This window comes from Hesperophylax consimilis, chromosome 9 (assembly GCF_061612785.1).
Source record: "Hesperophylax consimilis isolate HC1 chromosome 9, BYU_Hcon_1.0, whole genome shotgun sequence".
Lineage (NCBI taxonomy): Eukaryota > Metazoa > Arthropoda > Insecta > Trichoptera > Limnephilidae > Hesperophylax > Hesperophylax consimilis.
This window is the reverse complement of record NC_142844.1, coordinates 29,559,871-29,631,959: the sequence shown is the minus strand read 5'-3', so window position 1 is coordinate 29,631,959 and position 72,089 is coordinate 29,559,871. Positions and strand designations below refer to the sequence as shown.

General features: G+C 33.5%; 2 protein-coding genes across 2 annotated transcripts in view; one reads left to right on the top strand and one right to left on the bottom strand.

The window, feature by feature from the left end:
* Tbp (TATA binding protein) overlaps positions 1-1,368 on the bottom strand; it is a 7,783-nt gene extending 6,415 nt beyond the window's left edge. The window contains exons 1-2 of the mRNA XM_089635420.1: positions 979-1,368; positions 427-575 (exon numbers count right to left, since the gene is read on the bottom strand). Coding sequence (XP_089491546.1) covers positions 427-575; positions 979-1,233 — 404 coding nt within the window. The 5' untranslated portion in view covers positions 1,234-1,368. The remainder of the gene's footprint in view (positions 1-426; positions 576-978) is intronic.
* A 33,676-nt stretch (positions 1,369-35,044) lies between these two features.
* Positions 35,045-71,352, top strand: LOC149421220 (uncharacterized). The gene is made up of 2 exons (XM_089635418.1): positions 35,045-35,197; positions 69,355-71,352. The coding sequence occupies exons 1-2, from the start codon at positions 35,177-35,179 to the stop codon at positions 70,849-70,851; spliced, it is 1,518 nt and encodes a 505-aa protein (XP_089491544.1). The 5' UTR covers positions 35,045-35,176; the 3' UTR covers positions 70,852-71,352.
* The last annotated feature ends 737 nt before the right edge of the window (positions 71,353-72,089 follow it).

The window sequence follows — 72,089 nt, the reverse complement described above, 5'->3', positions numbered from 1 at the left end:
ATATATTTTCAGTATTATTTAAGATGCTTTGTCATAAATTTGTGCAATAGACTAATGCTGGCTTTAGACTCATAAGTAAAAATAACGATAAGTTACCCATAGGAGCGTTAACATATGCATTTGACTTATGGTGATTAATGCTCAGGGAAGTTATTCGGAAGTTCAACTTATGTAAGTGCTCACAGCGACCGCTACACCTGTAATTTTATTTGCGGTATGATGGCTTCCCATAAACAACGATTTGCTGCTGTTAAATTTATGCGATTTTGCCAATAAAGACGAAAAGACCCAAATAAAGTGTTGGAATAGAAGTTGGCTTGAGAGAAACAATTATCCAAGCGCTTTTGTTACGTTAACCTTATGGCAATCTGCCTACGGTTTCTGACAAGATAGTAAGATTAATTCTAAGAAGTGTGGAGAACTTACTGCAACTGCGGAAGAATGCCGGGGTCTGCAGAGTGAGGAGTCATGGGGGTCATGGGAGTGGCGGGGCCGCTCATCTGGTTGAGGGCACTGGAGGTCCCCATGCCCATACTGCCCGGGCCCCCCACCATCGGGGACATCATGTTTTGTTGCTATCATTATAAATGATAAAATAGTAATTGTAATAAAACCTAGGCTAAAAACAACAAATCTACACTTAAGTTTCAAAACAATTCAGTGAAAATATTATGGAATCGGAGAAAAACAAGTTGGGTTGTTGATTATTGATGATTTATGTAATCATGAGTTTTCAGTTATAACCAGTATGAAAATGTTGCGGTTTATGATATTTAGGATAAGCAGAACATCGATAAACATGATTCTGACATTGCTTCAATTTTTAGTAGTGACTGATATTATCTCTAGAAATTGAGACAAATCGTTAATCTTCCCGCCTAAGTTCCACGATAATGATTTTGGAGGTAAACATGATTAGAGGTTATAATTTCCAACTTTTGTAAGGAAAATTGAAGGCAAGTATAAATCTGGACAAACCGGAGTTTGTGGCTGCATCATGCTTTGCGGGGTGGCAAAACCTGGAGCATAAGTGTGGATTGGTCTTGAAGGAGTCATGATTGAAGGCATTGCGGATCCGAAGACCCCCATGCTCGGCGAGGCACCCATCGGCGCCAGGGGCGGCATCTGCTGCTGGAGAGCACTTGTCATAATCTGTTGATCTTCCTCCGGTTGATGCAGCGGGGTTCCGATACTGGGGATCGAGAACCCCGGACTTGGCAGCATTTGGTCCATCTTTGCTAATTGATTTGATACAAAACAAAAAGATAGGATTGTATTTTTATTGATCAACTACCAAAAAAGTGCCGATTTATTCACTATTTTTGTAAAAAAAACAAACGGTAAACAACGGACGACAACATCCGTACAATCAACACGATATTCTATTTCCATAGATTTTGTGTCTATGGTTAAAATGTCAGTTCAAAATATTGCTGTGTTGCCATACTACTGACAAACATTAAAATGATTTTTCCTTTTAAGTACCTGCCAGCTAAATAATTATTTTTGTAAGGGAGAGTCGATTTAAATTTTTAATTCATCGGGATGGATTGGTTGGACACCGCAGTAGGTACTATACGCTTGACCGCCATAGCAAAAAAAACAGTCGAACAGGTTCTATACACTACACGAATATTCCTTAGACTTACCTTACGACTTTGCAAAAGAGTGGAGTTTTTACAGTAATCTAAATGCGCTGCATTTTGCGAAATGCCTTTTTAAAATTGAATACCGATCGCGACTGTTAAACCTGTGGGCGAAAACAAAAAATGCCACCTCATAAAATGAAATCAAGGGGTATGAAACCATTTGTGTCTCCTTAGTAATATAATCGGGCGTATCTATTTGTTGAACAATTAACGTATTTACTAGTTAGCAATGGCTCACGCGCTCATCGCAGATCATTTGGACGAAGATATGGGACACTTTAACCCTTTGCAGCCCACGAACTTTTAGAAAATGGGTAAATAGGCTCTTCTGCTAAAAAATTAAATATTTGTAATTAATCATATCATCAACATTTTTTCTCTTGGTCGATGGTCGAACATCTGAAATAGTTTTTTTTTATAATTAATTGATTTTTCAGATATACAATCTGTCAAATTAGTACCAACTTAAAAAAATTATTCACACTTATTTAAATTTACACGTTTACACGGCCCTGTCTTGTTTTATTGAATGCGTTATTTAAAAAAGTAGTTTCACGAAGACACAGTGTTTCCGTTGTTTAACTGAATCAGATTAGGCGTTGATAACAAATTAGTCATGCACATTAAAGACGAAGTGATTAAGAACGGCTGTGGTATAAAATAACAATGCAGCCATAGAAAACGAAAGTAATATTCGAAACGATGAGAAAATGGTTGACGGAAAATATTGCAGTTCACACCAAGCTGAAGGTCAAATCGAACAAAAGGTTGCTATTAAGTTCCTCTGCAGGCATTTTTTTTAATGTAAATTAATATATTATTTTATGAACCATACAAAATGCATTATTCTGCTGCTGTAGAAACCGAACACTGCCATATTGTTTTGTTGATCGTATCATTATAATTTAGGATGGCTAAACTCTTTTCGTTAAAAATTCGATATTTTTTAATTTAATTTATTATTTTAAGGTTATTATCGCTCAAGACTACAAGTACTAACTGCTCTCGACCTGTCCCAACACTGTTAAATATTTCGTTTTAGAATGATGGTCTCCACTAGGGCGATACTGAGGGTATTTACCGCTCTGGATTTATCAATTGGTTAAAATCAGAGCGGTAGATACCGATTTATAAATAAACCTTCCAAAAATTAGGTTAACTCCACACAGGAGGCCCTGAGGAAAACAATTTCCCTAAGGGCCTTTAGTATTTCATCTTTGGGATGCTGTGTTGGGGGTCTTTTTAAGGAAATTAGGGAGAGGAAGTTCTGGGAAGCAAATAGGTATGAGGGGTGGGTAAGAATCTGGGGGTCAGTGTACCTAGAAGTGACGGACATATGAACACATCCCTCCCAGTGAAGGGTAAGGTGATGGGTCGAGATATTCCGGCTGGACGGGTCAACCGCCTCTCCCGATCCTGCCCGCCCCGCAGCTGGTGTGCAGACGCGTCCACCGACAAGACCTGGACAAACCACACTTCAAAAACCCGGGAATCTCTATTAGTCACCAAACATAGCAATGCACTTTGGTAGAGGTTTTGGTTGCTATTCTTTGTAAAAATTACATTCATAAAAATCCTTGTCTAAAAATTGTTATCGTGATGTGTAGATTGTGGAAAATAGGCGCTTTAGTTTCTAAAGTAATGTTCAACATTTTGTTGTTCTCTTTTTCAACAAAATTAATATGTATCAAGTTATTAGTTTAGTATAAGTATATTTTTTTCACTAGCTATTTAATGAAACACACGCTTTATTGGTGTTTCCGTGATCGTGTGGTGTAGGTACCTTTTTTCTTATTACCAGACGTCAACACATTACCGTTGGCCAATAATTAAATTAATATTTATTTTATTAGAAAATAAGTTGATACCTATGATCTACGACCAAAAATGTTCCACCGCCAAGTCAATTATGCAACTGCATTGTTCAATAATTTCTACAACCTTATATTCCATTGCACTATAATGTTGTGCGCTTAATAATAATTGACAATCTGCTGCACTCTAATCTTGTCCGATGGCGTATTTCCCTGTAAATATAATTATGTTGATAGGAAGGCATGTCATTAATTCCATATTTAGGCGTATTTCCAGTCGTGATACTATAATCGACTTGAATTTAAAATAATGTATACTGCTCACCTGATATAAAATAACAATATTGTTGTCTTTATACCAGAGTCATAAATTGTCTAGTATTTTAAAAGAAAAACATAAACCCTATTTCGTTCAACTCTATAACAAAATCCCGAAGGAAATTGCTGTGATAGAAAATATTAATAAGTTCAAAAATGAATTAAGAAAATATGTCTATCTCAATTATTAATGTTTCTTTTTTTGTGACTTTAGTGAAATATTTAAAGAAAGATTATGTTTGCCAAACAATGTACATGTTTATATGTTTATAAAACTATTAGCACACACGAAGATGTGAGCTAACTTAAGATTAATAAATAAATAAATAAATAAATATTCTTGCCACTAATATTCTAATAAATGTAATATCATTAGTAATGGAGGGAAAACTACCAAATATAAAATCAATGTCTGGTGTTTTTATTATAGTGTCCTTTGCGTGCAAAGTCGTAAACTATTTATTTTATAAAAGTGTGTTTATCTGAAGTGACCAGCCAGTTAAGTGTGTTTTTCTGTATCTGTTTGTAAATAATATGTATGTTTTCCTGAATCTGTTTGTAAATAATAAAATTAGATAGGAATTCGTAATAAATTGTACAGCCTCCTTGAGGTGATTTTCACAAAAACGGGGCCATGCAAGTTATTCAATTATTATTATTAAAAATATTATTGTGTGGATTAAAAGGTTTACTACGTTTTCCATTTTTTTGTCAATTTTCGTTTAATTTATAAAAAAATGTGGTTTAATCTAAATAAACACGCATTTAGAAAATAATTTATCCTAGTTATCACCGCCAGAGTGAGATGAACACAGTAGGTACTCATGCAGATGCATTACTTGCATACAACATGTTTAACATTAGGTATTTGACTTCAGAAAAGAAAATTCCAATGGAACTAAAAAAAATAAATTAGTTTCTAATATTATTAAAAAAAGAGTGTAGAGACTTCTCTATCATCTTACATAAAGCGTGTTATATTTATATTGCTTATTCTTCACATTTCTCTAGGAATTAAATTTATTTTTTACTCCACACGATAGGTCTTGAGGTTTCCATGAGTTATCCTGGTTTGATCTTGGATTTTCTTCAGGGCTTAGGTCATAATTGAGGATGCTGTACGAGGGCTTTTTAAATAGAAAAAAGAGTGAGGAAACACAAAACCTGGAAACTCTTTCCACAATCGAGTTGTTGCGCACAACAATTTTTCATGCGGTCAATGACAAGCGTGTACAAATAATGCTAAGCATTCTGAGCACGCGTTTAACGTGACTCTTAATATTGTGCATCGGTGCCAAATAATGATCCGTGGTGCTAATTCTTTGGAGCATTTTGAAATATCAGTATTACAAACATAGAATTCCCAATTCCGACCTGACGTTTGGATTATATGTTAAAGTATTAGTTTACAAAACTCATCCGTCCGTTACGATAGGGGAATTGATCGATAGGTGAGTAGAAGGATTTTCCAGGTTCCTGGGATGCTCCAGACAAGGAACTTGTCAGTTGGCGGAATAAATTCGGTTTAGGGGAGTCACTCGAATAACCGAAATTGAACTTGATTTAGACTAATTTAGGGCTGGGGAATCCGAATCTGAAAGAATTAGGTGGGGGTCGGCACTATTAACTGAGTTATAGGGTCTTGAAATTTCGTAAGCGATACATAGAAACCATGTTTTATTTTGTTATCTTGTGTTTTTACTACAGATTCGGATTCCCCAGCCCTAAATTAGTCTAAATCAAGTTCAATTTCGGTTATTCGAGTGACTCCCCTAAACCGAATTTTACCCCAGTTGGCTACTAAATTGGTAGTATGACTACCTCCTGCATGGCACATCTCCGCCCATATATATATTTTGTACCTAATTTTTGTTATTTTTTTTTTCATGTTATACCTACACCTATACTTGTTAAGGACATATAAGTTAATGTCTTTAAACATGACATGATGGTGGATTTATAGTATAGTTCCAGAGATTAACTTTAAAAAATGTTAAACTAAAAAAAAAAATGGCGGGCTTCTAAAGTGTTGAAATCGAGCATTATTGTTAAGAACGAGGATGGATAATGGATTTATTCCCTCATATGCAGGTAATGCATAAACCTCTTTTGTACTTTTTCTATTTCTAGGATATGGTTTTGATCAGAAGGGGTCCAAATTATGGAGATGTATTCCAGGATGCTGCGAACAAGTGCTTCATTCATTACATCTGTCAAAAGTTTAAACAAAATAATTACACTTTTCAAAATAAATTATAAAATACATTTTTTAAATATTTTTCATAAGTAGGTACCTACTTTATCGCTTGTCTTATAAGATTTGTAATTTATTATTGGTTCCAATTTTAAAAATGATAAGTTCATTGAACTTGAATATTTTTTTGCACTACGCAGGAATACAATTTTAAATAAAGCATATACCCACGCACCGACAACCGAAATTATTATATTTAATTATCTTTAACGATTCCTTTTACACTAACATAATATTTAACTCATTAATTTTAGATGTTATTTTTAATGTGGACATTATAAAAGTTTAGTACACGTTGTGTTACTTATAATGAAGCGGATTCATAATTATTACATCCCAATTAAAATGTCTGCATAAAAAGAAACTGTCCAGAAAAAGAACAATTTGTGAAATTTCTTAAAAGACTTGCCCACTTTCTTACTGACTGCGATTCATTAACTAATTAAAATAAATTTCTTAACCCATGCGTACACGATACTAATCGTAAGCCGTATTAATGAAAATATTGTAATTCCACATTCACGAAATATTTATAACAATGACGTTTGTCTCGAAGTAAAAAAATGATTTTTTTGGCATTATATTGGAAAACCGAGATACAGTACCTAAATATAAATATATTGTATAGTAGTATGTAGACCCATACCTAATTTACTAACTGGTACCTAACTGGTACCTAACTGGTAAACAACCTTTTCCCATATATAAATGTTTGTTTATCAGTTGTGTAAAATTTAAAAAATGTTTATTAGTTGTTTGTTTATCTATTTATTTATGTAAAATATAAAAACTGTTTATTATTAAGACCCTATATATATATATATATATATATATATATATATATATATATATATATGTAGGGTCTTAATAATATATATATATTATTATTATTTTTTTTTTTATAGTAGGTAGTACCTACCTATAAATAATTTACTTTATATACAATATCCTTGACTAATATACGTGTTTTCGATTTTACACAGCTGGCAAACAACCATTTCTCATATTTTAATGTTTGTTTATCAGTTGTATAAAATTTAAAAGTTTTTTTAATAGTAAGATCCTATGTATAGTTTTATATTCGATAACGTTGCATTTAAAAATATGTTGGTATATTTAATTCTAAGCTAAGAGAAGATAAACGATTAAAAGATGAAGTCTTTACACAAATATCAAATGGATACCTTACATTTGATTGCGGTCTAGCGCCTTTTGACATGATTTAAATACGAAATACCTACAAGTAATTCGTTTTCGAAATTGAAATTTTGTATTAAAATTTAAATTATTCGACTGCTACGGAATTACTATCCGATATAGATCCGGCTTCAATAGTTTCCTAAATGCTGAAAAAATTAAAACAGTAAATATAAAAAGGGATATTTATACCATTTTCCTGTATGTACCACTAGTTACAGGACACTGTGTACATATTTGTTTATTTAAATATTAGACTTTCGGAAATTAGCCTTCTTTTTATTTCAGTCAGCTCCGTGCATGCCCAATAACAAATATAAATTGGCAGCGCTATTTATAAAATCACTATAATTTTAGTAATAAATGGCAAATACCTCAACAAATAAAAATGGCATTAAATGTATAGCTACCGTTTATTATGACACTGATCACTACATCGAGATAATTGAACAAACACAGGACGTGATGTTTTTTTTCACTCAAGGCTGTTAAGTTTATAAGGTGAGTACCCACTTAGCTCACGTAAATAATACGGATGGGAAATTAACGATTAAATCTATTACTTGGTTAGTTGGGAATTTAATTCACTCGATACTCGTAGCTAGCACGTAACTGTGGCTGTTTGATGACATTAATTAAAAGGTGAATGCTGGACAACTTGATTGCAAAAAGACTTAATTTTAATAGCCAATTGAACGCTTTACTCAACACGCTTGTTTAAATATCACGGATACTTAAAAAAAACGCTTTAAAAAAATAAATTTCATCAATTAATTTCATTATAGGTAATTGATTATGACTTAATCGAGTTTAATAGGTACGTCACGACGCAGGTAATATACTAAATACATGTTTTTTTAATGTGTTGATCAAACAGGAGATGGTCTGGAACCAATGAAACAATTGAAGTTCTGAGGACATGGGAATTGAGTGACAGGTAGGAAAAAGCATATGGATGGGGTAGCCCAGTGATACTCAACCTTTTTCTTCTGCGGGCCACATTCATATCTTTGTAAAGCTACGCGGGCCGCAACACTATACTGGTCGGTGTTGCCAACGGTGTGAGCTTGATTCCCCCTTTTATTATTCGAAATCCATGGGTGAGCTTGATTCCCCCTTTTATTATTCGAAATCCATGGGGGGGGGGGGGGGTTGTTAGAGAATTTCTGTAAAACATAATAATTCCCCACAAAAAAAATACAAAATGAGTGCTCCCCGCAAAATATATTTAAAATCCATGGGGGGGGGGGTTGTTATAGAAATTCGCTGAAAAAAATTCCGCACAGCCAAAAACATCTTATGTAATTCCCCACAACAATTTTTCGAAATCCATGGGGGGGGGGGGGTAGCTAGAGAATTCCATTTTAGATAGATATATAATCATCGCCTTCGTTGGTAGTAACCCTGTTAACCATTTAAATTTGGAACTGTCAAAATGTGTTGCCACGAGCAAAATTATTTGCGCGTATATTTGTCTGTCAAATCTTTGTTTTTTAGAGATAGATCTAGCGTGTGCAGTTATGGTGTGCAGTAGCAACACTCTTATACCATATTATATTATATAGATAGTATATTATACTTATACTATCCTCTTTGGGTTTCAATGTCTGTACGTCAAAGTCGCAATTAATCTCAAATTCGTGAAACGTGATATAGAATGCCAGATTTTGTAAATCATGTTCCTGATATTAAATGTATTGAGGGCCGCACAAAATAGCTCGGCGGGCCGCATGCGGCCCGCGGGCCGCAGGTTGAGTATGACTGGCCGGTAGCCGGATTAACAAATAGTGAGAAAACAGAACATGATAAAATAACAGGGTAAATATGCAGAGGCGTACCTCATTTCCAAAACGCACAAATTATTTAAAAAAATACACTTATCGTATCGGATACGGAGAAGCAAAATAGTGCATTATCATAAATTTTGACAAATTCTTCTTGTTCACTTTACTTGTTTGATAAAAAAAACTATCCAAACAATGTATTTTAGTGTTTTTTTTCTATAAAATAATAATTTGCTTGTATTGGACGTGGTGCGCCTCTGCATATTTACCAATAATAGTTTAGGTTAGATTTGGGTTATTGTTTGTTTGTTCCATTTCTTCGCCTTTCTTCAGTGTACTGATTTGTCACTGTTCTATTTTGTCGTGGAATCTAAGGTTATATTGGAGAATTAGAATCTGACTTTTCTCATTTGGTCACTGAACAGTCCAGTTTCGAGCAGTGTATAACATGAGCGTTTACGTTTGTTATCGCGGGCATGCGTCCTATACAGAGGCGGATTTGCCCTTAGGCCTATGTAGGCCCGGGCCTAGGGCGGCCATATATTAGGGGCGGACAATCGTGACAAAAAAGTCACAGATGATAACAAGAGATGACTTCCTAAATATTGTACGTACGGCGAGCGATATGCAAGAGCGTGTTCACACACAGCACACAGCGCGCCCCGCAGCCGCCCTCGCCTCACCTATCATGCTCCGTCGCTCGCGTATTTCTAACCAATCCCTACCGTCATTCAGTTGCGCTAGTGTGCTAGTGAACCGCTTTAGGTATTGTTATGCATTATAGCGTGAAACACTTATATATTATTGTATGAGAATAAACCTGAAACTAGTTAAATAAATTAAACCTAAAACTTTTTTCACACATCTTCGGATCTACCGGATCTGCCCTGATGATGGACACTGCAACGCTATCCGAAACGTCAGCTAAAGAAGGAGTTAGCGCAACACGGCATAACACCCCAAAAACAAACAACAAAAATGCTTTTGGCCGTGAAAATCTAAAAAACTTACCTAAACCTAAAACTGTTTTAAATGTTTTATTCAAATCCTTGAAACCTTAGAAAGTATTACAAACTAGCAGCTATTATAGTTAACTAAATTTCTGAATCGATTTCGATAAAAGTTGTCAATAAAGTAAATTCATTATGTAGTCTATAGTCTATATCAGGGGTCTCCAAACAACGGCCCGCCAATGTCATCAATCCGGCCTGCGACAATCGTCAATTATACAGTAATTGAACTAGCGAATTTAGCAATCGTATTTTTTTACATTAATTCCACACAGGAGGCTTTGAGGAAAATATTTTCCCTCACGACCTATGTCATCTTAGGTGATGCTGTGTGGAGGGTATTTTTAAGGAAGGGAAGGATAGGAAGTTCTGAAAAGGAAAATGTATGAGGGGTGGGTAGGAATCTGGGGATTAGTGTGTCCAGGAGTGACATACGTATGAATACATCCCTCCAACTGCGGTGCAAGGCGATGGGTCAAGATAGTCCGGCTGGAAAGGTCAAAAGGCCTCCCTCACCCAGTCTCTCTCGATCCGGCCCGCCACGCAGCAAGCAGGTGGGCAGACGTATCCGCCGCCAAGACCTGGACAAATCTCACCCCATGAACCATGAATGATAATGGCAGGAAAATTAAAACGGTTTTGACCCTAGGAACTTACTGAAAAGTTTGAATACTCCTGGTCAATATGATGGGTACTGAGAAAGGGGCGGCTACATGGTCTGGGGCCTAGGGCGGCCAAGACTGCAAATCCGCCTCTGGTCCTATATTTTACGTTGTTATGGACTACACCTTTCAGAGGTGCAATTCAATTTGGAGCAGTCCGTTCCGGGACTCCGCTTTTAGCATACATATTATTATGAGGAGCGTTCACAGCAGGCCGGAACTGAACTTTAATTGTCCTGTACCGTCTACAACCCTTTTTGGGTGTGAAATAGACCTCGTCCCTGCCTAATCAGACGCTTTTCACATTGTACAATTATTGTTCACACAGAGTCGACTGCGCCTCCCCCACCGTCATGTGCGGGTTTGAGGAATGGCCGAGCGAACACGGCAACCTTCCGCCCACCCTCCGAATGGATCTTCGGGCATCCCCCCAACTTTCCCACACACTTTTTCTTTAGAGCATAATCAGGTAATCCAGCGGAGTGGCGCGGTAGTCGATCTTTGGGTACGGACAGACCGTGCACCATGCACATTCTCGATGGGACTGCCAGTGGACGGGTGAAATACTCTCCGGTAAAATTTGTATACGTTAGAATTTCAAATGTAGATTCCTACAATGCAAACATGATTGCATGTAATGTGCTTTCTTTTTATTTTAATTTTTATTTTTTGTTATCTCTTTATTTTACCCATATCTGTACATATTTTAATACTGTTAATTATGTGTTTGTGTATATTGTATGCATCCTGCAGGATAACCACTACGCAGGGACATTGGGGGTCCAGATTATTTTTATAATAAATCAGTCGTTTAACCAAAAAAAAATTAGAGTCCTCGTGAGAGCCCAGAAGAAGTAACTATCTAGCGCCAAGCGCCGTTTGGCTGCGGGCTGACCCTGCTCATCACTCTTATGCACAGTGGTTGATATTATACAGTATAAGAAAATTCATGACAAATGCCAAAACGTGTTGTAGTGTAGATATATATTGTACTTAACCGTTCCCCAAGAGATAATTCGGATAATTAGACTTATTTGAGTTGTAAATATCCTATAATCCTCCTATTATATCTGCAAATTAACAGAAGTTATTATGTTAGCCCTTCTATTGGTGGCAAAATCAGGACTATGCTGTATTCAACGTGGGTGTGCTCTAAAATTTACAAAAGTACTTATCGCCAATTATCGCTACCACCATAATTGGTATTATGAAGAAATTCGTACAAAATATTTTAATATTATTTTAGAGTTGTTGTCTATATTCTTAAAATGTTTAGTAATTATGCTATAATAGATTAAGAGCTTCATGCTGGTAGATTATAAAGCGAACAAAAAACTGCACAAAAAAAAAAACAGACAGAACCAAAAAAAGAGCAGGCATAATATATAGCATGCATGGAAAAAAAACTTACTATAGAAAATAATGTTAATTTATTAAAAATCTGGTCAACTTATTGGTATTCCGGTTAAAAACGGGACTGCATTCCATTTACGAATGAATTGACAGGTTTCCTAACAAACTATCAATACAAGTCGAATTTGTTATCGGGATGTCGGAACACGTGTTATATTAATTAGGATAAACGCAGCTGCATGAACACGTGTTATTTTGAAAGAACTAAAAGTTTGTTAGGAAATGGCCTGCCATCACGTTTTTAACAGAATAAAATTATACCAATATTTATGTTTCTCCGTGTATTGTCCGCTTTAATTTTCTAGTATTTCAAAGTTTTTAAAAATTAAATTTCACGGTTGAGAAAACAATAATTTTAAAAGAATGATTTATGTCTATAATCATTATTGATATGCCTAAAGGGTAAAGAGGTACCTACTTAACGAAAACGTTTCTTAATCCTTTTTAACGTGTTATTAAGCACACTCTTGTGTTCTAAGTATAGTTTCGGCTGTTTAACATTTAAAAAGGCGGTTAAACTTTGAAATGGGCGTACATTTAGAGAATGCCGTGTGAATGTTGGTTAAAACATTTGAAATTTTAAGTGATCTAATCATTGATTAAAAAAAAGTTAGATGAACTAATAGACTTCGACTGTTTCCAAATATTAATGGACATATCTAAGACATAATTTGCGGAAATTCTTTACAGTGTAGTAATAAAACTAATCAAAAATCAAATCGTGATTTTCAATCAGAGAAATGCGTCTATGTCCGCGTGTGTGTACCTACCACCAAAAGTTGAAGGAATGCATACGTTTATTCCTTAATTACCAGGTGACGTGTGTAGTATATAGGAGTGTGTGTAATGTATGAGGGAGTGTTTGAGGGTGTGTGTATGTGTGTGTGTGTGTCTGCATGTATGCGCATTGAACAGTTTAAATTATTGACATGATGCCACGTTTGAATTTGGGCAGTGAATCCGAAAAAATGTCAATGTTAGAGTTTAGACAAATATTATTTAGAGTATGAAGAGCTCGGCTAGTTGGCTAATGAATTAATGCTAATTAATTAATTCATTCATTCTTTCTTTCATTCATTAATTCATTCTCTCATTAATTAATTAGTTAATCTATTATTTCATTCATTCTGTCATTCATACATACATTCGTTCATTAATTCATTGATTAATTAATTCATACATTCATTCGTTCATTCATTCGTTCGTTCGTTCATTCATCAATTAATTAATTCATTCGTGCATTACTTCATTCATTTATTCATTACCGATAGCAAAATTGAAATTCACATAGATGTATTTAAAAATATGAATTCCTTTTTCAAATTACGTTTTCACAGGACAATTTATTTTTCATGAAGAGTAATTTTTTTTTTGTTTTTTAAAAATAATAAAATTAAAAGCTCAACACGATTTCAAATCAGACGATGTCACAAAGGTTTCATATCTGGCGCGCGAGCAGGGTCTAATAATTATTGCTGCTATATGGACCAATCTCAAGTATTCTATATCGATGAATCTGATATATTAATGTCAACCCAGAGCAGCGATTGAACTATGTCGCAATGATACCAACATTTGATTTGGGTTACGTTACTGACATACGTAAACATTTCAACTTCTGTATGATGGCTATTGGCTATTGATATGAATCGCCCAATGTTAAATTAATAGTCCAATATTCTAAGTGGCAGCTGCATGACCTCGCAGAAGAGAAGTCAAGAACAAGAAGAATGTTAAGGCAAGACTCTGTCAGTAAAGCCACAACACATGCCTTGAAGCCACATCTTTTGTGAGGAATATGCACTATTTGATTAAAATTGTGCTATTGTAATAGCTTAGATTTAGATGAAATCAATAATTATTCTTAAGCTATTAGTTCTGTGAATATTACACATCGGGTCCAAAAAAAGATTTTTTTTTTCTAAAATCATTACTAATTATTAAGTAAACATGACAATAGGCGATCAATCACATTTGAAAAAAAAATCTGAACCATTAACCCGTCAGGTACTGACGCTAAATTTTCACCGTTTTTCAGCTGATTCTTTTTTCGTAATATCTTTACAAAATTATGTTTTTGTAAATTGTACCACATTGTCTTACCAGATAATGTGTTTTATATTTTCTTATAATCTTCCATCGGTATTTTTCCCAGAATAGCTACTCACATTATATGCAGAGAAATGATTTTTTTATCGTGCCTATCGTCTAGGTTAAAACGGCCACCATCTTTAACCGGAATCGGAAAGTGGCAAACAAATTTACAGAAAGACAAAATTCAAAATGCTGGAGTGGTCCAAGAGAACTTCTCTGCGCTCAGTCATGAAGCGAACCTAAGCGAATCGAACTTACCTACACATTCTGTGTAGGTACGTTCTTTCACAAAATTCTCAACAACCCCGATGGTCTGCAGCCCGTGGTACCTGAATTGGGGTATGTCGTGGGGGAGGGAAGGGTTCTTCATATCTTGTCGACAAACAGGGCTTTATTTATTTAGCATTTACCCGTGACACGGAAATTTGGAAAACATGCCATGCGTTGTTGTGGCTCAGTATGTCTGTGCAGATAGAGAAACAATGGCATAGTTGCTTGTACGTCCAACAGGTCGCGCTGTTTTTCAAAAAAGCATGCTTGTCCGACAGATGGCGCTGTTTAAAAAAAAGTTTTTACCTGTAACATGTAACATATATATATACTATAGGTATAAAAAACACGCGCGTATTCGAATGTAGCGTTGTGTAAAAATTTCAAAGCAATCGGTGAAGAAATTTCGGAGATTTAAGATTTTGAACAAACGAAAATTAAGATTATTTATATTGATTATCGTCCTTTAATTCACCGCAATCAAACTGTAAAAAAATTGTTTATTTTATATATCAGTACATGAACTCTTTATTCGAGATCTTTTTTAAGACAAACAGTCTCGTGTAAATTTTAATCAGAAAAAAATCGATCTCGTTAGCTCAGGGTGTAAAACACATTTCGAGCTGCAGAAGTTGCGTTGACCGATATCAAATAAAAAGTATTAAATATTTCACGATACGAGACTCACCGTTCAAGAGCTTTTACTGCTTCTGATATCACACCGATTTTCTGCTTAGTAATTGAGAAATTGCCAAGACTAAACCGAATTCTAAGTGAAACTACTTTGAGTTGTATATTACGTACAATGAAGGGGTTAATAAGCAAACAAGTTTGATTTTGTTTCATATTTACCATATTAAACCACACAGCTTACGACGAAAAATACTTCTTGTGCTAATTATTAGCTTAGATAGGTACCGTTAGTTATGATCAAACATAGAGTTAATATATTTGATATTAAAATTGTACCGATTCGGTAGTTTTAGTTAGAGCGTTGGAGTTCAATTGGAGGTCAAAAAGTGGAACCTATTTTTTCGCTTCATGTCTCATCTAAATATAATACGTCAACGTGTAACAGCAGACTTTAAGAGGAAGCTACAACCAAAAATGTGTATATTCTTGGTATAACTTATACCGTAGGTAATAGGCGTTAAAGTCGCTTGACAAACTGAGTCTAGAAACGTTCGATTTCAAGCACAAAACTGGTTTTTATTTATTTTGTAAACATTTTTTTAAGAAAGCAAAAAAGTTGATCAAGTGAAACTGTCACAGATAATCTTAGCTATAATACAGTATTTTTTTAAAGTTGTTTCCTTTATGCGTTCATACATTTCTATTGAAAATTTTTTTTTCGTAGTTTACATTTATATTATTATTGAATAATTTATTATTTATTTGTATTCTACTAAAGCGAAACGATAGGAAAACCTTCAATTTATCTAAAGCATATTTTTTGGTATTCATAATGTACACCAATTTGTTATAAAGATTAATCAAAATAGTGATTTAACATTAAGCTTCGCCTTAATACTATCTCTTTGAATATGAACCTACGAATATTACTTGGACAAAAGTGGTATCTATGTTAACAGGCATTTATTAAATAAAAAAATGTATATACAATAAAGGTATCTATATTACTAAAGGTTAAAGTTACCAAGGTTACCTTAAAAATTAATTAATGCACTTAATAAGATTTAAAAAAAACTAATAAGTTATAGTGCATGATTTTACGACTTTCATTATTTGATAGGTACATACATAATAATATGATAGTTCGTTAAATATGGAGTAGAAATCTGGTGTCCTACGGTGAACTCTCGAGTCAGATTATTTAAAAAATCACAGTTTTCCAGCCTTATCAAAGAATTTCTAAGTCAATTCAAACGTTTTAAGCCCGCAGTTATTCATCATATTTTACTTTAAATACATACTTGAATAAACAATGTTTTTTTCTCGATACAAATTCATAACTCACTGAAATATCAATAGACCAAAACGATGATGAAGCAATAAAAATACCTTAACTAATTCTTAATATTAATATTTTACCTTCAAATGTCAGACGTTATGATTAATAATATTTCGATTTGCATGTGAGAAAATGCGTGGAAAATGATAATCATTACATTTGCGAATAATCAATTCATCTGACTACATATATTTAATGTTATTAACGTTATTAATGCTTATCTCGAATCGGTGCAGAGAAACTATTGAATAAAATTTGATGTCTTGTTTCCACGGCTTTTCCTTTCACTTTGACCGTTTGCGTTGAATCGCTCCAAAGATAGCACATAAGAGTAGAATAGTGGTTCTAGTAGAATAGTGGTAAGCTGGTATTTACCTAGACGAGAATAGATGAGATCGAGATCAATGAAACTTAGAACCAGTAGTGTAGAATAGTTTGTAGTGACAAGACTTTCAGGCTGGGGTGAATGTTCGATGAAGGTAGTTGACTTTAACACGTGTCAAAATAAATGATATTTCTACTTAATATTATATTAATCGATATGGAGATGTTAACAGTTCAGTAATTATTACAAGTTACTGCCCGACTGCGTTCAAGTTTCACATCTCTTTTCTTTAATTAGGTTTTTTAATATGTTTAGAAAATATTCCATCTTGCACGGAGAAAACTTCCTGATTAAGGCGATGCACTACGTCGTGTAGTATTTTAAATTGAGCCGCTATCAATAAAAACCCTTACGTAGAAGGCGATAAGGTTTAAATTCCCGCTTAGCACCATCCGCCTTTTTTGATTTATGCAAGAAAAAAACATGGCCAAAAAGTGCCTTTTATTTTATTTTGTGGATGTTCAGGCATAAATATTTTTTTTTTCGATTATTTTATAAATAACTTAAATTTCCACATTATATAATAAAATCAGAACCGAAAATGGGTTCGTAAGTAGGAGATTTTGAACTTCAAAGCAGTTTTCATAGTCCTTTACATTATTTTTTCTGGGCTTATAAAAAGACTTTTCTAAAAAATACTCGATTATTTCAAAGGCCAAGATGTATTCTACTCGCAGTATTTAATTAAAGCATCTGAAACATTTCTAGGCGACCAAATTTTCAAACCAAAAACACGTGATTTTGCATTACTACGTATTGCATCGCCTTAAGAAATATTTGCCAAGTTATTGAAAATCTCTACAACTTATTCGTTTTCTTGTTAAAAACGGGATAGTAGGTCATTAACAAATACATTTTTAGGTATCCTGATAAACTTTAAATAATATACCAACGTTTTGTCTCGATGACCAACACGCGTTTTATAAAAGTCCTAACATTTTTGCATTTCGTCTTGTTATATTATGAAAGCAAACGCAGGTGGATTAACACAGTTCCGATATTATTACGAATTTACCAATACTTTACCAGGAAGCGGCTTGCAGTCCCGTTTTCAACATAATGACTAATAATTTGAAGAGATTTTCAATAAAACAGCATTACTCATTTTTCTCCGCGTGTCTAAGTTTTAGTCAATTATAAACGGCATGATGTGAAATCGTGACTTTAGCAATGATATTAAAAGTTCTGTAAATTTTATGAAACTAGAGTTCACTTTTATAGAGGTTTTTTTTGCTGATTTAAGGTTATCGCACACACATCAGCTCGGCATCGCCACATTTTTAGCTAGCTAGCTTATCCGAGGCGAGGCGATGCCGTTACAATGCCGATTAGTGTTCAGGGCCAACATATTGGAGCAATCCGCTCCGGGCGCCCCAAAGGGGTGATTATACCTACACAAAAATACAAATCATCCGAATATTATTGATTACAGTGATCAACTATTCGTCTAATAAGGACGCCAAAATTTTACTCGCGCCAAGCTCCGTTGGGTTCATCACCGGCTCGGTCGTGGAGTTTATGGAGTTTCGTACAAAAAATTCTGAACGGCTCGTGCTGAGACGATGCTGAACTGGTGCGGGAATGATATGTGTGCGACGACCTTTAGAACACAGATTATCAGCTTTATAATAAAGATTTATAAAGGTACCTACGTGGTTTTAAGGTGAAAGGGTAGCTGCAAAAGTTCAAATGATTTGAAGATCTGAAAAAAAAGATTTTTTGAGGGCTACTGAATTTTTAAATCTTATAAATATTACATAATTACGTATCTAATGTCTTTAATTTTTGTTATATAAGCCTTCAAAATGTTATGTTAGGTATCTCAGTAGACCTTAAAAATTGTTTTGCTGTTTCGTTCCAGAGTGATCTTTTCCTTGCTCTAATCACTCTTCTCCTTTAATCCTTCTCCCTAATAAGTAAATCGGTAATCACTGCGGGATTTGAACTCGTTCCTCCCAACGCGGCGCGGCGCCAGACGATCGTCCTACCCACAAGGATATCGAACACCTCCTGTGTTCATAAAGTCAGTCAATACCATACATTAATTACGCCATTTATGTAAAATTGATAGCCGTAAATTTTACACAAGTTTTAACGCCAACCATCAATTTGGTTAAATCCCACTGCTGAAGTAATCCATAAAACAAATCTGATAAAATGATCATCGGATTAATGCCTTATTATTTTAGCATTATTTTATTTAAACATAGGATTAAATCATTAGAGTATGAGTAAGCAGTAGGTAGGGTCATTATTCACCATCAGAAATGCTAATGGGTACTTATTTGTCCGAGGCGGATATTAAATTACGTCCGACACGGATTAAAGGTTAAGTTACTTCTTAAAAATTTGATAATGAATCGGGAAATTTACAATGCTAAAAAAATGGTTTTCAGTTAACGCCCCCCCATTACAGGGCCTGCAGTAAATAATATGTATTTATTATGAACTTTAACATATTTTTTTAAAGGAAAATAAAATTAGGTAATATCCGTGGTAGAACGTGACTTCTTCTTCTTCTTTCGTATGGTGGGGGAGTCAGAGGGGGACACCAAGGTCTGCGAGCCATTCTAGAGCCTCAGGCGTCGCGATGTGAACCTCATCAATCCCGCCGGGGAATGAATGGAGCGGGCATTCGTTGACCACATGAACTTGACTAAATATCAATAACTTTGCTTACACATATTTATATTATAAAAAAACACGCTAACCGGTTTTTATGCAAAACAATAATAATACGTGTTTTATTATCTTCCTTTTTGTAACAAATAGATATATTAATATCCTCACTGTGATCTCCCGTGCTGAGTATTTCAATTAAATTCCTTTGCAGAACTATAACTGATTTTAAGTCCATAGATTGTATGAGAACCCTCTATATTTCATTAGTCAGAAGTCAATTGGAGTATAATTCACCTATTTGGTCCCCTTTATACAAAGTTCACTTCAATAATATAGAAAGAGTTCGGCACAAATTTCTTAAGTACGTAAATTTTAAGTTCAGAATTCCTATTGATTAGGTACATTAATTATGTCAGTTTGATGAATCGATTTCATCTAATAACACTGTCTGACAGGAGAATTAGTTCAGACCTGGTTGTGTTACACAGTCATTAAAACTTAATTGATAGTCCTGCCATCGTTGACACTATTAAATTCCATGTGCCGATTATGAATACAAGACAAAATATAACATTCTTCTGCAATACATACACGACCAACTATCAGACACACTCACTGACCAATAGGATCATCCATCAAAGAGAGACAGTAGGAATAGCGAAGCATTGCGGGGTCCGATGGTGATAAATATAAATTCATGGATTTTTCTTGGTTAGGCTTAAATTTACAATAATAGATGTAAACTAGTAAGTTGTAAGCTGTAATGAAAAAGTTCATATTATCTGCCTTGATGAAGATACGACTGTAACGAAACTATGTATAAGTATGCCTGTATAGGGTACAAAGCGCTTTCTTTGGCTATATCTACTTTCTGATATAAAAAGCTTTACAATATTTATCCAAAGTATCTCAGAATATAAAAAATAATTTCTTTGTAAATTATCGTAGCAATTAGAATGTGCTTTATCTTTGGCAGCTTGAATCAGAAGAAATGCACCCATCCGAATCCACTTCATAAAATAATAAAGCCACAATAACCGCCATCTCTCAGCCGCACGTATACCATCTACTTTCACTTCCAATGCCTCCGTGAAAAATAGAAAAGCTGAAAAACCCCTGAAAGAATCACCACTGTATAGCGCTTTATTCTCCATCATTATAATGCACAAAATTAATCTAAAAATAAATCAGAAAGAACAAATTGTAAAGTCATGCGACATAATAATAAAAATGCAGTTCTGCATTCGAGTTGGCTGGAGAATGAGGAAAACTAGTACAATAGTGCATTTAAATTAATAATTCTTATAAAGCAATCATGTATTTTGTATGTAGTAAGTGTGAATCAGCATATTTTTGTAATTAATTTAAAGAATTATTGAATATTTTTTTTATTATTATATTGCAGCCCTGAGAAATGGCGAATGATCTAGAATCAGGAATCCATTAAATCTCTTGAAGGTTTTCTTTCCGCTTGCTTTGTGCATGGATTGATTCTGAGTAGGCTCTGAGTAGATTGAGTAGATATTATTGAGTAGTATAGTGAGTCACTGATTTGTGGGGTCGCTAGTCGCCATGATTATACCTGGTATCTCTAGACGGATATATTGTTTTTTTCAGATCAATTATTCAAATAATTACATCAGGGCATCTGGTCGCAAGGTCACACAATAATCATTTTTGCGAATTTATTATTGATCAGTTGTAATGTAAATTGCGTGGTTATAGTTTTTTCATTAATTTTTATTGCTAACAGAAAATCTTTGGGTATGAATTAATTAAAACTCTCAAACTGTAAGCTTTTCAACGAAATTTTTAAAGCTCAAATGAATTACGATATCGTCTTTAAGCAGATAAACAGGTTTTCTTTGTATAAACTCTTGTTTGATATCCTCTTCAATTTTTTTTATCAACACTATATACTTTTATAATATTTCTTTGGCCATATTTACAATATTCAATGTAGACAAAATGTACATTAAATATTTGAGAATCAATTTTTTTTAAAAAGAAAAATAAATAAAATCCTAAAATTGAACACTAAGCATCTTCTAAATAACTACCTCTACTTAGAAATAACTTAGTTTGACAACAGTAATAAATCTTTACTAAAAATTATAGGAAAAATTAATCAAATTACCGTCTATATATTAAATACTATTAAAAAAATCTCCCCTTCTAAAAAATCACTTCGAAAAAAAATCAAATTCGAAAAATCTTGATTTTTTATTATTATTTGTTTTCTCGTTATTATTATTTACAATATTTTATTACATAAATGATAAAACAAACACAAAAACCTTGTGTTGCCTCTTTATGGTGAGGAAAAGCAGTTATCGTTTATCTTTATAAAACACTCTGTAACATGTTTAAAAAAAGATATATTTATTGCGTAAAATACAATGTTTTTAGTAAAAAAAAATTTTCAATTGTCAGAAAGAAAAAAGGTTTAAAAAAAACGAGTATTATAATCTTGGATAAAGCCGGATAATGATACGTTACAAAGTAGGTTAATATGGTTATAGGTGGATGTGTGACAAGAATTAAAGTGGGCGAATAATTAATAGTCAAACACGAAGTCGGATTCCTGGACGTGGTTTGTTGGTTAAGCTTCTGTTTGTTAACCTTACGTGCATTTTATTTATCAGAACAAATCAATGTCCGGTAAAAACATCGCAGGTATCGTATTAGATAGTATAATAATATTATATCGACATGACATGAAAAAGATAAAACTTTATTCGCTTCCGATAAGTTTACATTAATAAACTTAAACACTCTTGTACGGTAAGCTCTCGCGTAGCAAAATGCATGCAATAATTTTTTGTTTAAAAAATTTGAAAGTCTTAAAATATCGATTTAATTAATTTTTAAATATCGAGACGAGATGCCGTATTGTTTTTATGACAATTTTTCGATTTTTTCGATTTTCAATCGAATTTCGATTGCGTTTTTAACTCTGCAACCGGAAAATTTAACCAATTTCATACATTTAGAAAAATGAGTATTGCTGATTTATTAAAATCCTGTTAAAACCTTGATAGCATTCCATTTCCTAACAAATTTTACGTACTTTCATAATATATTGGAACACGTATTCATTAAGCTGCGTTTATCTTGTTATTATATAATGACGAAATGCGAAAATATTAGAATTTTTATGAACACGTGTTTCCATATCGCCCTAACACATTCGTGTTTTACTGATAGTTTATTAGGAAATATGTCAATTCATTGATTGGAAGAGAGAAGAGATTTTTAATGAATTGACTAAATATTAAATCAGTGAGTTTTCTCGATTTAAAAATTAATGGCCTATTTTAAATCATAAATCACTCATCTAAATCATATCAAGCATTTAATAACTGATATTACATTTCAGGTTCGTTCGTTAACTTTTTGCGATTATTATGAAAAATTCGGCCCAAAACAATGATTATATGAATAAATTGGATTCATGTTCACACAAATTAAATTTCACACAAATAATTTTCATCGGTTACGGACACATTACTTGAGAAAGTTTTTCATTATTTCTGGTGAAAATAATACTAATATGTGAAGAACGTGGGTACATAATAAAAATTTACAATTACGTGCTTTTCATTGCCATATATTAAGTGATCAGTTCCTACATTTAATTAACTGATTAGATGCTATAGTTGTGAAGTATATTTCAATTATTAACTGAATAAAAGCAAACATCTAATTTACAATATCAACTCGGTTATTGAAGATTCAACTGCGGTAAATTAGCGATGTGTATAATTCTGTCTGATGTTTCTTTTAGATTTATTAGTATTATCTTCTTTTTTAATGAATTATATTAATTTCTTCGGCATAAATTTATAAAAAAGTCAATTTTTTCAACCAGAGATGAATGAAGTTTGAATATATATTCTTTTCTTTCCATAAATTATATGTCACTAACTCCAATCTCAGACCATTGTTTATAAGTAGACTTAAAAAGTAAAAAATGAAACCAAAAGTATTTATACGTTCATTTAATTTTAATTTTAAAATACCGTTTTCAACCACTTTATTTTTCTATCTTGACACGTAAACTAATTGACACTTTATTTGAATACGTTTTTCATTATTCAAAGAATCGTTTGCGATTTCTTTCAATAACGTATACACAGAATTATTCCATGCAAATTAATGCAATCTAGGGTAAGATGGCTATCTTTTATCACACAAAACTTTCGACTGACGTTTTTCACATCTCCCTCTAATACCTCAATAATCTTAGGTCCTATATATCTCTATCTCACCGCGGTCTGAAAATCTATTTAAATTAAATTTGACCGGTCGGTGGCCGAGTTGACTTCGCGCTTGGGTCCCACCCAGGCGTAGTGTGTTCAATTCCTCGGCTGGCTAAGTCCTCCATCACAACACAAGCAACATTTTCCGCTTTCTGTGGTGGTAATAGGAGTTTTTCAAAATTTGTCAGGTTATTCGTAACCAGGGAATGTCTGTTTTTCGTTTAAAATTAAAAAAAAAAAATTATGATATTAAGCATGATGAGAGGGCACCTGTAATGAGACAATCTAAAGTACTCATAAAAGGACCAGACCCTAGATGAACCAAGAAACTACTCGATATGGACAGAAACTCGCTGAGGGAACAGGTAGGACTACTAACGGGAAACTGCCATCTCAGGAGACACATGTAGATATTGGGAGTGTAAAACACCAATAGATGCAGGAAATATGAAGAGGATGAAGATACTCCAATTCAGCTATGGTGCTAATGTCTTGCCCTGGTGGGAACTAGGCTCAGATACCTGGGGAGACATACAATAGAACCAGAAGACATACATATATAGACAGAGCCACATACCCAATGACAACCCTGGTAAAGTTTATTAAAGGGACTAAGTTGTTGTTAAAGGATTGAGGTAAAATGGGAGATACCACAATGGGCCTATGGCCTAAGTGCTCACGGGAACTATGTGTAAACCGTCTCCGCTTAAAAAAAAGCATGATAGTGTTTACCTCCTATGTCTGTATAGCAAAGATAAATAAAGGACATAGTTTGGGGAAAAAATTTAAAGTGACCTACGGTTGGGATACATAATAGCTTCTCATTTGGGCGCTAGATGGCACCGGTACCCGCTATTAACGTATGAATCTGCACGAATATTAAAACAAAATTAATAATCGGGTAGTTTGTCTAATCCTTTTTTATATTATTTCTATTGCAGCATATTTTTGGAGGTCATTGACCAAATGACCGTCATAAAAGAGCCGCCACTGCTTTTAGGTGCTATTGTTTTAATACACCGATTCTCCTCCTTTACTATCGGCAATATATACCTTTTAACGATCTCGATATCATCGAGATAAAAAATTTTACACTACACTTCGAAATAGAAAAGCAGTTGTTCTGTGGCATGATATCTTGAACGTTAATGGCTTTTGACAGAATGCATTCTTCATCCATACAGAAGCATGTAGTTTATTTTTGACTACCCAATAATTAAATTTAGTACTGATTGCGATTCCGGTATCGAGAAGAAGCCAGGCATAACTACAACAACACAATGTAGAAATTCACACACCACAAAACAAGCTTCGTGTGCGAGATAGAAGAATTCTCGTGAAATGCACGATTTATTAACATATTGCGGTGATTGTTTCTTCATAAGAGCTACATGAAAACTGCCAATAAGTGTTTTAAGTGATTTACCGGATCAAATGAGCAAGTCGTTCCTGTATATTGAAAATTATACTAAAATAGCGCTTTATAGTAGATCACAATGCACTTCTGATTCTAATCTAATGGCACTGAAGCATGAGATTAGGCTAGAATGAAAAAAAGACTAAATGGAAAACCATAAATCAACAATTTTTTATTTCATTTTATGCAAGGAGGGCTGGTAAGGACATTGATAGAGAGGTGATTGCTGAAAAATAAATGATTTGAAGACTAAATAAAACCGTTCGTAAATTGTAACCGAAATATTATGACGTCATATTATTGCATAACTATATCCAGCAATGAAAAACTCTGAAAGTCTATGGAATAAACTTTCAGAGTTTTTCATTGTTGTATAGTATAATAAGCAGGCTCCGAATGAGAATTTTATTGTCTTTACCTATATTGGGATATCTATGGTTTTTAGGACCAACTTGATTCATATAGAAAGCCCAAAGATATCGATCTAGCGAATGGTTTATTTATGGCATAAAGTGTATTTAATAATAATAATAATAATATGTATTTGATATAATTAATATGATATGACAATAATAAACCCAAGTAGATTATTTTCCGATGATGCCAAACTGTACAAACCTATACATAACCTAATTGATTATGAAGTGCGAGCGGATGGAGGAAGAAGTTGGAGGCATCTTAGATTTAGTACCTACCTAAGTTAAATGAGTGAAGCGATTAATAACAAATGCATGCGTACAAACACAGAATTCATTATCCCTTCAGGTTTTTAAATGTTTTTTACCTACAAGTCCCAAGTACGGTGAAATTTCTCATGGAATTTTGAATATGTTGTATGTTTCTTATATTTGAAGTTGTCGTTAGAGAAAATACTATTTCAGAAACTAAATAAAATTATCTTTTAGTTTTTTGTATTTGAAATAAACATTGATATTTCCAAATAATAAAATTTCAATATCAAGCAAAAAAACGTTAACATAATTATATATTGTTTCTTTACATTGTATCTTTTTAATTTAGAATTTTTAACCTCAGTAAGATAAGCCTTTGTTGAGGTTAATAATTTCATAAAATTATAAGAATAACACAAATATTATATATAAAGAAAACAATATTGTTACATTAATGTTTCTCCGAATTGGTTACAATAAATAATGGAAGTATTTTGACAAGAAACGTCCATAATTTTGAAAGAATTCGGTATTTAGGCAACACAATCCTTTTGAGTAGTAAATTAATAAAAAACTGTCACTTCACTTTTTTTGCCGTTTATACAATTAAAATACGTAAATATATTTTTTTTTTTTGAAAATTTTATGGATTTTATTAATCAAATCAAGTATGAAATATTAATAGAGTCAATAATAGAATATTTTAGAAGAAACTGAAGAGAATAATTATTTATCATCACAACGACGAATAAATCACATATCTCCGCATTATAGAAAAAATATAAAAATACTTTTACAATGTATGGACGCCCGGTCAGATCTGTTCTTTTGAGGCTGTAATAGAATATGATGTTTGTGGCTAGTAATGTTCTTCCTAAACTTGACAGGTAACGACACAAGTAGAAACACACTTTACTCGATAACATGACAAAATACTTATATACTAGATATAAAAATTTAATTTTTTATAACTAAAAAAATAAATTATATATATACATATACTATATGGCAAGCAATCTATTAGCTACGAGGGGAAAACTTTATATAACTAATTTCCAGACGAAATCAAAAAATATAAAGTTTAGGTTCGATAGGTAGGTGGCTAAGATATATATGGAAAGCAATCCATTAGCTACGAGGGAGAAAATTTATATTACTAATTTCCAGACGAAATCAAAAAAGAAAAAGTTAAGGTTCGATCGGTCGGTGGCTGAGATATATATGGCAAGCAATCCATTAGCTACGAGGAGGAAAATTTATCTAACTAATTTCATTAAATATTTGGGTGTAATAATTGACAATAAACTACGATGGGAAGATCACGTAATAAATGTTACAAACCGTATACGGAAACTGGCATATATCTTCAGGTCATTACGAAATATTCTAAATAAAAATACACTAAAAACGGTATACTTTTCTTTATGCCAATCAATTATATCTTACGGTATAATAGTCTGGGGAGGATGCTCTAACACGATATTAGATCCATTAATTAAAGCTCAAAAATTGATAATGCGGACTATTTACAAAGTACACTATATTCACCCCACGAAGGACTTATTTAACGACTTCAAAGTACTCAACATAAAATCCTTATACGTCAAAAACATATCCTCCTACTATAAATTCAAACATACGAAAAAAAATATTTTTGAATCGACCCATAATACAAGATATTCCAACAAATCGAATTATACTATTCCCCCAATAAAAACCTCAATGGCACAAAGACAATTTAACTTTCTTGCTCCAAAAATATTCAATAATTTAACGTTAGAAATAAAATCAATAGCCAAACACGACAGTTTCAGGAAAGCGCTCGGGGATTTTTTGATGTGTGATTGTTATAGTGTTAGTAGCCTATTCCAAGTACTCAGATAGAGGTGTATATATTGTTTATATGCGTGAGGATGCGTCATATGGGTGTATGTATACATGTGCTGTTATATGTATATAGGTATGTCTGCTGCTATATACACATGTGTGCTTGCATGCACACATATTAAAAATTATATATATAATTATGTACATTTTTACAATCTAATGCTAATTTACTTCTTTCTCCTTTCTAATTTCTATCTTCTACTTTTTATTACAATTTTTCCAAAATTTTAGCTTCATCTATAGTTACTAATTTCATATGTTTACACTAGATTTCATATTTCATACAAATTAATTACACTCAATTGGTCACCATGAAACAGGCAGCCGCCTAGTATGGTGATTCATTATATCTACTTTATGTAAATTTCATAATAATGTAACATGTATTAAATAAATAAATAAAAATTTCCAGACGAAATCAAAAAATATAAAGTTTAGGTTCTATCGGTCGGTGGCTGAGATATATATGGCAAGCAATCCATTAGCTACGAGGGTGAAAATTTATATAACTAATTTCCAGACGAAATCAAAAAATATAAAGTTTAGCTTCGATTGGTCGGTGGCTGAGATATATATGGCAAGCAATCCATTAGCTACGAGGGAGAAAATTTATATAACTAATTTCCAGACGAAATCAAAAAAGAAAAAGTTTAGGTTCGATCGGTCGGTGGCTGAGATATATATGGCAAGCAATCCATTAGCTACGAGGGGGAAAATTTATATAACTAATTTCCAGGCGAAATCAAAAAATATAAAGTTTAGGTTCGATCGGTCGGTGGCTGAGATATATATGACAAGCAATCCATTAGCTACGAGGGGGAAAATTTATATAACTAATTTCCAGACGAAATCAAAATAGAAAAAGTTTAGGTTCAACTGGTCGGTGGCTGAGATGACGTGACGCGTTTGGGTCCCACACAGGCGTAGTGTGTTCAGTTCCTCGGCTTGTTAAGTCCTGCATCACAACACAAGCAACTTTTGTCGCTTATTGTGGTGGAAGTAGGAGATTTTAAAATATTGTCAGGTTGTTCGCAACCCGGGAATGCTGGTCTTTCTTTAAAAAAAGGTATAGGTATTAAAAAAAAATCTGAAATTCAGTGAACTACGGGAGTAATTACGGGAAAGGAACGAAGCAATTTAGTTTCCCATTAATCGATGTTCACCTAGCATAAAGTTCTATAATATTTTCCTAACCCTGCGGTGAAATGTTGTAATTTTGAGGTTGCTAGTTAGGGATTTTTCATCGTTATAAACTACTTGTTGGTGATTAAATCACTCAGCTTGCCCACAAAATAATTAATTATGTTAAGGAAAAGGACAATTATAGTCATAAGGCAACGTTGTGGAAAATAATATTTTTTTATATATGAACGTACATAACATCTACGGCAAAATTATTGAATTTATGAAGGTGTAATTTCACCTGCGGCGCTCTATATTAGCAGTGAAAACCATTTGAAGGTGTTCTTTTATTTGCGGACTTCAAGCTTATAATTAATTGTTCGTGATATTATAATAGCATATATCTTAAATCAATATTAACCAAGATGATTTGACTATTTGGTATGGTCTGCCAAACGATGACGAGAGTTTTTAAGTTCTAACAACAACAAAACCACAATTGATTGAGTCCGGTCAGTGTTGCCAACATTATTCGGCCAATCATTCCCTCGGGTCAAATAGGTCACGGCTCCCATCCGAGATAGTACCTACCTTCAGTCGTCTAGTCGGTACCTACTTACATACCTTGCCTACACATCGGAGCCTTTCTTCAGAAACGCTCAGGGTCGAGTGTCGGCCAGCTATTCTTTTATTATTATTATTTTTGCTACACCCATTGCTCTGTTTCATAACTTGGGCTAAATACCGACCATAGTAAGCGAAGGTACCTACCGACATTACCTACCTGCCGACTATCAAGTCTCATGCTCTGCTAGTGGCCATATAAGTAACATGTTGAATGTTATTTTGATATGGTGATTTCGGATGTTATGCTGTGATAGTGTGCGTATCGATATGCACATGAGATCAATACCCAAGCTGAAAGCAAAATATGGTAGCTGATAGTAAATGTAAACCAAAAAAACCTATTAAATATGGGTACATACAGAGTAGCAACCTCAAAATGCCTGGACAGAAAGGACGACTTATGTAGGCGCTCTCGATCGATTGACCAAAAATTGCAACATTGTAGGTATTAGATACTAAAAAATACAACCCATGTATTGAACAAAATAACTTTTTTGATTTGTCAGACAGACGATTGAACCTTCCTCCGTAGGCACTAGCTCAACTGCTATGAAATTTTTTATAATGTCCTTTAAGACAATTTCAGAGAAATTCAAATATTTCCGCGTGTGTACGCATGATTGCTATCAAAAACTGATAGAATGCATTGTCATCGATAAAGAGTCTATATGCAAAGTTTCAGCTAGATAAATTGTCGGGAAGTGGGTTAATTTCCGCTGCCAAGATTTACATTAATTCATGAACGAAACCAAAAGTGAAATTCAAAGAGATGAAAGTATTTAAGAAGGGAATGGTTCAAATTTTGGGCCATTATCAAACTGATTATAGATATCCAGGAAAGATTGATTAGAGCGCATAACTTATGGCTTTCGTGACTGGTTCGAGTTTTTTGGGCTGCAGACTGCAGGGAGGAGATCAAGAAGAGGTCACTGGAAGAAGAGGTTTTAATATCTGTACCTGAGAAGCATATGGATGCAACTCAGGTATACATTAATAAATGCAACTCAATGTACCCGAGTTGCATCCGTATGCTTATCAGGTACAGATATTCTTACTGCAGATTCTTAATAAAAAAGTATCAACGCGAAATCAATCGACAACTTAGGAAACTCACTTTATGTTTTCTGGCTTCCGATTATTACAAATTAGTATTACTGCTATTAACTATATTAGATATTCAGGAATGTTACAATGTGGTTCGCCCACGTAAACATACACTTCACTCGATCAAACCATGCATTAAACAATGACACATAGATGGAAATAAGTATACACAAATTCTTTAAGTGACGAGAATGGGCTTTGTTAGAAGGATAAAGTTGATGAAACGTTATTTCTAGTTAAAAACAATTTCAATGACCTAAAGCAGGGGTTATCAAGAGTTTAACTACTAAAAACTGTGGCACAATAGAAGGTTCCGAGAAAAATTCCAATAGAAGTTAATTTTAATTTAACGTTTTAAAATTATTTTATCAATTAAAATACGAGTATGTCCAACATATAATGCAATCATGAACAAAGATGAACAAGGTTTGCCTATTTTTTGTCTTCCTTTTATATAATTTAATTCACAAATTCTTTTTTCCGATAGGTCTGACGACCAGCGATAACTTCTTGCATTTTTTGATAGACTAAAGGCAATGCTGTAAAGTGGGTTCGCAATCCTGGAATCCAGTTTTTTAGCTGATAAAATATTTAACTAACTAACTTACTAACCATCACCCCGTTTCCCCGCAGGGGTAGGCAGAGAGGACGGACCGCCAAACAACTCGGTCTTGGCACATACTTCTTGCCTCATTCACATTCATACATACTGTTCTATTATTCTGACTCTTGACATGGCCCGACTCGAGTATCTGATTCACTTGATCGTACCATGTCTTCCTCGGGCGTCCCCGACTTCTGATACCATTCGCATTTGCATCATATACCCTCATTACACTCCTATCTTCGCTCATTCGCTCTACATGCCCAAACCATCTAAGCGTCCCTTTCTTAATCTTACTCATGACGCTTACATCAGCCTTGCACTATTTGCGGATCTCCACATTCCTCACACGATCAAACATGGTTTTACCACACATACGCCTCAGGGATCTCATTTCAACAGCATTCAATCTAATTTCATCCTTTTTTTGCCAGTTCCATGCCTCACTTCCATACATCAAGGTAGGTACCAGCACTCCGTTGTGGACTGCTAACTTCGCTTAAATATAAATAAAATAAATATAGATATAATAAAATAAATATCTAGTCTTAGATTTCAGGGTCTGGGTGGGTATGAATACTTTTTTTAATGTTTTTATGCAACCAAACAGGTAAAATGTAATTTTTATTTTAACAAAATCCCCTCTCAACCAATATGTCCAATAAAAAAAATAAAAAAATAAAATAAAAATTCAACAAAACCAACCCTGCTCTATGGGCGCATTTTGTACTAGTAACATAATTTACTTGGCCGAAACGAAATCACTTTTGGGTTTTTACAACTGTAAAAACAGCTGTTGAATACGTGAATACTTACTTTAAAGTATGTGAAAAAACACGAATGGATCATACCTCCAACATTCTGAAAACAAACATTTATTGTTATACGTCCAAAATGATATATTTATTGTATAACATTCCTTAGAAGATGATTATCATAATATCACATAACATCATCAGCGTTCAAGTTTTTATTGCTATCATGAAGTAACTGAATTTTAACTGAAAAATGTCAATCTCAAAAGAAAGGTGGTTTGAGTGTAGTCACTCTCCCCAAGACCTCATTGGTATGTTGGTCCTGCCTCTTGGAAAAATAAAAAGCCTGTGCTGCCTAGCTCTGGTTAAGTTGAAGTGGCATAATCATAATACGGTTCAGATAATCAGAATTATGCTATAATATGATATATACTACTAACACCATTGCAATTTTTCTCTTAACGTCTAGAGTCTAGACTATCTAGTCCCTGTATATTAGCAATTTAACTAATGCAGCAATCGGGTAATATTTCCGGGAATTCATTTTTCGAAAGACCACATAATTCCCTTTGCGCCCTGAACCACATTTTTCACCGAATAAGGGAGTGAAGGTTTTTTTAGTTTATGTGTTCTCACGCCTTATAGTTTTTGTTCAATACCGCATTCCTCCAATAAATCGTATCAGTCATTTGTGTACGTATACAGTCCTTCCGCGCTTTCAGATATCGCATTTACACCGTTTCTACAAATTCCGTTTAATTAATATAGCATGGGACAAATACTGATCGATTTTCAAATCTTTTATAAACGATCGTTTTTAATTTAAACGCAGCTGTTTCAAACTAAATTATTAAGTACATTGTTTCTGCCAACTAAATTAGCCATTAAGTCTTTGAATCTTTCGATGCAAGCGACGTCAAGCAATTATAATTTCATAGATTTGCGAGAGGCGGAAAACTGGCTTGAGGCGCTCTTTCCGAAATGCATTGTTTTTACCAATTGAATTGTTCCAGCTATTATTTCATTGAAAAAGTATTCGTGAAACGTTTTACTGTCTATTTTTTTTTAATGTTTACCATTAATTTAAGTAAAGTGCTGAGAGATTCCCGCCAAAGTGAATTATTTTCCATTCATTGATTCAGTTTTTGTGTGTGTTTCTTTTTTTTTAAATAAGCTATAAACAAATGATTTATTATACAGACCATAAATATAACTTGTTCTAAAAAGAGACATAAAACAAGTCACAAGAAACGAATAAAAATTAACCAAGACTTACGTAAAACATCCCAATTTCCAAACAATTTTTCACAAAAGTTGATCAATATTATTATTTTTTTTATGAATTATAAGTATTTAATATGTTTGATATAAGAGGGTAATTAATAATAATAATTAATAATTATTTAACAATATTAATGGGTTGTATTGTTCTTACTACGAACGGTTCTATTTATTCTTAGTGTATTGTATTTTTTTTAGATATGTTGGGTTGTATATAGACACACCCTTCACAACCAAGTTGAAATGAAAAAATATTATTTTTCATATGGAAATTAAAGTACTGGTACCTGTTTCAAAACTCAAACACATAAATAATCCTATCGAATTCAAAACATAATCAAAAACATTCTTGCGATACGAATTTATTGTATTTTTTATTTATTTATTGCTAATTGTTCTGTTTATCGTATTCCGCATATGATTCTGTTTGTACAATAATATTACTTAGCCCGTAATGTTATAGTTAGTAAAATGATGTTTAAAAAACAAAATTATTTTCATTTTATGGGAGGCATAAATAATCTCTTCAAATTTTAAAATATTCTCCCGAAGGTGTGACATTTGTTTAACTATGTTTTTTAGAAAATTACAAATTGTTTTGTTTATTGTACTCCGCATGTGGTTTTGTTCATACAATACTCTTATGTAGCCCGTAATATTATAGTTAGCATAATAATGTTTTAAGTAAATATGTTTATTTTGGGAGGTTATGGGTATCATCCCGGGAACCATTAATTGGTTAACCAATCACTCTGCCTCAAGTCACCTCAGTTGTTCGCTATGTTTGGTGACTCAGAAGGGTTGCCCGAGGTAAGGTCTGTTCTGTTCTTGGAGTGGGAGACCCTTTGACTTCTTCGACCGGACTTTCTGCAGCGAGATGGATGGATTCACACACTGACCGCCAGATTCATACCCACCCCTCATGTCTTTTTCCTTCCCTGAACATCCGCTCCTTCCTTTGCTTAAAAAGATCCTCCACAAAGATGATTATGACCCGAGGGAAATTTGTTTTCTTCAGAGCATCCTCTGCTGTCCTATTTTAATTTCTGGTGTTTTAACAGAAATTGTTCAGGAAGGCCAAGCAACGTTTTTACGCGTGGTCGAGTCATTTAAACTTACCGCTTACGCATTTACCCTTATACGAATTGACTTCATATAAAATTCTAACAGCAATGTATGCATTTTGATATTTTTTTACTGAATAACAAAAACGTGTTTTTAAATTGGTTAGCCGTCCGGTGAGAAGCTAATGTAAAAAAAACTACTATAATGACTTTAACATAGTTTTTAGTATCCCATTTGGGGATTCGAACTCAATCGGTTTGACTGCTCAGATAGTTCCTACTATTCAACGGGCCATCGGCAAGCTTCACGAATGATTAATCAGTTATGTTTGTAATAAAGTTTCTAATAAAATTCTATATGACGCCATCGGTAGCACATATTAAAATTCTGTCCTGAGTAAATGATTTAATATCCGAATGAGAACATAAATAATTATTATCGCGGTCAGCACACACTCCCATTTGAGGAAAAGAAATGAAACGTTTGTATTACATCAACTGCCCCTGATTACGGTTTTTGCCTTGGGTCGAGTTCGGTCCGTCAACCACCAGCACTATGAGGACTGATGAGTGCGACGGCCGGAAAAGTTTCTTGTGCCGCATTGGGCAATGGGTAACTCCGCCACAGCTGACAAATTAGATAATAGCACCGAAAAGCGTTCAATTAATGCGATGAAAGCACACCCGGCGCGTGTGTGTTTGATACCCAGAGTTTCTTTAATTACACATCGCACTTATTATTCCGCTTTAGAACTGCGGCGGGTCGCACTCGGGCGGGAAATCGGAAAAAGGCACGAGGGTCGCTGTATAAGAGACCGCCCGACCCGCGCGCGCTCATTCACTAAACGGCAGTCAACCCGCGCGCGCGTGATCACATACAGTTCAGTTCTCATAAGTGGTGGTTTTGTGGTGTTAAACGGTATTGTGTGCCTTACAAGATGTCAGTGACCAAGTTAATTGTAAGTAAATCACAGTTACTTTCATTTTGTGTCATCATTATATTGTGTTTCTCATAAAATAGGTGAACTTTTGAACTTTCGTTTTCTCCATGGCTTTTCATATGTTGATGCATCTGTGTGTGCAATAGCAAGCTCGCAGTGAGTATACTGGTTATACAAGTGTATTATTATGTATGGGGAAATGAGGATGTCGACTTAATGAGACAACCATTTGACATTATAAAATATGATCTGAAGCTCATCTCAAAAACACTGAAATACCGCTAAATAGTACTATCGTAACACGCGTTCTTCAAAGAAGATTTTTTTAAGCTGTCCTTATGTTGATTTATGAGTTAATAGTAGTCCTCGTATTTTCATATTTACATAAAAGGGCTGTAAAGTAACGCGTTACGAAAGAGAATGACAATTAATTGTCAAGTTTATGTTGGGAACTCTGCACGTAAAGCAGACCCCATTGTTTCGTTCCCCGTTCCCTTGCGCAACGGCCCGACATTCGCAGCCGAGAGACAATTGCCGCGGTAGTTAATGTTCACTTCTAGCTGCAATTAGTCATATTATTAATTTATTTACTAGGTGAAAAAATACACACCACTCTGACCTTGTAGATGCTGACAGGCTCAGCAACTATATACTATGCAAACGCCACAATGAGTAACCCACGTTAAGGATTTATTTAATAATTGACGGAGCTAAGATAACTCCAAGTCGCTGGTATTAAAAACATATTAGTTTGACGGAAAGCGGCTCTCAAAGTACAAGGCTAACTGATTATTGACACTTTATTTAGTGGGACTTTTTAAAAGTCAACATAACAACTTTTCTTTTTGACACTGTCACACTCGAAATACGAAGAATTATCTTGAATTCATCTCAGTCGTGCGACAAATTAGCTAGCATAATAAAATAAATCGAATATTTTTGTTTTATACGTTAACATTGTTCTCGTGAGTTATTGAATCAGAATTTTCAACAGTATTGAATAATATTAAGTCAGAAAAAACTCTAACTTTTTATAATATTACGTTCATTACAGTTAAAGTGCACAGATGGGAAACCACAGTTCAGCATGGAACGAGAGATTTTAATAGCTTTAACAGTGTTTACTTACAAGATATGATTATTGAGGATTAATTCAACAATCTTATTTCTCTTTCATTTCCTTCTGCCTCACTATATACCCAAATTGAGGACGAAATACTGCCCCTATAAGAGAATATGCCTCGTCGATATTAGTCAGCAGTAATTTATTTTTAGTTCCTAACTAACATCCTACTGGAAATCATCCTTTGGCCTCGAAAATCTCAAATCATATCCCAGACTGAGAGAGAGTGTTATAGTAATTTATTTTTGAGGTATTATGCCGTGTTGTGCTACCTCCTTCTTTTTATTATTGTTGAGACAGAGCACCCATTTACACTGATGATGGATACTGTAATGCTGTCCGAAATATTGTCTAAGAAAGGAGGTAGCGAAACACTGCGTAATATAGCAAAAAAAAATTACTATAAAAGTCCTATTGGGTTTAAATTTTCTAGAATACTGTACTTACGACGATTGGGGATGTGAGGTGCTGAATTTTATTGTACCGAGTAGGTACTAAACGTAAAATGTTTGCATCAATGTTATTAGATAATTACATTAATGATATTTTGACTTAAATTTTTTTTCTTTCCGTTGAACAGTATTTAGGTTTTCATCGAAAATGAAATACTGTAAAGTTAATAATAAATAAAAGGGGATCCCTCCTCCTTTTAAAATTCGTAATGAGAATTCGGATTGCGAGATAATCATGTCGCGAAGTAAGCATAGATTAAACTGCCTAACCCACAGCCTCCTCGAGACATAATAAATTAGTTTAGCATAAAGCAGTCAAAAGTGGAGCAACCGAATTTAAGCTATTCGTCTACCTACGATAAGTTAATTATGAGTTGTTATTGTTCAGCCCAGCTTTGGCGGTAACAAGCCGAAATGAAACCCATATCAATTAATTACTTGTAAATTTAATCGATTCAAACGGGTTACACATTATTATGATTGCAAATTGGTGCTAATTATATTGATCCTCGTAACACAGTCATGTTCTTTCTTGCTGAGCTTTTGCATTAATGTAAATATTACACAATCGTTTGTATTAAATATTTATTCAATATCGACTGTGGCTTGGTAAAAACCACTCAAGCCACATTTTTGGGAAGGTTACTTTTCAGTGGTTTCATTTCTAAATAGTAAAAAACAAAGTCGCAATCCACGTCTGTCTGTTTGTGCGCTTAGTTCTTCTAAACTACGTGACGGATTTTGATAGGATTTTCACTATTTATTTTATTTTATAAGATAATACATTACAAAATGATAACAAATTTATAATGTATTATCCAGTGAGTTTACAAAACTCATTTCGGGAAAGACAACATTAGATTAAAGACAAGACAACATAAATACATTAAAATAAATAAACGCAAAAGTTATTTTGGAGTTCCAACGAAAGAATGTATCAGTCATTAATAAAACTGCTGAGGAAATAGCTTTTAAGAGCTCAACCATCAAATCTCTCATACTTATAAATGGAATTGTAATATTTTACATAAAAATCAAGTAACTTTAAGGGTTTTAATTAGTTTAACGATATCGTTAATATTGCACAATTTCGGGACAACATTCATTTGGTGGCTTGAAGGGTTTTATTAAACCACAGTCGATGTCTAATTTAATATAGGTCATTTATTTTTATTTAGAACTCAAAATAACTTTTGGTAAGAAGTACATCGAATAATAAGATTATAGTACATAATGAATGTGCGCCCTTTAAGTGATTTTTTTCACGAAATGGAAACCAATTCTCTAATGAAACTGGTTTGTAACCTAGATAGAATAAATTTTTGTTTGATTTAATTTATGTTAATGTTTTATTGTTTTTGTTAATTAATTTATGTTATTTCATAATTTTTAAAATAATATATAGCGTATTTGCTGCAAGTTTCAGAGTTCACGTTGCTTGAAATGGCTATAGCCATATTTGACCAGATCTGAATTCAGGTACTTCCCAACTTTTCTCTTCTCTATCTCCCCCCGATTGGGGATGCAATGGTCTCAATGGCTCTAGATGGTTTGGAGCAGTTGGGACTCTTGTGTGGTACTAACGTAAAGATAAGATCCGGCTAAACTGACTTATTAGAATTTGTAATTCCATAGAATGGCCCCCATCCGTGCCTACTATCAACTACACATACCTTACTTTTAGCTGGACTCTTATGAATTCCTGCATAGCCAAGTTCAACGTAACCAGAGGTAAAGTCAAGACTGCACCTGGTTTCATTTGAAAGAATTAAGAAATTTAATTTTCTTCCCAGACGGAATTACCAAGACATTTTAAGGATATTTTTTTTAATTTTTTTATTTTTATATTTACTCCACACAGGAGGCCCTGAAGAAAATAATTTCCCTCAGGGCCTATGTCATCTTTGGGGATGCTGTGTGGAGGGTCTTTTTGTGGAGAGGAAGGAGTGAACATGGGTCTTGAAGAGTCCCATGTTGTAGGAGGGAGGAAACACAGAGGCCGGCAGTTCGTTCCACAGCCGAGCTGTTGAACTTAAGAACGAATCATAGAAGCGACCCGTTCTCATGTGACAAGTGTCAACTGTGTACAAATGTTGGGCGCGCGTTTGGCGTGTATCCCGACTACGCACCGGTGCCGAAGGGATCAATGACGCTAGTTCCTCAGAGCATCTTCCATTGTAATACCGATAGAACAAGGACAGCATACCTACCTGACGCCTGTGCTCTAAAGATTGCAGTCCGTTTGTTAAGATTGGGGAATCTATCAAACGGACCGCCCGTTTCTGCACAGAGTCAAGGGTTTTTTTCAGGTATTTTGGGGCTCCAGACCAGAGATGGCTGCCAAATTCGACAGTAGGGCGCACTTGCGATTTGTACAGGGTGAGCAGTTGTGTACTATTAAAGTATCTGCGGGCCCTGTACAGTACGCCCAGCTTCTGAGAGGCCAACTTTACTCTAGCTTCGATGGAGCCCCCGTACCTGAGCTGGTCACTTATAGTTACACCAAGCATATCAATGGAAGGCCTGTTCGGAAGATTGCTTCCGTTGAAGGAGACTAGATTATCATTTGGATCCCTTTTAGACGTAATCAGACAGGATTGGGTCTTTGAAACATTAAATTCGACGAGATTATTTTTACCCCAGGAGGAAATACTCTCGAGATAACCGTCCATTCTCTGCTTCAAAGCCCTCCGAGCCGTTGGAGTTTGTGTGCCCTTTGGGGGCCTGTCAAACAAAAAGCTATCATGAACTGTACTGTCATCCGCGTAACAATGAATCGGTGCACATGTCAAAAGGTCATTGATGTGCAACAAAAACAAAGTCAACAAAAATATGTAATATGTACATCAAATAAGTACAATTTAATACTTAGAACCTTATAACTTATAAAATGTTCTGTAAATGTCCAAATAAATAAATACGTTTTGTTTTGTAGAAGTATATAATAATCAGCTTTCTGGCGCATGAAACTAAATAGTCTCCAGTATTTGAAAAACTGACATTTAAAGGTTTTAACGTTTATATATAATTATGGTTTTATTTTTATTAACATTAGGTCATTTTAATTACGTTCTATTTCATTTAAGGCGAAGGAAGCACTTCGAAGTAATGTAAAATTTGATCGCCTAGAATCATTTTAGCTACTTTAATTAAATAATGGGAATAAAATACATAGCCTTTGAAACAGTAGAACTTTTTTTGATAAGTTTGTTTATAAGCCCAGAAAAACAATTAATATCAGTCCCATAAAAGCTGATTTAAAGTTCAAAATCTACTACTTACGAACCTCTTTTCGTTTAGGTTGTTATTTTGCAATGTGGAAAATAAAGTTTTTAAAAAAATTCTTTAGAGTTAAATACATTCAATGGCTGTAGGTAAAACAAGGTTTCATATTAAATTTAATAAGTACAACAACATTTTACGTATTTATCGTATCATGTAAAACGAAAGTGGAAGTGTTTCTTTATTTTTGATTATTTGCCCTCAATCAATAACATTAGTGTCAATAAATACAGTTTTATATAGAACAGGTTTATATTTGTGTGAAATAAGGTCAAATAGAAAAAACTAGCTTGGATTTTCATCACAATTCATCTTACAGATCACAGCATTATGTAACAGCCACGAACCGGGTTAGACCAGGTTACACCTGCTAAAAAATGATGCCAATCACCCTCAGGTGTAATAATTATCATCTACTTCCATCACTATACTCGAGACATTGCGAATGGGATGCTTTAATAGTATCTAGTAGTTCGTGTTTGTTGTATAATAAATCCAAGAGTGATTATCATAAAAATTCGATAAGCGGACCAAAATATTGCGTAACTGTAAAGTTGTTACACTTAAAGTAACATAATCGGATCGAAGAGAAAACATACCTGCACAAATATTTATGGTTATGTGTGTAACCACTTTCTCTAGAATGCCTTGTGAAAACGTATTAACAACATTTTGTAGGGCAAATATTTAAGTTAATTATTGATCTATGGGTTCTGTTGATTTGCAAGTTTTGTGTAATCAGCTTCAATCAATTCCTGGGAGGCAATTAAACGCAAGTGGAATTATTAAGAAATCATTTTTCTTTCTAAAAATTCACAGTATTCATTGCATACCGACAAGTTGAAGCTGTTAGTGCAATTAATGCAATCTAAATATTTGCAAATAATCAACGAAATGGCGCCTTCAGGCATCCCTATCTTACGCTTATTTGGTGGCCTTGTTCCAATGCCGGTCCAGTCTCTCTTCGCATCCGTGTCGTTCAGTTATATGAATTTTAATTATGAAAAAAGCTCTAAAGAAGAGAAGGGCATTATGTCCATGGATGATCGTATCCTGCAACCTCTTAATAGGGCAATCATCGTAGGGTGACTACATGTAATAATAATGTAAGTAATCCATGATAAGTTTTCACTTCCTTGATATTAAAATGTATCCTTAAATTGTGAAAAAGTTTCCAAGAAATAAACGATATAAACATCGAGCAGGCTTTACATTTTTGCCTTCACCTTTGACTATTCGCAGCGGCTAACTTCACGGGATGTTAAGTACGAAGCAGTACAATTAATCACGAAGCATGTTATTATTTGTATTTTTTTTCGAAAGATAAGCGAAACAGCGAATGTTGCAATAAAACAAAACAGATATCGTGAGAGTATTATTGTGAGACCTAATTTCAAGGCTCATGCGGTCAATCGCAATCGGCTGCTAGCGATATGGAAAATTCTTGTATTGGCTATAGGTTAAATAATAGCACAGACATACACCTAGACTACAGACCACAAATATTATACGTTAGGCAGACAAAACAACAGTATTTGGCTTATATTAAATGATAGATGAATAAAAAATTAAAACGTGTTTCGTATGTGTAGAAATCTCGGAGCGCGATTCTTTTTACTTACAAATAAATCTCGCTTTTTACTAAAATGTCATCTACATCTCTAATAAGTTTTTTTTAGTGCTGAACAGTGTATTCATATGGTGTAGTTCAATACAAAGCATTCATTTTAAATTTAGATGTCTTGTCGTACGGGTTTCGTTTTAACTCACAAAAAACCTCACCAAACAAGTAAATAAAACTTGCAGCTGCATGTTTTTTTTGTACATTTATTTATGGACTTTCCACATTAAAAAGTTTCCGAGTAATTTGAGTGCACGAAGCTAAAACTCGAGTTCCGGAAGCGCCTGTAACAATTCAAGCCAAATTATTATCACGAGTTAAATAAAGGAGAAATTATTGTGAAATTTAAACCTATTCAATGTTCGTGACTGAAATGGGACCAAACCGAAATAGAATACATGAAATAATATGTAACCGATTGCTGTGCGAATGACTCAGGATCTGAGAAATCAATTGATGAAAATCTAAGTCATGTTTGTCCAATGATGTTGGCAATGAAAGACACCTCTTCACCTTGGCGAATAAGCAAGGCTGTGACATTATATTAAAACATGTGACTTTTTTTTCTTTGCTGCGATAACGTTGTGATTACATCGTGGTACCTGCAGGTGAATAATGAATCTTTAAATATTCAGCTAACATTAAAAAAAAGAGTGCTAGATGCCATTATTATTCATAAAAAGCAATGCACTGTGTTTGAATAAACAATTTAAGTACGTATTTCAATATGATTGGAAAAATTGATATAACTTTGGTTTTGAGTTTCATATGCTCAGACATAAAATGTTAAATTTGTCTAAATGTAAATATGTGTTTGTACATAAAATGATAGAAAAATGTACATTTTCTAACAACATTATATACATTTTATATTTCAATGAGAATTGAAACTTTGTAAAACTATCACAAAAATAAAACTGGTTCCAGGACGGGATATTTCACAGAATTTGAACAATTAATCAAATTTCAAGGAGAAAATTTGAGTTCTGTTATTATTTAATCATAGGCTAACAATTCCACAGTACTTGGATGGTAACAGAACTTGAATGGTACTTTCACAGAAGTTTGAAATTTGATGAATTATTCAGTGTCTAAGAAACAACCCGTCTTAAGAGTTATTTAAGAAGAAGTACTCATTTTTCTACACATATTTAAAAATATTTTTTGGTTTTATATTGGTACAGATATTTAAAAAAAGAACGAACCATTATGTTTATAGTGTATCTGAATTTAAAAAAGAACGAGCCATTACCTTTATAGTGTATCTGAACTATTCTAAAGAACAGTGCACATTACGTTTATAGTGTATCTGAACTATTCTTAAGAACAGTGCACAATGGCTTGTGGATATTCAAAACAATGGGGCGCTTTACATTATTTGTTTACTCTAGGACTAACAGTAGGTAATGTTAACTTCTGCTTACTAAATAAATTAATAACAATACATTGTTTGTTCTACGTTGTTCATTGTTTTTAGTCTGAGACCATGTTCATAATTATTATAAGGTGGTTCGTGCCTAAAATAAGCACAGAATCATCAAATTATTGATCACGCGATGGAGTTTATCGTAATTTTGGCGTGCAACTTCAACCATATATTATTTGCCCCGCATTTGTGCAACAGCTGAAGCCGGTGTGAAAGTAGTTAATTTAGTGAAAACAAAAATACCGAAGTTGTCAAAAGTTAAAATAAAAATTGATAATTTTGGCATCAGGAATCAGCTTCATGCGAATATTTATTGCAGATATGTTTTTTTATCATCAGTCGTTTCAATTACTAAGAAGCCAAACAAGTTTGCCATGCCAAACCTCTTCAAGAAATTAATATTTTTTTATGATTTCAATGTGATTCTTGTATTTCTATAAATAGATTTTTTTCCATGGTGTTTGTTTTCCAACACCTTTCGATTGTGTAAAGCCAAGAAAAAGATTGTTTCTTTACTTTTTGATGAAAATAATTAATGTAAAACCATAAATTATTTGTGTAAAATAATAAATTGTGTGCGTAAAGCCATAAATTATCCGTGTCGTTCCATCAACCCTTTTTTTAAACTATAAACATCTTTAATAAAATAAAAAACTTTTTGTTTTAAAACAACGAGTTTTTAATAATTTTTAGAACAGACCGGTTTCGCTTTACTCAAGCATCTTCAGGGTACAAATTATTACTTATTAAATTATTACAGTAATAATTTTTACCCTGAAGATGCTCGAGTAAAGCGAAACCGGTCGGTTCTAAAAATTATTAAAAACTCGTGGTTTTAAAACAAAAAGTATTTTATTTTATTAAATATGTCACACCACAAAGTATTGCTTTCTACAATAATATAAAACATTTATTTTGAAATAGCTTTACAAAATTGTTTGACGGAATATTGAACCACTCTACCCAGGAACTGGAGTCAACAACTCTACCAAAAGCTGATAAAATGCATTGTCATCGACAACGAGTCGATCTGCCGAGTTTCAGTTTGATTGGATGTCAGGAAGTGAGTTAATTTCCACTTCCAAGATTTGCATTCATTCATGAATGCATTCATTCAGTCAAGAAAACAAAATCGAAATCCAAATAGATCTATTAAAAAATAATTGAATTTGAAATTATTACATTACTAGCGCAGAACCGTGGAAAATCACGGGATAATCTGTATTCTTGGAGGGTAATTTTTTGTAAAAATATTAAATTTTAAATACTTGACGCTTGGCACTTATGCATTTTTATGAAATAAGAAGATAAAAAACTTTCTTTCTTACCGGTTGATTTTTAAAGCTTTAAAAGCACCAGAGGTTTTAGTATATGGCTGATAATAATAAAACATTTTTTAGTCAGGAAAAAATACACACCCTAAGTATATTCTGTTAATAAACATCTATGGTAAGCTTAAGCCTCAATAATTTGTCTAATATGACTCGGTAAAATGAACACAGTGTTTTCAATATAAATGAAAAGGTACTAAACTACACCCGTGAATTATATTAATTGCGAGATTAAGTGTTCCCACAGCAAAAAAAAACTTTTCAAGACTGCGGAAAATAAATGTTTTCCAAGTGAATTATGGCAGTCTGCGTTTTTTCCAAAGTTCAAGGTGCCCCAATGTAATATAGAAACGTTAAATCGCTGTCAATCATTAGCCAGATTGCAAAAGAAACTATGTTTTACTACCGGGCATACCTTTGCTGGTACTGCGTCATTGATCCTATGATCGTGGTACTCATTAGACCGGAACAAAGCCTGATTTATGTGTTCATAATCGCGTAATAACACTTCTATTAAAATTCCTATGCGTTAATTTCAGCAAGTGATCTTGAAGATCGTTAGAAATAATCCCAGTTCCACTCTTATTCAAATCCTGTTGGATAATACTAATTATGAAATTGATCCACCTCTATGGTCCTGGTTATTCGGTTAAATCGTGCGCTATTATACAGGGTTTTCCAATAAGAGGTGTTATTTTGATATTCAATCGTAAAAGATCAATAGTTTCGTTGCTTGTGTGGCACGTAGCGCCGTCTTGTTGAAAGTAAACTTTGTCGAGATCAATACCATCCAATTACAGCCATAAAAAATCATTAATCATCTATCGATAGCGCTATCCATTCACCGTAACTGTTGCTCTAGCCTCATTTTCGAAAAAGTAAGGTCCATGACTCAGCCAGACCATAAACCGCACCAAACAGTCACACGTTGAGAATAAAGAGGCTTTTCAATAATAACTCTTGGGTTTTCCGAGCCCCAGATGCGACAATTTTGCTTGTTGACGAAGCCACCGAGGTGGAAATGGGCCTCATCACTCAAGATGATTTGCATTTGATTCACTAAAATGAATTTTAATAATTTCAATGCGTTGTTGAAGCGTGTATTGTTCCATTTTTATTAATGGCGTAGTTTCTACTTGTCAAATGTTAAAAAATGACAGCTTTAAAAGTAACATCTACCGAAATAATGGGCTATTCAAAATAACACCTCTTATTGGAGAAGCCTGTATTATAAAATTTTATATATATTATGAACCGTTATGTTTGTATTCTAGAATTCTTCAGAAGGACAACGCAATGAATTGTTTCTTTCATTATAATCTCCGTTTAATCTAATTTTGTAAAGGAAACAATTAGGCGGTTCATTTTCTTTAAATCCTGATGAATGATGATTGTGAAATTAATCTGCCTTTCAGTCCTGATTAATCAGTAAATCACGAAAGCATTGTTAAATGGTATAGTTTATATTCTAGGATACTTTAGAAGGACACTGCAATGAATTGTTCCTTTCATCAAATCCGGCTTTAATTAAAGCTAGTGATCTTGAAGATCACTGCAAATTATTCGAGTTCTATTTTTCATAAAATCCTGATGGATAATGCTTATGAATTTAATTTGTTAAATCAAGTACGTATTATTAAATAGAGAGACTTATATTCTATAATATTTCAAATTACTCCTTTAATTGAAATCTGCGTTAATTAAAGCTAGTGATCTTGAAGATCATTAGAAACAATCGGGCTTCTATTTTCCTCAAATCCTGACAGACAATGATCACGAATTTGGTCAGTTAAATCAAGTGCGTATTGTTAAGAGGTGAGGTTTATTTTTAACGATATTTTGGAAGGACATTGTAATGAATTGTTCCTTTCATACTTGGTTCAAAGTTGCTGGCGTGATGAATATTGTTTGTGCCGTGTTTGCAGCGGGTTGCGACATCCGATCTCTGGTCGTGATGTTTCGTGAACAATGTCGGCTCTCTCGGCAGCGGTCCGTTGTATATTTTACTTAAATGGCAACTGGCAACGTATTACGTACAAGAAACTACACTTAGATAATGTCGGGCGAGTTGCGGAACCAGGGACCGTCCGACAGAGCCTTCGACTCCACATAGAAACCAGACTCAGACCCGATGATCGCGATAGATACCATCTTCTTCAAACAAATGTACAGAAAAGAGACCGTTGTGAATGTCATCCAGTATTCTGGTGCCCTACATCGTATGAATGTAGTTTGATTCGAGTCTAGGCTATTTATTATATGAAACACGATTCATTTTCATGTATATTTTAAATATACTTGGGTATCTAGTTGATGCTATAAGTAATTGGCCCCGAAGAACGCTAGTCTTGGGACGTACGAGATGTAAAGGTTGGATTGAAGATTCTAGCATCTTGTTTGTAGTGTGAGTTATCATCGCTTTTAGAAGCTCTTGCCTGATAAAGAATGTGCAAGAGAATGATTTATGTGTTCTACTTACTAAGATGATTTTGTTTTCATAGACCCGCAAAGTACTATTTCACTAATTCGCCTTCTATCATATGCAATGCAGCAAAGCAGCTCTAAATGATATTCTATGAAGATACTTTATTCGACAGTGGTCGCAGACACAGATTCTGTTAATGAAAAACTATTTGGTGGTTATAATATTGCACTCGTTCCTACTTAAATAATAAATTACTTTTGAAAACCATTATTTCTAAAAATTCTGAATTTTGATTAATATTTTGATTCACGCCTTTCGAAAGAGAAAAATCTCGAAAAATTCGAGAAAACTTTTGGTTTTTTATTCGAGAAAATCTAAAAAAAAGTCTTTGAAAGCCACTGGCATAGTGTAATCTCTGGCTTAACTCCATCTATAAGATGAAATTACACGTTTCCCCAGAAGGCATAGTTATGGGGTCCACGAATAATCAAATGGTTTAATCATTGCGCATTAACTAATGGGATGTTTACCGGCTTAGGTCTTATGGTCTGCAAAGGCAATAGTGCTCAAGTATTCTAAAATGAAGCCAATTGTGTCCCATGTATAATTCAAAACGTTATTCGACCCCAAAGAAGCCTCCGCTTAATAAAAGTATTGGAGTTATTTTTCTTTGAATTAGTTAACTATATAATGTCTGTAGGTGTAGCTTTGCAAGAGTTAGCTTGAACAGGTTTATTTAAATCATTTCACCTGTGCAGTATTTCTTAAATGTAATATTTTAATGATGTAACATACTAGTTTGTTTAAAAAAACTATTTAGACCGATTCATTTAGTCAAACAGCTGTGTTACAAGCGGGGAGTGAGTAATTTGTTGTAAATAATTTACACTTGGTGTGGCGTCAACCGCAGTGTATTTAAGATACTTATTCTGACAACTACGAAAAAAAGTTGTTGTTCTTAATCAAAATTTGATTGGGAAAACTTTGTTTTTAAATCACTGAAAAAACTGCACACATACGTTACTTTGTGCGCACAAACAGAAAGACAAGAATTTAAAATATTTTCTTCCGACCTAAAGTTGGAGGTAAGATAACGATTTCAGCTTGACCAGTGAAGTTATGATATGTGTTTTTTAAAAATTTAATATTATAGAAACAAACAGTACATTGGTGACAAGGATGAAACAATTTACAGATATTAAATATTTCATGTTGGGTACCTATGATATGTTTCCTTGTAATGTCTTGTGTGTTGTATGTATATTCAGTAATTACCACGTGACGTGTGTAGTGTATGTGTATGTGGAAGTGTATGTATATGTATACGCAATGAGCAGTTTATATTATTGACATGATGCCACTTTTAAATATGGGCAGTGTCCCGAAAAAAATCGATTTAGAGAAATATTATTGAATGTACGAAGAGCAAGGTTATTTGAGGAATTTGATTATACATTTGTTTTGTAATTAAGCGTGTAGAATAGAACTGTATGTCGTGTACGTTTCAAAGGTATGTCAAAATTAATTAGGGACAGAAGTTCGTTAGGTCGATGTTGTTGTTTAAAATTCTATTTTAATTAATTCATTCATTCATTAAATAAGTTACTAATCGCTTTGCTGCAACGATTGAAATGTACATTTAAAGTAATTGTAGAATTTGGAGGTAAGATACTGTATAAATTTGTTTTGTATACGTTCTATGCTATGGATAAGTTAATAATATAAACCATATTCTTTGTTCACGCATTAAAGTTTGCAAAATGATTTTTTTTTTAGTATTATTTCACCCGCCTTGCAAGGGATACCCCTGTGTTTTGGCGGGTGAAGTTAACGTATTGAATTAATACTATATAATAAATTATATTCACAATTCATATTGATTTATGTGTGATAATTGAATAAGAGAGTGTGTTACGAGATATTGAATGAAGGGATTTAGGAATGTGTGGATATTATGATTAAAATGCTCAGTAGATATTCACTCCTGTAAACTTCAGATTTTTTAAAGAACTTCATCCTATCTAACTATCTACATACAAGGAGAAAAATGACAACTGCAAAATTATTAAAAATATCTTCAAATTATTAGTAATTCCATTTAAAAACGAGATTGCAGGCCTTGCGAATGAATTAACAGGTTTCCTGATATTTTTTTAGTAAATTACGAATATATTATCATGATGAATATTTTTGCAAATCGCCTTTCATTTACCTTAATAATATATCATGACGAAATGCAAAAAATATCTGGATTTTCGTGATATGATTTCAATTGATTACAAGGTATTTAATCAAACTACTCGTATTTGCTCTAATATGAAGAATGCAAGGGATATATGAAGTCAGTGAGAGTAAAACTATGAAAAGCGGTCGGTGAAAACTTAAAGTAGACCAAAGGCTTGGCCCCTCGTTGGGAAATAATTGCCCGAGGATTTCAAATAATGTTTCAAATATTTTAATACCTACCGCAAATCATATCTAAAGTGTCGATTATGACAATACATCATTAGCCCCATGGCGAAACAGATGAACAAAATCAAATTACCTTTTAAAATAATCATGGTCATTGAAATACAGAATCATTCATAGATTTCTGAGTAACAAAATTACAATGTACAAATTTCGTAAGGTATTTTAATTATTTTTCTCATGAAAATTTACTAGTTTGGAAATATTCTCTGAACCTATATAAGATTCCACTTAAGTTTTCACAGATTTACTAAGAATTTACAGAAATTTGTATTTTGATGTTGAACATAATATGAAAGCAGCATAAATAAACTTTTTTTAAAGAAATAGTTTCAATGGGAAAAAAGCTCAGCTTTGTGCTTACGAAGTAACAGGTTTTATGTGTATTTAAGTAAACCGGAATAATTGATTAATGCATATATATATATGATTGCTCCTACATCAAATGTTGCCCAATGATTTCTTAAGATTTACGTTGCAAATATTTCACTTAGTAAGTAGGCATGCAGTTTATTGAAAAATATAATTTAAAAAAAACCTGCTCAATTAGACGTTGTTTTTAATTAATTGTGTTGTACGAATTTGTCTTGATCTCGGTATTAGTAAAGCTTATGATGTGGAAATATGCAAACTAACAGATATTCTATAAAAATAAACAAAGCTGACAAAATTTTGTAATCATCATTATGAATGGCCAAAAACATGTAGGTTTATCCAAAAATAAATAAAACGTGGAAATATTCCGAAAAACGCAATAATGATTTCTGTAATCCAATGTTATTGAGCTACTTTGTCTTCCCGAGACATACCTAACACAAGAATAATAAAACAGGTTAACGTCCATAATTTTTCCTAACCTACAAACGGAACCAGAATGAAGCGTACCTAGCTGTGAAGCTAACTAATCCACGTACCTATTATTTTGCGCAATGTCAAATTTACGTATTCCAAATGCGTTTTTTTTCAGTGCCTCTAAAGTATTGACACTTGCTTCATTTTGGTTAGCTGTGAATAATTAAGTTCGATATTCACTCATTTGTCAGGCATTACTCGTTTTGGCCGATTTCGTACGATTATTTCTTCACATTGGCAAACTATCAAATATTGAGCAAAATGGGGTTCTTTTGAATATGAATGCAATGGTTTTTGCACAACTTTGGTAATGACCACAATTTTCCCAGATGTTCTCATTTAGATTAACTTACCAATATTTGTACCACTAGAGTGACTAGAGCAATACATATTTATGTACCTACCAACTTATACTATGACACTTTTGATTAATTTATAAATTGAGTTCACAAAGGTCATAGGATTTTAGGGAAACAAAATAGTTTGTACGCGATCAGATTTTTAAAAATTGATTTAATAACGTTCATGTCCCGTAGTTAGTACCTATGTGGATTGAAATACTAAGATTAAAATATTAAGGGTTATTTATATATCTGCATATGTGTTAAAACCTATCAAACAGCTGGACGTCGTAAAAATGTTGTGTTTTTTAAACTTGTTTCTTATATATTATGAAAGAATTTTTTCGAACATAATATTATTTTTTGTTTTTTAAAATCAGACGAAACAGAACCCTATTGACTTTTAGTCGTGGATTTGAATCATTAGCAACCAGGCTATTGACATTTGCACTCACAATCAAATTAATAAGAAATCAGTTAAACAAAGTAATGAAGCAAAGAATATAATTCATTGTAGTATAAATAATGGGTTAAAGGTTTGTTGAATTTTTTTAAACGAAAGGTCATCCATCGATCTCAAGACGTATCCACATTGATAAAAAACATCAAATCTGTTTGTAATTATTTACCTGCGTAAAACATTATGTTATTAATCGTTGTGATTTTTAAATGTTGATGTTTCGGTCGTCAATTTAAAAATAATTACCTAATGAAAATTAAATTAACCCATTGTGATATAATATTAATAATTATAAGAAAGATTTATTTATTACTGATCCCACGCTTATCAGTTCCTGACAACTCGTGGTAATTAGATCAATGTGATTGATTTCAACTCTTCTTCCATCGATAATATAAAAAATATACAATCACGTTTAGCTATAGGTTTATGGGTCACCAAAATCCTCGTCTTTTTATGTTAATACCGCACAAGAGTCCCAACTGCTCAACTGTATGACGTTCCCATTTAAGGGGTTTTGTGAGTTTGAAGGGGGAGGTGCTGGGATAGATAGGGAGAAATCTTGTCATTAAAGATAGCTAAGTTCTTTATTGCCATTAGATGACGCCTTATGTTTCTTAAAGTTCGAAAACGCAAATTTTAAGAAGCCCTGACCTCAACGAATACATGACAGACGTGTCTGACGTCGAAGTGGCAAAAAGCTTCAATAGTACCATAATTATAACTTTCTTAAAATCGGGTCAAGACCCCGCATAAAAGTACAATACCGCCATATTCATTTTCTCACGTAATTACAGGTAACTTTTATTCAACGATAAGTGCCTTCATTGCATACGCGCTTGGCTAATATGTCTCAGAGTCGTTTATCGAAACGCTTTTTATCAGCTTCAAATATTTCTTAAATTTCCAAAATCACCTCATGCGATCTCGTGATTTGTTTTCTCTTTTCTTGGAATTCGAGTTAATTAATAAAATAAATTTGAATACAATCCTTCTCTCAGAGCCACCTTGCATTTTTATCAATTTTACTCTTGCAAGTCATTGCAATAAAAAATTTCATCATTCATATAAAAAATATATATATTTTTGCATATTTTGTACACGATTCTTATTTAATAGACCTACTTCTGGAAAATCTGCGGGTCGAAAATTATAGATACAAGATAATATATAAAAACATACCCCTTCAATACACACTTTTTTCTTATATTATTACCATCGGTTCTGCTTGTATTAGTTACGAATTTACTCTACGTTTAATTGTGTATTGTTGTTATAAAATAATGTAGTACCTATCATAAAATATGTAAAAGCAAATATAATAAAAAATAAACAGATTTATGTTTTTATGAAAAAAATAATTAAAAGCAGCTATTAATAATGTGTAATTTAAGTATTACCAAATTCTTTTTATTAAAGCAAATTTCGATTGGCTGCTATCTTTATGTATGGTTCCTAAACTAAATTCAATTTTTGTTATTGAGATTAAATCTGCTGAAAAAAGCAGAAATTTAAAATGATTGCTGTATGTGACCCATACGATGTCCAATATAAAATGCATATTGTTCACTGTTCAGTGTCTTAATTAGCTATGCACCTTTTTTCTACAAAAGCAATATCAGACTTATTAGAAATGTTAAGAATGTGTTCCTTTTTAACTGTGCAGGACACCTCTAACTGTGAATGATTACGTTATTTAAAAAATATATTTATTATGTCTTAGGAGTTAATAGGTACAATTTTACATTGATATATTGATATCAAAATTAAACAAACAAACAAGAAAAAAAAAAAAAAAGTAACATTATATACAAATACGTACAAAGCCAAGGTAGGAATTTACATGAAGGTACTTACCCACTAATGCATTGGTAAAATAGATTATTCTCGATTAGAAATAAAAATAGGAAAGTAGAGAGAAAGAAACAAGACAAAATACAACACGGCATATATTAAATATTTAAAAAAAATCTTTTAAAGCATTACTCACCGAAATTTTTGCATATGTTGGCTGTTTTTATACAAATCTTGAAGAGAGTTATAGAGTGTGTAGGCAATATAGTTATAGAGATTTTATCCCCTGTTTTGTGGGTGTGTGTTAGAGGAATGTGATTTTTTTTTGTTATTTTGAGTATTGTGGTTGTGAATGTCTTGATTGTAAAGTGGCTTGATGTTAGTGTGGGTCGATTATTGGATAATTTGTAGAATGGTGCTCTGTGTCATGTTTAGGAAGGACTGTGATTGAAAGGATACCGGAAATTGAAAAGATCTCCTTGAAATGTGTGTCCTATGGAAGACCAAGAACATATCTAAGCCGAAATTTTACTTAACGACAATATATTTTGCATTAAATACCAGCCACCTTGTATATTTGTGTGAGAATCCATTTAAAAGTTTATGTGTGAAAAACACTACATCAGATAACAGAAAGATGAAACAAGGTTAATATTTTTTATCACACCAACTCAAATGGGGCATTGTGTATAATTTTACAATAGAAATAATTTAGAAATTTTTGTTTGTGAAATGCAAAATGTTCAAAACTTCCTCTTGTAATTTTATCTGGTATTTGAAATGGAGACAATATAATCTTGCATTCACATGTGATGTGTCAACGTATCTTCGAGTAATCTTTATTGAAGAGAAAAAATAATGTTTCAATTAACGCCAAATATTCTATTTAATCTTACCCCATAAGTAAGAATCACACAGTAAAATATGTGTCAATTTTTTAATAATGTTTCAGTCAGTTACTTTTAATGAAATAAAACCGTTGAGACCAAAGTGAAGCAACATTTTATACGACCGAAATAATAATTATGAAATTAGATTATAAGGATCCGCCCGATTTAAGACTATTAAAATTATTTTATTGATATCTCTTACGACTGCTATAAAGCCATCTTCGTAAAGGCCAAAGAAACTTTACAACTATAAAACATGTCTGTATAATTTGCATATGGTGGCGCTCATAAATGAAATCATCTAAATATTTTTTTACGTGGCGCTGATGTCGGATTTGAATCCGAAACCAATCAAGTCAATTAGGTAACCGCGTACATCATTAGCACTTACCATCATTGACAACGACTCCGTGGGTCGCGAGTAGTCCCAGCGTTTATACAGGGTGTATCGACACGTACCCGACAAACTTTAACCAGCTATTCCTTAGCACATTTGGAGTAAAAAATGTTATGGGCACTTGCTGTCCGGTAACATTTTTTTTTTATAAAAAAATTATCATTCATATTTTCACCACATGTCACCACTGTTTTATCCCTTGTCACAGTTTGAAAACCCATCTGGCAATATTTTATTCGAGTTTCGTTTTTTAATAACGTACGTACCTACATTGGCGCGCTTTTACAATCACAACGAAATGGCATGGCACCATTCGTCTCATTTTTAACTTTTATTATTTAGTATGTATGAAAGAGCGAAGACGCTTTTTAAAATACTTGCTAATAACAGCTGTTGAACACGAGAAAAAATGCCAATGACAGTGACGGAGTGTGGATTTATTTATAATTTTCTGTTTTTAATTGAAAAAAAATGTTACCGGACAGCAAAGTGCCCATAACATTTTTTACTCCAAATGTGCTAAGGAAAAGCTGGTTAAAGTTTGTCGGGTACGTGCCGATACACCCTGTATATTTTTTGATGAAGTATATTGATTGATAATTGATATTATTTAAAGAATTAATTCATTAAAAATAAATTAAATTCGTAATTAAGTGGTAGGTATTACTCTTAGATCCCCTGGCGAATGACCACCATTTTTCTTTTCGTTCCCTACTCCCTTCAATCTCACAACATAATATTATACAATATGTTATGTTTTAACATGCTTTATTTTCCAAGAAAATTAACAAAGGGCATATTTCAATGACAGTTAAAAGATGTCTTACCAAATGCAGTGTCAAGATATGTGAGATAAATAGCTTTAGTTATACAGTTTCAAGTTCAAAAAGCGATGAAGTTTCCTTAAGAAGTGGGAATAATCAATTGAATATTTTTACTAGATAAATAAAAACAATTTCTTTGTGTATGACTTACAATTCAAGGTTAAAGATTCCTGTTAAATAATTTCTGGGGTCGGTGTGCCAAAAAAGGTTTGAAAAACTCTCATGCAATTTTTGCCTTGCAGAGTGTGTGACATGTTGATCAATGAATTATTACACTATTGCACCTTTGCATTCTGCATATTGAAGGAAGCACGTAAGGTTACAGAGTTGCATATCGACCTCTCGACAGATTGAGGCGCTTTGATAATAAGACATCTAGTGAAACTCGCCGAATCGAGTCGGGTATTCGTTTTTAATATGCAATTATTTCGACACCTCCAGTGATTGGTATGTTTTGGCTGACCGTGGCTATTGCATTATTGCCTGCAGCGCATTGCAGGAAGCACGCTTGATTACGTAGATTTATTTGCACTTTTTTATCACGTAGTGAAGGCTGATAGAAAATCATTTGAATATATTTTATGCACCTTGCGACATATTATACAGCAAACGACATAATATTATGAATATTACTACATAAATGTATACAAATGCTCTTGTGTTCAATGTTTATGATTTCCAAACATAATAAGTTTAGGGTTGTATTTTTATAAACAAAGGCAAAAGTTCGTATTCCAGTTCTTTGAAAGTTCTATTCAAGTACTCTTATTATTAGAGTGAAACAACTGGACCATAATTGAGTAAAAACATAACTTAAATACTAGAATGGGTTGTTTCGCAGATTCATCAAATTTCAACGTTCATTTTCGTGTTCTGTAAAAGTTCTATTCAAGTTGTGTTATTATATCATTATAGGCTAGTTGCTTGACTGAACTAAAATAATAACAGAACTTGAAAAAATCTTTCACAGAACTGGAAAATTAACTTTATTTATTTGAAGAATTGTTAAAATTCTCAGAAACAACTCGTCCTAATGAAGTTGATTGATTGTTAAAATTTTATGAAACAATTGGCCCTAAGACATATTTATCAAATACCAACCAGTTAATCAGTTTTAGTCATTGAAAATCTGAAAAATGTCTTTGGACACTTATATTTTTGAGCTATGGGTTGTGAGCCCTGGCGTCATGAGATTTTCATTGAATTTCTAGTCCAACCACTATCTATATCCAATCTATTATCTATATCCAAAATCTATCATTTATATAATGAGCTGCAGAGTTTTTATCTATTTTATTGATAAATATATAAAACCAGACCATCGATTTATAATTACGAACTGGGTCTATAAACCAGAAGACATACTTTTGTAAAATTAGAAAAAAATACATGAAGGTGTTGAAATCTCTGGCGTAGCAGTGTAATATAACTAATCAATAATAATAATCCGTACTAAACAACATAAACTGATGAAATAAAAGGTGTTTAATGAATGAGTTCAAGTATCGGTGGCGGCAATAATCTTTTTTTTAATCGTGCGACTTTCTAACATGTTTACATTAATAATAAACATTGTTTAAACATTTGAATAACATTAATATAATTCCGATTACCAAAGCTCCCCTTCTATTACTGTTACCACGCAACAGTTATTTATGTGAATTAAAACACAAATAAAATGTTATTAGAATTAATTATTTATAAATTGCCACTGTACAGATATCCGAAAAAGTGCAATTTTTAAAGACGATCCAACTCCTACCCAGACAAGCAATGAGATTGAACATATGTAAAAAACAATATTAGAACATTTTTGATAAGTTCAATCAATCATAGGTCACACCAAGTGATTGGCTACGTTTGGTGTTTTAGTAGGGGTGCTCGGGTTTATCGGGTGGGGTGTGCTCAGGATGCCTTGCCCACCAGCTGCGTGGCGTGCCAGGTAGAAAGGGAGTATTTTGGGGAGACCCTTTGACCTTGTCAACTGGTATCTCAAACCATCGCAGTGGGAGAAATCAATGGGTGGTCACTCCTGGACACATTGATCCCTAGATTCCTTCCCAACCATCATACCCTTTACCTTTCTAGAACTTCCTTAAAAAGGGAAGAATTTTCTCCATGAAGCCTGAAAAGCTTTGCCTACGCTAAAAAAACTGAACCATTGAAAAAAATAAAAGAATTTTTGATATAAATGTATTTTTTTCATTACTTTGAAAGTATTTTTTCAGTCACAAACGTTTTACATTGATAAATGGATTCTATGACATATTTAAATTTAAAATATTTAATGCAAATTTTATACCTGAACTTGAAAATCTACACACAGACTACCTCCGGTCATATATCAATGTATATCACTGGTAAATACATAGCTAAGGCACTTGGTTTTTAAATAATAATATAACTTTGTATTGCGCAGTTTTGTACTGTTTCACTTCAAGTTTTAAACTCTTGACTATGTGCAGAAAAATAGGCGATCCGTTTGATAGATTCCCCTTACTTAACAAACTTACTACAATCTTTAAGGCACAGGCGTCAGGTGGAAAAGTTGTCCTTGTTCTACTGGTAATTCAATCGAAGATGCTCCGAGGAGCTAGCATCATTGATCCCTTCAGCACCGGTGCATAGTTGGAAAACACGCTATTAGCGCGCTAAACATTTGTACACGGATGACATTTGTCACATAAGAACGGGTCGTTTGTACTACTTTATGACTACGACACTATGTTTCTTTTCCCCTTTCGTTTTTTCAACTCCTGTGTTGAGTTAATCTTAAGGCGATGCACTACGTAGTAATGCTAAATCATGTGTTTTTGGTTTGAAAATTTGGTCACCTAGAAATGTTTCAGATGCTTTAATTAAATACTGCAAGTAGAATACATCCTGGCCTTTGAAATAATCGAGTATTTTTTTGATAAGTCTTTTTATAAGCCCAGAAAAAATAATGTATAAAGCCTATGAAAACTGCTTTAAAGTTCAAAATCTCCTACTTACGAACCCATTTTCGGTTATGGTTTTATTGTATAATGTGGCAAATTAAGTTATTTATAAAATGATCGAAAAACATTTAAATATTTGTACAGGTTTTTTTTTGTCAAAATCACGACAGGTGGATGGTGTTAAGCGGGAATTTAAGCCTTATCGCCATCTACGTAAGGTGTGTTATTGATAGCGGCTCGATTCAAAATATTACACGACGTAATGCATCGCCTTAACGTTATTACCCATTCTTACTGTTTGAGCAAATCATTTCCTTTGACGGCCGGCATAGTCCAGTGGTAACGCATTGGACTGCCATTCCGAAGGTCGCGGGCTCGAACCCGGCGTGCGCAAATAAATTTTATTTGATTAATTTGTGTTATTTCACAATTAATTAATTAAAATAATATATAGTATATTTGCGGCACGTTCCAGAGTGGAAGATACTACCAGTATCGCCCTGGTGTAAGACCACCATTCAGAATTGAAACGTTGCTCCAAATGGCTTTAGCCGTGTTTAGTGACTAGATCTGAATAGCCAGGTACTTCCCCACCTTCCTCTTTCCCTTCCCCACTTACCTTCAGCCTCACAACATCCCCCAATTGGGGATGCCATAGTCTCACTGGCTCCAGACGGGAGCAGTTGGGACTCTTGTGAGGTATTCACTAGAAAAAAAAAAAAAAATCCTAAAAAAGTTACTTTGGGTGTATTTAAATAAACAAAATATGATTGGTCACCATGAAATAGGCAGTCGCCTAGTATGGTGATTTAATGTATCATATATAAATAAATGTTAAAATATATTATCATGTATTTTATAAATAAATAAAAATAAAATTATAGGTTATGCCTCCAAGTCCATACCCATCATGAATCTACAAAGATCACGTGGGTTGTTAAGTCATGTATCCGCGACTGTGTAACAATAATAATTGTCGTTCGATTCGTGAATGCGATCATTCAGACTAGTGAAAGTGTTACGTGGGACCGAACCCTGGGGCCCGAGGCGCTGCGGGGCGGAAGGAAAGCAGCCAGCCACAATAATCACAAGTATCTACCACTGTGCCACCGGCTGATATCGGTGACACAGTGCCCTCTTGTGCAATATGACCTCCTGATCCAATCAGAATCGTTGCGATTTTTATCCAAGTACAGAATTAAAATCAATAATACTTGCTTATTATTTATTTATTTTTTTGTAACATTGAAGAAGAAGATAATACTAGCAAATCATGAAACAGAACAAGACAGAGAAAAAAGATAACGTTCTTGCTCTGCTTTGTGCGAACGCTAAAATGAGGGGGATGGGTATATTTGGAAAAAGTTTGGTCAGGAACATTTCCGTAGTGTAACTATTCCCTCATTTTGCCTTTAGTATAAAATGAAGTGAGTGAGATAGCCGCGTAGTGAACGCTTTGACTTAAAACCCCGCATACCCAATTCCTACCGATTTATAAAAAGTTTCTCGATTAAGTTCCATAAAAAAAGTTTTATTTTTTAAGATAATATCTGTACATTTGTTTTTCCGAAACGTTAAATATATGAAATTCCCTCGATAGAAATAAATAGCAAAGTAATTTCCGAAAATTATTAAAAACACGTTTTGTTCTGTTATTTAATATGTTATAGGCATGAAAAAATTCACAGTGTATCTTTAAAAGCAAATAAAGCATTTCGTCGCTTTAGTTCGTTTTTCTCCAACAGACCAAAACGTAAATCGAGAAAAATAGCGCTTCAAAGTTTTTTTTACGAAAAATGCATTTACAATGAAATTAGCTCATGCTAAGCTTACTTAAATGATTTAAAGTGATAGAAATTATTATTTTTAAGTAAAATTACTTCCAAATGTTTAAAATTACGCTGAAAACATGTTTTTATTTTGGATGTAGGACAAAGTGTTGGATAAACATGCTTAGAATGTTGTTTAATTTTTGTGGACTTAAGACAAGCTGCGCCTTGAAAATACATTAAAAATATTTGTTTCACTTGTATCGTATAAATAAATGGTTTCGGAAAACAACTGCATACTTAACTCAATTTCGCAAATTTTTCAAAAAATGGTTTGTTCGACAAAAACGAACTAGAGCGACGATTTTTCGAGAGATTTTTGCTCCATTTCAAATGAGTCGTGTTTTATTAAATATTTTCACAATTTTCAGTTTTTTTTTAATAAAGCGCGCTCTTTCTAACGTCCATATTTACATATCTCCCTTTCAAACCATCTGTGAACGCTTACTAGGGGGCAAAATTTAAAAAATTGAACAAATTTGAACAAATTCAGACAAGCGATAAAGTACCTACCTGTAACGTAACATTTGAACAGAAAATTATTTTAATTGCATTTTTCAAAATTGGATTCAATATGCTATGATTTATTTATTTATGGGTCTGCGCCAGTCTTATGTAAAAATATTATAAGACTCCTTATCTATTATTCCAAAAATACTGTTGCAACTTAGACGAAGCTAATAACTAGTCATTTAAAAATGAAAACGCGAAAAATTTCACAATGTGTTCTTACAAATACGAAACTACATTATTTCCTTATTGATTTGCAAAAGTATGTAGGTACTAGAATATTATTATTTATTGATCTGTATCTAGTAATAAATTAAAATATTGTTGTTCAACTAACATAAAATTTCAATAAAACGATAATTAAATATGAAATGAATTTGTCATTGACAAAGTGGCGGATGGAAATTGTATCGTTCTAAATCCGGGTACATAACACCAATGAAACACCAGCGCAACATCGATGCAATAAACTTCGCCTTCTAATGTTCCGATAGGAATTCACGTTCAGGCATTCACCTTCTAGGCAATGCCTGGAAAATTTTTTGTGATTAAAAGTTTATGAACATTAAAATTTTCCTCACTGGCGATGCATTCGGAACGGTGACCATTTGATGTGGATCTAATTGAGAATTTAAATAATGAATAAATTTAGAATTACCAACGGTGGTTGCCAAATAACATTAAGATCTAAGAGAGGCCATTGATTAAATCAATTACCTACTCACGCTAAGCTTAAAAAATACTTTGTTTGATTGCTCTAAATTAAAGTAGGCACGTTTAGACACTTAAGTTAGCCAATATTATTGTTCAACCGTGCCGATATTTTTAAATTTAACAAATTCTAATTCAAAAAAAAAATATTTTATCAGTTTTATCAATAGTGTTGAGGCTCGTGTTACGGCGTATTGGTATATCTCCAAAAATGATTACATAAGACTTCAAACTGTTTATTGATATATATTCTGTTTATAACTGTTTATTGATTCAATCCATATATATATATATATATATATATATGGATTGAATCATCGATACAATATTGTATTTGTATGCCTTTCTTGGAAGAATTGAGTTTTTATACGGACAAAACTATTTTTGCATATTCATATTGCAAGCGCAAACAAATAATTATTGGTCTTAATATTTTAAAGCATAACTAGCAAAAAGCTTATTTTATAAAATAATTAAATTAACGCCATCTATGAACACATAGATTGTAACGAACGTCGGGTTTAACCTTAATTTTCATTATTAGTTACGAGTATATTCAGTTAAAATTTATTATTAAAAAATAATCCATTAAACTTTACTACGTCACCTACTAGGCCATAAAATGTCATTGTTTTTCACCTTCTCCACCCTTCCTTACGAATCTCTCTGCATTCAAATTCAAATGCAAAAACATATTTACTGCACAAAAAGAGTACAAAGGGTATAGCTTATAGGTTACATCCTATTTCTTCCAGCTAACCCAACAAATACACTAATATTACTAATTATTCAAATGCTTCTCTCTCTCTTTCACCTGAAAAAAAACTTTGTGCCTAACTATACAATGTTTTGCTTTCGTATTTTATTTATCTGTATTGTTATTAACCTTTTAATGCCCCAAAGAACTAACCGTTAAGATTTTAGATTTCTTGTAATATAAGAAATGGTTCCATTTATATATACACTAGCGCATGACCATGAAATATCACAGGATATTATAATTGTAGCCTTATAAAGCTGAAATTATTAAATAAAAAAATATTTGCCTCAGGATCGTTAACTTTTTTTCAAATGAAATCGTTGCCTTTTAAAAGAAGACATTTTCTTACCGAATGTTTGTAAACTTGAAAATTTAAGACAGAATATTATAAAAATAAAATACACGATATAATCATGCAAATTGATCAAAAATTCAAGCACCGCTTATGAAAAGAATAGAATATGTATATTAACCGGCCGCCAAAACACTGAACTATGTCCAATGGCAAACCACTGGACATAGTTCAGTTAAACCACGCACGTTGTCATAGTAACGTATCTTCAATCCATGAATTAATATAAGCATCTGTCAAGCATTAACAAAACAAAAATGCATTTCGAAAAAAGAATTATCATTAATTGTAAGATGGTTTTGGTGCCTACTTTATCGCTTGTCAATAAAAAGTTCCAATTTTGAAAATTAAAAGTTCATGGAACTTGAATAATGTAATGCATTACGCACAAATATTCCACATTACATATGCGCCAACAACCGAATCCAATAATATTTTATAAAAACGTACTCCATCATAATTTTGATGTAGAAAGTTTTAAATTTATTAATTATATTCTGTGCATTTTTGACTGCATTGATTATTTTAAGAGTGAAATCATAAATGAAAGTTGATGTCTCATTACTGAGTTAATTAAAGTTTAAATTCAATTAAGTCGCCTAAAAGATTAATAAAAACTATAACAACATGTTTTGACATTGCCCAACAGGTCCCTAATTAATATTGTACAATATTGCGGAATAACTTTCTCTGTAATATGAGAAACTGCGTTCAACTTGCATGAGTTTATGGTAATTCTTTGATATACATATAAGAAGTATGTACATCGATGTGGTAGGAACTAGAAACTCAACATATAACGCAGTCGTTTAAAAATAGTCCACTAAGCTTGTTACATAAATCTAATTCGGAGTTACATAAACTCTAATCTAACTGCACGATTTAGACTTACTGTCATGTCTATTATATAAATCGATAATCTATCACGGTACAACCGATAAATCTACGTGACATATTTCAGTTAATTTTGATATTTCAATATCTCTGCGGAGAAAGCTGAGATAATTCTAAATTAATATTAATCTGATTTGTTAATCCATATTTGACACGCAAACTATAATATTTATTTTAACTGGAGAGGGAACCGTTAAACGGAACCGGTTTTCCCATATGCATTATCTGATAGACACCTGGATTAGTTTAGAGTCTTTAGGCCAACTCTTTTTTCGTACAGATTCTATGCAGAAAGTCTTTCCATATGGATTAGATATGAAAAATGGTGCGTGTTCTATTTGCTGAGTATTTTTTTATTCGAAATGCTTCCAAATATCAGAATGTATGGAGAAAAATAAGTATTGCTAATTTATTGAGAATTATCTTCCACTTTTTTATTTGTTTATTTATTTAAAGCCCAGAGGGCTTTTACATGCATGTGGTACAATTTTGATGACAGACAATTTTGAAACATGAGAAAGAAATAATAAAAATAAAATTACATTTAAAAATAATATATGCAAGAAACAAAATTAAAGAGAACGGGAACATAAATAATAAAAAATACAGCGATTTAACTGGTTTACAAAAATACAACTTCCATTTAGGAATAGTGTTGAAATAAGTCTTTTACGTGATCCACAAAATTCGCAAACTTAATATTAACTTATTGGTAATTCGGTTAAAAATGGGATTGTTGGCCGTTTCCTCATAAACTTTTAGTAAATTCCTAGTATTTTTGAACACGTGTTCATGCACCTGCATTTGCCTTGATAATATAAAATGACGACATGGGAAAATATTAGGATTTTTATGAACACGTGTTCTGACATTGTGATAGTATATTTGTATTTTAATAACAGGAAATCTATCAAATCATTCGTTCAGGGCCTGCAAACCCGGTTTTAACCGGATTACAAAAAAGAATTATTCTTAATAAATTAGCAATACTCACTTCACTACATTTCTCCGTGTATATGTTACGAGATATCAAACAAACTCATACGTTCCTTTCGGAATTTATCGAACCTTTTTAAGAAAAGTCAATTTATTGATCGATGAATCAATATGAAGCAATAGAAAGGAATGGAAATTCTCCAGTTTGTTACTCAGGATATTTTTTTTATTTTTTTTATTTTTATTTTTTTTATTTTTTATTATTGTACGACAGACAGGTAAGTCCAATTATGGTACAATTTTATTAAAACTAACAATACATGTACATATATTTTTTAAAACATGGTATAGTGATATTAAACACATCTATATCCGCTGGTAGGGCATTTAGTAAGGTCATACCTCTTGTCATGCTATGTCGGGCAATGACATCTGTCCGACCCTGCGGTATACAGAATAGGTCGTGGCTACGATTTCGACAGTATTTATCAGGAACGAATAATCAATAATAATAATAATAATAATATTTGTATATTATCTTTGATATTGCTGTATATTTCCTTAAGTGACTTCTGTTAAGAGCTAAGAAAATAGCCTTGGCGTTTTTTTTCCTGAATGTATTTGGGTAGGTCAATATTGCTTTAGTGAATGAATTGTCAAATAAAATTGTTAATACGGATATCGATACAATAAAATGTTATTAAATCTTAATTTGTTATTGCAATCTTGGTCGTTGTCACGTCCATGTATATCATTTATTAAAGAGAATGTCAAATAAACTAATTATCAAAGATTGATATTAATTATTATCTATGTATCAGCACTTAATGAATTTAATTTATCTGTTTTCATTACCTCTAATAATCGGTTCCTGTTTTGCATAATCGGATCCTTGAGGATAATGTAAATTATCTACTTTACAAAACCATCACCGTCGACAGCCTCTTGCTTTATTACGACTATTCCTTTCCTACATAACAGTCATTTTGAGTTCTTGAAAGTTCTTGAGTTACAATATATTTTTTATTCAGATATCTGTAATTGTGGTCCATACTAATTACTAATAGCAAACTATTTAAATAATTTATTACGAATCGAGCCCGATTCTTCAGACTAAAAGTCGAATGCGGAGAATGAACAAAATCTACAAAAAAATATAATCAAATGTTTTCTAACTCGTTTTACTAAAAAAAAACTTTATCAACACAATCAAGGTTATGCACCACAGCACGTTTTTTTCTAAATGAATAAATAAAGCAATAAAAACTGTGTTAATTGACAGACCAAACAAACAGAACACTTTACTTTTTAAATATGAGATACTCTAAAAGAGATCTGAAATTCAAGAAAAAAAAAACAAAATAAACAAATCCAAATGATACAGTGAACAATAACAACAATAATAAGTTAATTCTTAGGTATTTATGCAATTGTATTTGAAATCGGCCATTGATAACCAGTCTGGTAGCAAATCGCACCGGACTCAAGAATAACCGGTGTTTGTATCAAGAGTCAAGTTCAAAGCCAGTGTAAGTTACTTGGACTCATTACTCAAACACTTTCGTCTGAGAATCAGCTGTATTCCATCCATCTCTGTCCATCCTACCACATTTTAACATCATAAACATGTTTCATCTCTTTCTCCTGACTTACCTGTGTGGTACTCAGATCATTACGCCAATAAAATGCCACAAGAAGTACTGAGATGAACGGTTTATGGTGTTAATGATCTTAAAACACTTTCCCGCGGAAATGGTATGCCATTTTGGTGTTTAATGCATTTTGCATGTGTGATTTTCCGCCATGTTAACTTTAATTGATCATTCTGTCTTGCAATAAAAGAATTTTTGAATTATTGTGAGAATATTAAATCGTACAACGCTATGTTATTAAGACAATCGGTGAATGTATCTTCAATACAGGTAATAAATAATACATTTGAGTGCATGACCAAAAATAATTAATGGTCTTATGGAAAGCTTTTCTAATTAGATACCTGCATTTTTTTCCTTTCTAGAAAGCAAATATAAATATTATTGTAAATTACTGAAGCAATATAATATTGCGACTTTCAGGCAACGTTATTTACGACACTTATAAAAAAACGCTCATTAAATTTTTTAGTCACGCTAACATACTTTTTTAGAGTTTAAACTCTTTAGACACTTAAGTGTCGAATAAAATTTTGGAGATTATTTTGATTTCACACGAAATCCAGTTGCATTTTAAACAGATATTTTGTATTTGCCATTGCTTTATATATATTTCTTTCTTAGCCATGTGAAAAATGCTTGGTGCGTTATTCAACTTTCATTCAGCCCATAGACAAAAATTCTCTAAAACAAACTACGGAGAAGTAGATACTTAGGACGGTTTGTTTTAAAAATTTTAACAATTCATCAAATTTCAAAGTTGCTTTTCAAGTTCTGTGAAGGTTCTATTCATGTTCTGTTATTATTTTAGTTTGGTTAAACAACTGGATAATTATTATGTAATAACAGAACACGAATAGAACCTTCACAGAACTTGAAAATCAACTTTGAAATTTGATAAATCGTTCAAATTTTTTGAAACAACTATCATTATGTTTCGCCCTAGTGAAATTCCACCATGGAGAATTGAAATGTTGCTTGATATGGCTTTAGCCGTGTTCGGTGACCAGATCTTAATACCCAAGTACTTCCCAAACTTCATTTTTCCCATATCCTTCCCCTCCCCACTTCTTTCAACCTCCTAACAAACCCCGATCGGGATACCATAGTTCCACTGGCTCCAGAGAGAGCACGGAGAAAAACGATCATGTTAAAAAGTAATAACATGCCAATTCCCTGGTAAAATATTAGTCATTCAGAATATATTGAGAACACGTATTCTTTTCCTAATAAATGTCATGACGGAATGCGACAATGCTTGTATGAATACGTGTTCCGCAACATTCACTTTTAACTGATAATTGATTAAGAACTCTGTCAATTCGTTCGTAAAAGGCCCGCAGTCCCGTTTTTTACAGGAAACGAATATTTTGATCAGATTTTCAATAAATTATCAGTATTTCATACCATAATTTTTTCTCTGTGTGGGGAGTAGTGAAGACTCATGTTTTTTTTATTAATTTTTATTATGGAGATATAAAGTGCCTACATTAGGTATCACTGTGTGAAATTCTCGTATATCTAAAATTGTTAGATACGATTTTGAGTAGGTTTTTTGTGTAATTTTCTATTACAGTTCTTACTTTCTATTGATATATTACTATACAATCATTGTCACATAGAACTGTTTTAAAAAAGCACAAACCCAGACCCGAAAAGAATGGCTGCAGACAAGCAACTTTGATTTCTCCGAAGTACGAATTAAAAATTGGTCAACGTATTGAAATGTTAACGTTTGTATTGACTAGTAAAATGTTTAATGTGCCTTACAAGAAGTGACTTACAATTAATAATATACTGGTGTCAAAAGACGAATTTCTAGATTTCTAATCGCTAAGTTTCTAAAATTTCTCTCTTGCCCAGAGGTAAGTACTTACTTACCCAAGATGAGGGAAATTTCTTGTCACAAAATGGACGCCAGCCAGATTTTAATCTAGAATCGTTATTATTGCCATTATTCTCCCACAATCTACAATCCAGACCATCAATCGCCTTTTCATTTAGATTGTCTCGAGAAATAATGTCACTAATTAGACTTAGATTTGCGACGAAATAATCTTAAGGTAGTTGACATTTAAAAAAATACGATAAAATGTATACAGTTTTCGTAAGAGCTCGCCTAGATGTAATAATATAATATCCAGGAACAACGTTTTCTTTTTGAAAAATTTAGGTTTTATCAACCGATCTAACAATACTTATAAATTTAAGCGAAACGTGAAATAGAATAATAAAAATACAAAGATAACGGTCACAACTAGGAATCGAACCCAGGATCTCTTGTTTTACCGGGACAGGCGTCTTAAACCACTCGACCATTGGGACTTACGTATTAAACGTCATATTTGTCAATATCACATTTCAAATTCAGAATGAACAATTTGTTGCAATTTATGTTATTTGTTTTTGGGGTGTTATGCCGTGTTGCGCTAACTTCTTCTTTAGCCAACGTTTCGGACAACGTTACAGTGTCCATCATCCAGGGCAGATATGTGATCACACATCCATAATATAACATACCATAACACCCCAAAAACAAATAACAAAAATACTTTTGACCGACGAAAAATCTTAAATCATAATTTGTTGCAAGATGATATACAAATCATCATGTCTGAAAATAATAGGGCTAATGCAACTATTTTTAAGTAATTTCTATCATGAGCTAAGGGGCTTGGAAGAATAAAAAAAATAATAAAAAAAAGTAATTTTTTAGAAATGCTGAATTCTTTCTATTTTAATGTTAACACGCTTTGCAATTTCAGCATTTAAATTATTTAATAAAAATAATTGAAAAAATTAAAACACATCATATTCTTACTAAATAAATATTTTTCTAAACCATTTGATTAAAAAAGAAAAAAAACTTTTTTGGTATTTTGGTCTCAAATTCAAATTTTATGTAAAAAATTGCGCTCAACTGTTATTCTTAAGAACTTACGAGTTTGTATTGAAATAACGGATTGTTCTATTTCCATTTCTGTTCATGTGTATAGAAAATGAGCCCAGTCTGTTATACACTTTAAAAAAAATACTGTATGTCTACATTGTATTAATGTCAGTCAAGGAGTATAGTGAATAATGAAATTCTAATCAACGTACGTTGTACACATTGTACGGTGTAAGCCGGTCGTTGAACCAACATAATGTGCTTGACCAACCTGGTCGCGTGCCCAGCAAGTGATTACGGTTTGCATCGGAGTCGAACATTGCTTTTCTCGGCCGTATGGGAAACACTTGTCTTGTTTGCTACGTTTATCATTTGACTAGAACACTTTCACTGTAATGAGAACTAAGTTATGTAGCCTTTTGTTAGCGATATCGTTTATCGCATAATGCGCCATAGGAAAAACACGGTTATTTTATCTCCGTGTGCATATTGAGAAATCAAATCTTAACTATAATGCGGAGAATGTGTTATTTGAACCTGAAAAGGTATTTCAATTGTGAGCTCTGGCGTCATGAATTTTATATCTATAATGCAGAAAAAGTGTTTTTTGAACTGTAAAAGCGTTTTCAATAAATATTACTAGGTCAATGAGGAAACTTTGTAATAAACATTTTCATAACCATTTTCTTGACCGGTCGGTGGCTGAGTTGATATGGCATTTGGGTTCCACCCAGGCGTAGTGAGCTCAATTCCTCGGCTGGATAAGTGGTGGTAGTACGATATTTTCAAACATTGTCAGGTTATTCGTAAAATAAATATAACTGTTCAAATAACGACAAGACGACATAATTATAATGCCTAGGAAAAAACATTTGTAAAAATGATGTTGTAATCTACCAAATCTACTCCCGGGAAAAACCGGATTGTGAAGCTAGTAAATGATGTACGTTAATTAAATTTGTTAGTAATTTATTGTATTATATTTGTGCTAAATTTGTTTTTTCTTCTTTTTCAGTGTCTGTCGATTCTGGTGTGCGGGTTTATATCTGCTGCAAGCGCACAAGGAAGGAGAGTAAGGCTGCGTGCCCGCCCCGCACCAATCTCCGAGGACCAGCTGCAGTACTACGAGGCTGAGCCCCGCGCCGGGGACCAGGACATAGACATCGAGGACGAACTCGCGCTTTACGGCCGCCAGCCCGCTGCCCGCCAGGACTACCGCCCGGCCGCACAGGCCATCAAACCACGCACCAAGGAAGCCCCTCGCGCGCCTCCCGTACAAACAATCCGCAACTACAACAAAGTCAACGATGACGGATCTTTTACCTTTGGCTATGAAGCGGCCGATGGCAGCTTCAAGGAAGAAACCAGAGGCACAGATTGCGTTGTTAGGGGCAAGTACGGATACGTAGACCCAGACGGCAACAAAAGAGAATTCACCTACGTCTCTGGAAACCCTTGCGATCCCAACGCCGCAAACGACGATGAAGAAGAACTGGAAAAGGCTGAAGAGGAAGCTAACGAAGCCGCAGGAGAACCCGCCAACTATCCAACACGGTCTGGCAACTATCCCACCAGGGCACCAGTCCAGAATTACCCCACCAGGGCTTCTTCAAGACCTGTTCCCATTCAGACCACTGCCAGACCCGCTACCACAGTATTCCAGAACCTCTACGAAGCTGAAGATGAGACAGAAGCCCCTCGTACTTACCGTCCTCCTCGCCCTCAGGCCACCCCACTGGCAATCACTCCTCGTCCCCTTCCTCCTGCCACAACTTTCCGTCCCCAACTTCTCCAGATAACTCAACGCCCCCAAAACACCCCCATCCCACAAATAGTTTACAGCAGTCCCGCACCGTCACCTATTGCTCCTCCCCAACCCACATACGACACCTCTTCCTACCGTCCCTCAGGACACATCGATTTTGCTGCAGAATTTGCAAAGTTCCAACAGGAAAATCAGATCGTGTCCTCCACTCCAGCGACTTACAAAACGAAAGCAAAAACGAGCGAACCAATTTCCCAAAGTGGAAATCCAATCTACTCCACACAGTTGGTATTCGATCCATCAAGTGGACAGTACGATTCGAGGTTGTACCAGAGTCTGCCCCAAAGCCAGGGAGGTTTGACACTAAACCAGCGAGTGCCAAGGCCTACACCGAGCCAGCCTCAGTTGATCCAACAGCAGCCACAGGGATTCAACCCTTCTCCTCTATACAGGCCTCGTCTGCAACAGCAACTGCAGCCTCAGCAACTTCAGCCCCAACAGAGAAGTCCCCAAGAAGTGTATCAGCGCCAGCAGGCTGGGCTTCAGTTCCAGAACTCCGCGCAGCTGTACGCCCAACAGCAACAGCTCCAACAGAGTCAACTCCAGCAAGACAGGCAAGCAGCTCGCGCAGCGCTAGCCCAGCCCTCACAACCAGCCCAGCAGCAGTACTACTTTGTAGCCCCCGGCAGGGATCAGGGAGCCGGGCCTATCGATGCCTTCCTCAGGGGACACGGCATTCCCTACTGAAGTGACTGTGAATATTGAATATGCGCCAGTGCATACAACATAAACATTTACGATAAAGACATTGTTGTTTCTCAATTGATATGTACATTCAATTGAAAATTATGAAGTAAATAGTTGTATTATTTCCAACCAGTTGTTTTCGAACACCAGTATACTCACAGCATATTATTTATTCTAGTGAAACGCTGCCAATATTTCATGCAATACACTTAAACGTATTTAGTTACAACGTTTAATTTAGGGTTTTGTAATTGAACCTCGTTTTAAGCCTTGTGAGGTGAAATATTTTCTTATATTTTTTGCCAAAGCCATCTTACTTTAACATACATCTTCATGAAGGTTTATAAATATTTATTTTTTGTTTTCTTACAGTGGATTACGTCGGCCGAAGCGTAATTATTTAATGCTAATTTTATGTTTGTATGGATGTAAAATTGTCGTAAGAATCGTGTAAGTCAATATTTGTAAATTGCTAAATATAGTTTTTTTAATTGTAAATAATGCTTTCTTTTATTCTCATTACAAAAACATCAACGTGCCTTTTTATAATCACCAAACAATTACTATTTCACGAACATCAGTATGTCACAACGTGTGGATCAAAACAAAGGTGTAAAATCGTGATAGCTATACTTAGAACAAAGCTAAATCATGCTTCGAATCATTTATTAGGCCCCCATAACATTTATCAAGGAATGTCTTCACCCAATAGTATGTATAGAAAACGAGCGTGGATTTGATAAATCGATAATATTTCACAAGTGAAAGTGCGCCATCAAGTTGCAACCAAACCACCACAGTCACAAGAAGAATCGACTCCTCTCAGATTGTAACCCGTTTTGATCTTTCACTACTTTACATCAATTATTATTGTAGAAGATGGTTCCATGTTCTGAAATAGACAGTTGCATCAAATGCCACATAGATCTAATGGGTTCTCCGCCTACTGCAGGTTCAGATAGCTGTGTTTCTACAAACTGAAAGTACAATAAATGCATATTGAATATTACGATATTGTGCTGTTTTCTAATAAAGGCACATGGCTTGTGATTGAATGTAGGCTTTTATCTCATAATATATTATAATTGGCAGAAATTAATCGAGTGATTGTTAAGAGAGTGAAACTTCAATTTCAATAAATTTATAAGGGAAAACAAATAAATTAGACCCAAAAACTTGCAATAGTAAATTTTTAAAAATGATAAGACTCTACTACCTTTCTATATATTTTAACAATT

Excerpts from the sequence above, each read along its gene's own strand:
- LOC149421220 (XM_089635418.1), top strand. The coding sequence starts at position 35,177 with ATGTCAGTGACCAAGTTAATT. Across the intron at positions 35,198-69,354 it reads TGTCAGTGACCAAGTTAATT|TGTCTGTCGATTCTGGTGTG; the intron begins GTAAGTAAATCA and ends CTTCTTTTTCAG.